General features: G+C 36.7%; 2 protein-coding genes across 4 annotated transcripts; both read left to right on the top strand.

The window, feature by feature from the left end:
• The first annotated feature begins 4,845 nt into the window (after positions 1 to 4,845).
• On the top strand, positions 4,846 to 38,766 carry LOC144980029 (uncharacterized). Of its 3 annotated transcripts, none has more exons than XM_078927487.1 (15): positions 4,846 to 4,947; positions 11,663 to 11,980; positions 14,471 to 14,552; positions 14,861 to 14,953; positions 15,270 to 15,364; positions 16,415 to 16,445; positions 16,935 to 16,975; positions 17,844 to 17,920; positions 19,117 to 19,169; positions 22,035 to 22,146; positions 22,968 to 23,100; positions 23,694 to 23,761; positions 24,431 to 24,598; positions 26,146 to 26,239; positions 31,292 to 38,766. In XM_078927487.1, the coding sequence occupies exons 2-15, from the start codon at positions 11,873 to 11,875 to the stop codon at positions 32,663 to 32,665; spliced, it is 2,529 nt and encodes an 842-aa protein (XP_078783613.1). In that variant the 5' UTR covers positions 4,846 to 4,947; positions 11,663 to 11,872; the 3' UTR covers positions 32,666 to 38,766. The 3 variants fall into 3 exon arrangements, with proteins under 3 accessions (XP_078783613.1, XP_078783612.1, XP_078783614.1); XM_078927486.1 differs by having other exon boundaries at positions 26,146 to 26,245; XM_078927488.1 differs by lacking the exons at positions 4,846 to 4,947; positions 15,270 to 15,364 and having other exon boundaries at positions 11,869 to 11,980; positions 26,146 to 26,245.
• A 9,515-nt stretch (positions 38,767 to 48,281) lies between these two features.
• Positions 48,282 to 54,652, top strand: LOC144980028 (putative serine carboxypeptidase CPVL). Its single transcript, XM_078927485.1, has 2 exons — positions 48,282 to 48,505; positions 51,310 to 54,652. Exons 1-2 carry the CDS (start codon positions 48,433 to 48,435, stop codon positions 52,704 to 52,706), a joined length of 1,470 nt encoding a protein of 489 aa, XP_078783611.1. The 5' UTR covers positions 48,282 to 48,432; the 3' UTR covers positions 52,707 to 54,652.
• Positions 54,653 to 56,085: the final 1,433 nt, after the last annotated feature.

Here is a 56,085-nt window from a genome sequence, read left to right as displayed (position 1 = left end):
AAAATGTATGGTAAAATAAAGGTAGAAAAAATTACTCTTATGATAGATACAAAAAAAAGTAAACGACGTTTCGGCCTTTGGCCTTCTTCAAGTAAACAAGAAAAGTAAATCTGTTATATTAAATTGCATTATAGTTAAAACACTATAGGTAAAAGTGTGTGTGTATTGCGCGCGCGCGCGCGCGTGTGAGTGTGCGTGTGTTTGCGTGCAAGGGAAAGAGAGAGAGAGAGAGAGAGAGAGAGAGAGAGAGAGAGAGAGAGAGAGAGAGGGATAATAAGATGAAGTTTAAGATTTTGTTATTCCGTGTTGGTTCATGGAATATCTTCTTCTTTTGGTTCATGGAATATCTTCTTCTTCTTCTTCTTCTTCTTCTTCTTCTTCTTCTTCTTCTTCTTCTTCTTCTTCTTCTTCTTCTTCTTCTTCTTCTTCATCATCATCATCTTCCTCTTCTTCTTCTTCTTCGTTCCCCCCTCATATTGTTTTTATATTTGAATGTCTCGTTGCCAAGGAACGTCATTGTTTTCCTCAGCTCTGCCAGGGGCCCATAAGATACAACTCTCTTGAGACAAAACTTTGAAACTCTTGGAATTTATGGGTGGTCAGCGAGACCCGCAGAGGGCCTCTCTAATATAAGGAGGAAGGAGTCATTTGGGAGACCCTCCTATGGCTAGGGGGACTACCTTTGGGCTGGGTCTCCCTAATGCCTACCAACAAAAATACAAGTTCCTACATCAGGATATGAACCTCCAACCTTTCAATTAAAAAGGAGTTGATCTATATCACCACAACGCCATGGCACGCCTAATGCATTCTTTTCTAATGTTCACACTGGGCTTTGGGGCCTAGACTGGCTTACAACTATTCCAATTTGACCTTTCAAATTCTATGGGCGATGATGAATTTTGCCCGTTTGTTGACAAAGCGCTTACTTTTTATTTTTATTGATTTATTTTGTTGTGGTTGTTTTTGTTGTTTGTTGTTTGTTTGTTTGTTTGTTTTTGTTTTTGTTTTTTTTTTTTTTTGGGTTTTTTTTGGCCATATAAATTGTACGTAAAATATCACTCGATTGAAAGGACCCCCGATTTGTCAAAAGTCTCAAAACCTGATACGCCAAGGAACTCTCTTGTTTGAGACTATTTTTTGTTAGCAAGTTGGGGTTTATCATAATCGATCTATATTTGGAATAAAAGTTTTCTGGACAAAATGAAATAAAAGTTCTTGGTCATTGTGCGACTGATCATAGCTATGTCCGGCCTTTCTCTGGCTTTTTACCTGCTTATTTATTTAGCTAATACCCCATCAACCCAAACAAATACTATAGTGTAAACACAAACTCATTATCTCTTGCGTTTCTAACTTAGTCCTCACAAATAAACTGTTTATCTTTGTTCAAAGATGTCGGGATAAAAATATGACCGATTGTCTCCGAAATATTATGGATATTATGTTGTGGTGACCCAGACCCGAAATATAAACTTGAATGTCAAAAGAATTAGTCAAGTCGAAATGGATATAATTATTACTTTGACCCTGAACAACTTGCAAGGCTGTATATTTTTGTTTTAAAGTTATTTAAGTGTGCCCTTATGACATTTTAACTAATTCAACCCTAACATCGATTATATCCGTTGTTTACCCGGGTGACTTTTACCCCATGCCTATTTATTACATTTGTCTGAGACACATTATAGGCGTAGTATCAAAGCTAATGTTTTTAATTTTTACATGTTAATGATAATTGTATAAAGATATCTATACACATGCTCATTTTTAATACATTTTTTCAAATTTTGAACAGCAGCAAAAATCTCTAGGATTGAGTGAGTTAAGAAACTGAATAAACACTATCTTTGATATAGACCCATAGGAAAAAGTCACAGGGAGAAATATCCGTGACCTAGGCGGCGAGGTAATCGGGTCCATCTCTCCCAATCTATCTGGAAACGTGTTGTTTAGAAATTCACGAACGGCCTGGCTTGTCTCCAAAGCGGGGAAGCAATCTTACTTAAAAAATATCAATGGCTGATACTGATATTCACAAAGTTGGGATGCAGCATAAAATTCTAACATTTTACATGTATCTAAATTTTTGACTCCCCGTCTCAAAACGGTATTACATCGGGATGAACTATAACTAGGTGCAAAAAAATTAAATTTATAGCCTCAAATATGAAACCTGGGTTAGTTTCTTTTCATTATCGTGGATAATATAAACTATATCTTGCAATGCGAAAAACCCGAAGTTCGTTTTTCTTATCATTTTTTTTTTTTTTTTTTTTTGGGTTGCTGCTAAATTCACATTTCTCGGTCCGATCCATCCCGACATAATACCGTTTTGACACGACGGGTTACAAATAAACATTTACAGTGTTTTGTGGTTAGTATTATGTCCATGGTGTTTTTTCCCTTGTTAGTTTTTGTAGCCGTATTCTTTGGTTATGTCGATCATTTATTCGTTTATGTCTTTAGGATATTATACGTCGGTTTGATGATTAGATATGCAAGTTTATGCCAGACAGGCTGAAGTCGCTTGCAAGTAATATTGGTAGCACTTGGTCCTTTGTTGTGTATTTTAGTGAGAGATGCGCCAAGTTGCTCTATTTTCTTAGCGCAATTAGCTGGTTGTCTGTATGTCTGTAAAAACAGCCAATAAGAAAATTTATTTGGTCACATTCACTAGAGGTGATAACTTTAAGATTTTTATCACCAGATGTTCTACGAATGTTCGACAGAACTCATTTATCCAACGTACTGTCAGGACATGGAATGTGCTTGATTTTAATACAAAAAAAATGATAAAACAATAAATGCTTTAAAATATTCATTTGATAAAGAACTCCGTGCCTTGAAATACATATACGATGAATGAGATTTGTTTTTCAGAAATATGCTTGTGATCAACCAGTCTGTGGAGAAAATTATGAATGCATGTGATCCTTTGTTTGTATGTACGATTTTGTGTACTTTTTTATGTCCATGCATGAATGTGATCTTTTCTTTTTAATTGTTATTTATTTATATTTGCACGAGCAATAGAGTATTAAAGGTCGTTTGACTTATGTAATCCTTAATGATTATGATGTGTTTAAAAGTAGCTTTGACAATGTTATTTCGTATTCAGTATCTGCCATTAATTCCACACCGACGATTCCGCCAAGTTTACGGGCCATTTAGTAAGGTGTGTGTGTGTCTGTGTGTGTGTGTGTGTGTGTGTGTGTGTGTGTGTGTAGGGGGGTTAAGAAAGTCGTCGGTTAAAATTGAGTTGCTGTCAATGTTTAGGTGGCGGTTTGCTCTGTGGCAAGTTTCACACCAGGATTTTGTGTTGCGATATGTTGTTCAAGTTGTAGTTTCTTTTCGTTGCTTCCAAGACTTCGATTCAAATTAATGTACTATTATAATTTCACCTCTATCAGTGTTTTACTTGTCATCGTTCGTAGTTATAGTATTTGCTTCTTCTTTTTTTATAACACTCGGAATGTTTTTGTATTTATTGTAGGTGAAGAACCCATAATACTTGAGATGAAATAAATTTCGAACAGGCACTCATCTATTTCAATTATTATATTACCATATTGTGGAAATCAACATAGATCGAGCAACGAATCTTTTTAGCTATCAAAGATCGAAATCGGTCCAGTAATAAAGTCTAAGTGCCCGCAAATGAATCTGGCCAGATGGTGATTCACACCATCAAAGGACCAATCACTATGGCCTCTGTGTACTAGAATGCGCATGAGAGTGAAAAATTTTCTTCTTTTTAAAAATGCATTGACTTATAACTCGTGTAAGTTTGATTTTTTATTTCCGGCCGTGGCATGATTAAATACTGTGATAACGCCATGTCGTTGAGTGTCACACAAGCCTTGGAGCAACTTAAACCAGAAAATTGACCAGTTTTACACAGCTACTAGCTTATCATTAAGCATTACCTTTCGAGATAATCTGAATATCGTTATACCAGAAAAAACTATACCTCCCGTTATGACAACATATAACTGCGGACAATTCCGTAATTATTTCTTATTGTGCCGTCGGTGGCTCTTTGCGACTTTTATTTTTTTTAGATATCTGAATGTTACTCGAAGTCGACTCAATTCTGCGTATTTTTGTGACAGGCATTGTTGGAGTTTAGGCTGAAGAATTTTGATAATCTTCATTTGAATGTTTCTAAATCTGTTGTGTTCACACATGAAGAGAAGAGCGTTTCAGTCTTCGATAGTAACACAATTAATATTTGAAGATGTTTGAGTTTGCAGATTGATGTGTTAGTGTTCTGGCTGTCATTTTGTTTGTATTTTTTACATGAGGGTTGTTCGTTGTTCTTTCCGTCTGCCTTGTAAGGGAGTCCATCCAAGCTGTGTGATCATGTATGCCACGCTGCTATGGGGGCTGTAGTCATTGAAGACAAATCTTGCAGCGCGGCGCCTGGGTCCCAAACTGTACAGGAATAGTCTCAGAGTGTGATGCAGGCGGTAGCTGTTGTACAATTTTATGTTTGGGATGAGAAATAATTCGAGTTAAACACTGGACAACGAGCCACAATTCAATGTGAACTGGGGAAATCCCCTTCAGCATGCCATTAGCAACCGGAAAGAACATACCACCTGTTGACTATCCTTTCTAAATATATCTATTATATATCCACAGGCCTACAATTCCGATGTAGTAAATAGTTCTACAGTTAGTCTGAGCAAAACGATATTATTTAGGCATACACATATGTCAAGCTCGAAATGGATGCATTTCTTATAAATAGCCATTATCAAGTTACACTTTGTTTCCCGTTCTTTACAACATTGTTGTTATCACATAGCAAGTCGACAGAAAAAGAATTTTATCAATATCAATACGCCTGTGTTGAAAAACATGGCGGGAGAATGTTGATAATTTGACCAGTCTCGTTTGTTGTTTTTACTTAATACAGTTGCAATTATTTATATCTCGACGGTAAATATTTCGTTATTCATGTTACAAATAGCGGTTAAGTTGGTGTTTCATTTATCAATATCATTAAGTTGGTTATTTAAGGATTGAAGATAACATCAATCCAAAGTCAAAGCCAGAACCGAAACTTGCAGCAGGAAACAAAACATGATGATCCATCATGATTGATAATGACAAATGACAATTATAAAAATATCATATTAATATTAGGGCTGGTCGGCGTGGGGTAAATGTGATAATGGAAATGAAAGTCTTAGTCTAAGCCTGATGTTGATGTAAGCAGGTGGACATACGATGAAAAAACACCGAAGGCTTACTTGTAACCTCTCTCTCTCTCTCTCTCTCTCTCTCTCTCTCTCTCTCTCTCTCTCTCTCTCTCTCACTCTCTTCCTCTCTACTCTCTCTTATCCCTCTCTCACTCAATCTCTTTGATCAATAATGGGAAAAGAAATAATAAAGGGGAGACCTTCCTTATCCTAAATTTAAAGCTCCTCGTGCTAAGGGGAACAACCCAAATATTCCCTTAACTACTAACCCCAAGAAAAACTAAAACCTAGAAATACTAGAAAGTACTTTTCTTTAATTAACCCTCATAAGAAACAGGAGTAGGAGGCCTTCCGAAAGCTCCTACATCCCCAGTATTCTTGTTCTAGTAGTAGTAATGGCAGGGGGTTTAAAAAAAAAAAAGTTTCCTCCCTCCCAAACCCACTGCCACTACTAGAACATTATAAAAAACAAGAATACTGGGTATGTAGGAGCAAACACCCTAGCATCTTTACTAATACTTATGACTAGGTAACCCTAATACTAGTAATAGAAAAAAAAATCCTCCGACCTCAAGCTAACCCGAATACTAATACTAATAGTAGGTACTAATAGTTTAGTAATAGAAAAAAAAAAACAACCAAGGACTGCTTTCAATATACTTCACAAAACAAATGGCAGCGGAAAACCAAAACATTGGTTGAATTAGGAAAGTCTAAACTTTCACTAATCTATCAAGGTTTGTTCCACAGTTTTTAAAATGATACACTATATATTGACAAATTGAATAAATAAAAGCATGACAATGACAAAAGATCCACAGTGAAAACACAAATTGAAAGAAATTCTAGCATGAGGAGCTTTCAGAAGGCCTGCGGTATAAAGAAGATTACATTTTTGGGGGGGGGGGGGGGGCGGTAAATTTGGCCCAACCCCCCCTCCCTCTCCAAAAGAAACAATTTCTAAAACTAAAAATGTTGGCAAAAAAGGAACACTTTAAGTCTGATTTTATAAAATGATACTTGAACTAAATTTTGTCTCGAACACAGTTCCTCGAACTAATTCCACCCAGCCAACGTAAAAAAATATGAATGAATTAATGTTTTAAAAAAATAATTGTGCCATGTGATTTCAACCACTGATAACCTACTGTGGCATTAACAAGATATGAAGTGAATAGAAAAGTGCCAGAAGACAATAGAGAATAAAAATTTTTCGCGGCGGTGGTGGGGTTTGAACCTGCGACCTTATTGGTACGACAACTCCGCCTGGCAGGTGAGAGCGTGGCTCTACCGTGTGAGCTATCCACGAACACAAAAATATTCGTTTCAAACTCAAAGTCATTACTAGATCCCTCTCTCACCCACTTCTTGAGACCGCCGATTCGTTCGTACACCACCATCGCGAATAATTTTGACCAGCAGTTAAGCTTAATAGCCAATATTCTCAACACAAACATATAACATAGAAACGATTGAGACATTGAGTATGCTCCGGTGTATGGGGTGAATTTTTTAATTCAGAAAAGTGAGTGGAGCAGGCACTTATGTTGGTAACAACAAGATATGAAGTGAATAGAAAAGTGCCAGAAGACAATAGAGAATAAAAATTTTTTCGCGGCGGTGGTGGGGTTTGAACCTGCGACCTTATTGGTACGACAACTCCGCCTGGCAGGTGAGAGCGTGGCTCTACCGTGTGAGCTATCCACGAACACAAAAATATTCGTTTCAAACTCAAAGTCATTACTAGATCCCTCTCTCACCCACTTCTTGAGACCGCCGATTCGTTCGTACACCACCATCGCGAATAATTTTGACCAGCAGTTAAGCTTAATAGCCAATATTCTCAACACAAACATATAACATAGAAACGATTGAGACATTGAGTATGCTCCGGTGTATGGGGTGAATTTTTAATTCAGAAAAGTGAGTGGAGCAGGCACTTATGTTGGTAACAACAAGATATGAAGTGAATAGAAAAGTGCCAGAAGACAATAGAGAATAAAAATTTTTCGCGGCGGTGGTGGGGTTTGAACCTGCGACCTTATTGGTACGACAACTCCGCCTGGCAGGTGAGAGCGTGGCTCTACCGTGTGAGCTATCCACGAACACAAAAATATTCGTTTCAAACTCAAAGTCATTACTAGATCCCTCTCTCACCCACTTCTTGAGACCGCCGATTCGTTCGTACACCACCATCGCGAATAATTTTGACCAGCAGTTAAGCTTAATAGCCAATATTCTCAACACAAACATATAACATAGAAACGATTGAGACATTGAGTATGCTCCGGTGTATGGGGTGAATTTTTTAATTCAGAAAAGTGAGTGGAGCAGGCACTTATGTTGGTAACAACAAGATATGAAGTGAATAGAAAAGTGCCAGAAGACAATAGAGAATAAAAATTTTTTCGCGGCGGTGGTGGGGTTTGAACCTGCGACCTTATTGGTACGACAACTCCGCCTGGCAGGTGAGAGCGTGGCTCTACCGTGTGAGCTATCCACGAACACAAAAATATTCGTTTCAAACTCAAAGTCATTACTAGATCCCTCTCTCACCCACTTCTTGAGACCGCCGATTCGTTCGTACACCACCATCGCGAATAATTTTGACCAGCAGTTAAGCTTAATAGCCAATATTCTCAACACAAACATATAACATAGAAACGATTGAGACATTGAGTATGCTCCGGTGTATGGGGTGAATTTTTTAATTCAGAAAAGTGAGTGGAGCAGGCACTTATGTTGGTAACAACAAGATATGAAGTGAATAGAAAAGTGCCAGAAGACAATAGAGAATAAAAATTTTTCGCGGCGGTGGTGGGGTTTGAACCTGCGACCTTATTGGTACGACAACTCCGCCTGCAGGTAGAGCGTGCTCTACCGTGTGAGCTATCACGAACACAAAAATATTCGTTTCAAACTCAAAGTCATTACTAGACCTCTTCACCCACTTCTTGAGACCGCCGATTCGTTCGTACACCACCATCGCGAATAATTTGACCAGCAGTTAAGCTTAATAGCCAATATTCTCAACACAAACATAAACATAGAAACGATGAGACATTGAGTATGCTCCGTGTATGGGTGAATTTTTAATTCAAAAAGTGAGTGGAGCAGCACTTATTGGTAACAACAAGATAGAAGTGAATAGAAAAGTGCCAGAAGACAATAGAGAATAAAAATTTTTCGCGGCGGTGGTGGGGTTTGAACCTGCGACCTTATTGGTACGACAACTCCGCCTGCAGTGAGAGCGTGGCTCTACCGTGTGAGCTATCCACGAACACAAAAATATTCGTTTCAACTCAAAGTCATTACTAGATCCCTCTCTCACCCACTTCTTGAGACCGCCGATTCGTTCGTACACCACCATCGCGAATAATTTGACCAGCAGTTAAGCTTAATAGCCAATATTCTCAACACAAACATATAACATAGAAACGATTGAGACATTGAGTAGCTCCGGTGTATGGGTGAATTTTAATCAGAAAAGTGAGTGGAGCAGGCACTTATGTTGGTAACAACAAGATATGAAGTGAATAGAAAAGTGCCAGAAGACAATAGAGAATAAAAATTTTTCGCGGCGGTGGTGGGTTTGAACTGCGACCTTATTGGTACGACAACTCCGCCTGGCAGTGAGAGCGTGGCTCTACCGTGTGAGCTATCCACAACAAAAAATATCGTTCAACTCAAAGTCTTACTAGATCCCTCTCTCACCACTCTTGAGACCGCCGATTCGTTCGTACACCACCATCGCGAATAATTTGACAGCAGTTAAGCTTAATAGCCAATATTCTCAACACAACATATAACATAGAAACATTGAGACATTGAGTAGCTCCGTGTATGGGGTGAATTTTATTCAGAAAGTGAGTGGAGCAGGCACTTATTTGTAACAACAAGATATGAAGTGAATAGAAAAGTGCAGAAGACAATAGAGAAAAAAATTTTTCGCGGCGGTGTGGGTTTGAACCTGCGACCTTATTGGTACGACAACTCCGCCTGGCAGGTGAGAGCGTGCTCTACCGTGTAGCTATCCACGAACACAAAAATATCGTTTCAAACTCAAGTCATACTAGATCCCTCTCTCACCCACTTCTTGAGACCGCCGATTCGTTCGTACACACCATCGCGAATAATTTGACCAGCAGTTAAGCTAATACCAATATTCTCAACACAACATATAACATAGAAACGATTGAGACATTGAGTATGCTCCGGTGTATGGGGTGAATTTTTTAATTCAGAAAAGTGAGTGGAGCAGGCACTTATGTTGGTAACAACAAGATATGAAGTGAATAGAAAAGTGCCAGAAGACAATAGAGAATAAAAATTTTTCGCGGCGGTGGTGGGGTTTGAACCTGCGACCTTATTGGTACGACAACTCCGCCTGGCAGGTGAGAGCGTGGCTCTACCGTGTGAGCTATCCACGAACACAAAAATATTCGTTTCAAACTCAAAGTCATTACTAGATCCCTCTCTCACCCACTTCTTGAGACCGCCGATTCGTTCGTACACCACCATCGCGAATAATTTTGACCAGCAGTTAAGCTTAATAGCCAATATTCTCAACACAAACATATAACATAGAAACGATTGAGACATTGAGTATGCTCCGGTGTATGGGGTGAATTTTTTAATTCAGAAAAGTGAGTGGAGCAGGCACTTATGTTGGTAACAACAAGATATGAAGTGAATAGAAAAGTGCCAGAAGACAATAGAGAATAAAAAATTTTCGCGGCGGTGGTGGGGTTTGAACCTGCGACCTTATTGGTACGACAACTCCGCCTGGCAGGTGAGAGCGTGGCTCTACCGTGTGAGCTATCCACGAACACAAAAATATTCGTTTCAAACTCAAAGTCATTACTAGATCCCTCTCTCACCCACTTCTTGAGACCGCCGATTCGTTCGTACACCACCATCGCGAATAATTTTGACCAGCAGTTAAGCTTAATAGCCAATATTCTCAACACAAACATATAACATAGAAACGATTGAGACATTGAGTATGCTCCGGTGTATGGGGTGAATTTTTAAACTTCATATCTTGTTGTTACCAACATAAGTGCCTGCTCCACTCACTTTTCTGTGGCATTAACAGTTGCGTATGTGTTTATCGTGTGTATCTATCGGCACTGCATGCGTGTATACAGTATGATACCCATGCAGACACTACACTCAGTCACTCACACAGCCCATTGCCGTTTCGCATAACGGACACCTCTCTGCTTGATCTTCGCAATTCGCACTAAATTCAATGCCAAGTGCCATGATTGGCTACGACGATAAAGGAATGTTGTAACATAACAACCCCCCCCCCACACACACACACACACACAAACAGCTTGTAATATGACACTAATGATATCTCCCTCAATATATCAATGAATGAAATAAATAATAATGTTCCCTTTCTTCATCCTCAACGGAAATTTGTCTTTTAGGGTCTATTCCAAGGGAAGACTGGAATAACCCAGGTGTGAGTTGCAGTGCAGCGCTGCAAATTGAGCTAAGGAGAATTAGCTTGCTGAAAGTCACATAATGCTATGGATATCGAACTAAACACTTTTGGGTGCAGAGCAAAGTTATTGGAAATGGGTTTTTATAGAAAGTTAGTGGTTTGATAAATGTTATTTGAGCATAAACCATTTATTTCAGAAGAAAACATTTTAAATTTCCTAGGTCGTAAATTTGTTTCAAGGTCGTAAATTTGTCCCTGAAATTTTGCTGGACACCCTGAAATAATTTGCCCTCACCATGATCCAAAAATGCTCGTATGTTCTGAATATAGGTTCTGAGGAACTAAACTTTCCTTTTCAATAATATTTATTGAGTCAAAGAGGAGAATGCAGTAATGTAGCTGGAGCCAAAAATTTGTATTTCTACTAATTTTTCGTAGTACTAGGCAGGTTTATTTGTTGTAGTTGTAATCATGTCACCAACCATGATTTACAAAATCATAAACAATCATCATCTAACAAAGACCTGCTATCATTGTGTCCTCTCTTAAAGTAAAGAAGGGAAATGTCCTTGAAACTGAAACAAATAAAAAATATGAATAGAAGTGTAAGAAGCTGGTAGAGAGAGAATTGATGGGGATGGGGGTAAATGATGAATAGAAAGTCAGACCATCTTATTTTAAAATTCACAGAGAGAGAGGGAGAGTTTTACAATAATGATGATGATCATCATGATATAAACTTGTGTCCTCAAATTTTATACTTATACACTCAAATATATTATCTGAATAATGTTTGCATTGTCTAATTTCATCATTTGTTGTTTCACATTATTGCCAGTAAGCTGCAAAAATCAAATTTCACCATATAATATTGAGTCTGCCTGTGATAACAGCAAACATTCAGTCTCATTGCTCTTCACCATCTAAATTGATTCAATTTATTTGATATTATGACTGAATTTCTCGTAATTTCGCATTCTTTGACATATTTCAGCTCTACTATTTGTCAACCCTTTGATTTTCCATAAAGCTGATGCAGTTTTCTGATTTCAAATCCTGTAATCTTGGAAGTGTGATGGTCTGGAGTTGTTTGTAAGGATGAGATATTGATTTTAACCTAAAATAGTGGGTGATGCTGGATTGAATCATTTGTAGGAGAAAAGGACATTATATCTTAAGACGCAAGACATCAGACACTACCACCATGACACCTCGGAGAAGAAAACCAAAAGGATCAAGCCCAAAAAGCAAGGTGAAAAAAGTTCTTGCTCGGTGGAGTGATGGGCTCTTCTACGTCATCAAGATTATAAAGGTAGATGGTATTTGTCATTTTTCATAATCCATTGTTTATCATAGGTGGGAATTTCCCGCTATTAAGCAGTTTCCCGCTGAATTGAAATCAGGGTCCCGCTTCAATCCCGCTATTTTCTAATTTTGATGTCCAGAAATTTTAACTCAAAATATAAATACTTGTCATTATCAATCATCATCACAATTACAACCACAACCACCAGTACATCACCATCATTATAAGCGCTACCACAATCACCATCATCATCATCATCAGCAGCAACTTCATCACTACTATCACTACTACACCACAATCACACCTGCATCACTACACCATCCATCATTGTACCTCTTCTACAACCACTACAACCACCCCATCATTACTACCACTACTACAACCAGCACTCCCACCACATCATCATCACTACTACCACCATTACAACCACCACCAGATCACCATTACTACTACCACTACTACAACCACCACCACCACCACATCATCATCACCACTATCTCTACCACAATCACCACCACCACTACATCATTATCACTACTACAACCACCACCACCACCAACACATCAACATCACCACTACCACCACAATACACTACCACTAACACATCATCATCACCACTACTACCACAAACTACAACCACCACTACCACATCATCACTGGTACTACAACCACCACCATAACCACATTATCATCATTTTCATCATTATTACAACCACCACCATTGCATCATAATCACTACTAAAACCACTACCACCACTCATCATCCCTCCACAGTGGGCAGGAGGTACTTACCGTGTCTTCTATCCCCTTATATCTGTTTTCCAACTTGCTTTCTGTGTTTGTCTTGGTGTGAGATTGCTCGGTTTTGTCCCGACCCTGGCCGGAGTCCTTGACTGGGAGGGATACAGTCAAATGCATAGTTATTGTTTTGGGAGATGATATTTTTTTCCTTGTAAATCATCTCTTTGTTATGTGTTATTATATTTGTTATTTTTAATGTAGAATGCAAGCATTTGAGTGTATTCCTCTTTGTTGGATTTTGTGCTTGTGTCTGGATGAGACTTATAGGTGATCTCAAACTAAGTGCATTGGTGGTATGCTCTTGGAATCTACATCTGATCCCTATTTGTTCCCAGTTCCCCTATATCTATTTCTTGGGTGCTTTGATTGTAATTCTAGAACTTTTTACTATCCCATTTTTTTCCTTTTTACTGGCGCTGATATGACCTTAATGTGTTGCAAGCGCCGTAAAACCCTTAAAAACAAAAAACAAACCACTCATCATCACTTCTACCACTACTACAACTACAACCACCAGCACGTTGTCAACATCACTAAAACTGCCACCAGAACATCACTACTGCTAAAAAACATAACCACTATAACGTAGTCAACACCATAATTATATTAATTATTATTTGTAATTTATCGCTAATAATTAAATAAATATTTTTATATTGATAACAATAAAATTTGTTACTATCATCATCTTCATCATCACTGCTACCACGACCACTACTGCCACCACATCATCATAATTACTACCTTTATTTCCACTAGCAACACATCATCAATCCCAAACACCACAACAATACATTTTTGATTTCTTTTTTCATCATAGTATATATTATATTAATGACAACATGTGTTTTTGTTGTTGTTTGAATCATGAGTGTCATAGACCATGCCCATACCTGCCTATTATTACGGACCGTCTGTAATTGTTACGGAAGTGTAAGGACAATTACGGGCTTACGGAAATAGAAGAAATATTACTGATACAAATGGTGGCAACGCGAAATTAAAAAATAATTTTTTTTTTTTTTTTCATTATTTACCGCATGCTACAATAAAAAATCTCAATGCCTCGTTGACTGGCGACGAGTGACGTCATTGACTCAACACGGAAACTTTACCCTCATCAGTAGAAACAATGCAGTGTCGAAAGTAGGTCATCAATAAGCATATTATTATCACGGGGGTTATTGCCCAGCTGAGCCTAAGTATTAGGCCTATATCACATGATAAGTTTATTTTACATATATAAAAGGGTATATATCTATCATTATTTTTGTTTGCTTTAGTATTACTGAAATTTGACCATTAATTACTGATGAATTTTGTATTTCTTACTGAATTTGAAATGCCTCCCGCACACCACCAAGAAATTTTAGCAGCGCTCTGCCCCCTTGGTCTCTCTTTTAGCTATTTCAGTTTTTATTTTTAATTTAAAATAGTGTTTCATTTTGAAACTGATTTATGACACGGAAGGAACTGCTACATTTGAAAAATTCCATGAATTTATGTGGTGATGGAAAAAAGACAAACAAAAAATATAAGACTAATAAGAGTAAAACCTTTGATCAATCATTAGGGGCAGAATAAAAGGAACACCGATGAATATAGATGTGAATTTAAAAATCAGTGGGATGGACAGGTGGTTGTCTTCTGTTGCCATAATGCTAAAAAATGTTAATATTTTTGTTGATTTCTCAGGTTTCAGAAATAAAGAAAAGATGTTTAGTAGAATTTGAAGACCAGTCAACTGCCTATGTTCACTTCAAAGATTTGCTTGATGGTGAGTTGGAACAGTGCAGGGGTATAGATTTAAAAAAAAAAAAAATATGTACCAATTCCTGCACTTTGTCTTTTCTTGATAATTGAGAATAAATCTTTGCTTCCAAAATTAAATTCCCCTCACATTAAAAAAAATAGTTCTGTATTTCAGTTACAATATCTGTTAATTCGTTGTTTTTAATCCTTAAAGTGTATGGATTATTATTATTATTATTATTATTATTATTATTATTATTATTATTATTATTATTATTATTATTATTATTATTATTATTATTATTCTTTTATACTTCTTTGTTTTGTTTGCAGAGCACAAGGAGGAGTCAAAAGCATGCCACAACTGTGGAGGCGATGATGAATTGGAGAACAACTCTTTCATCAAATGCAGCAACTGTGACAGAGGTGATTAATCAGTTTTTGGTCTTTTTGTTGATTTTAAAAATATGTTTTATAATGAATGGAAACAATAACACAGATTTCCCACTTAAAATACGGATTTGTTTGATGGACATCAAGGAACCTAAAGTCGAGTGTTTGGTGGATTCTAAGTTCATAATAAAAAGAAAAAAAAACTGTCCCTACCTATTGTAAAAAGATTCAGAATTCTAAATTAGAGAAATATGATTATTCTGTTTGTGTTATGTTGTTGATTAAATGATCTTTTTTTTTTTTTGACCTTCATCCACCTTATCCCCTGTCCAATTTGAATCAAACTCAGAATTTCACCAACATTGCCATATACCTCCCATCATATCGGATTCCATGGCCAAACAATTTGTCTGTAGGATATGTGTGTTTGCAGCTTGTGCCAAGGTAAGCATTTAATTGGATTGCCAAATGAACTTTTTTCTTCAGTCAGGCCTGTTAATTTTCCGCTTATCATCTTCTTCCATTAAGGCAAAAGCTTCAGGCTGAAGATTGTATGGCTGTCTTTTCAGTAACAAGGGATTTTAGAGGGAAGCAGGGAGCACTTTTTTGAAGTCATCAGTCGAAAGAGCTTGTTTACTAGTGGTTGGTAGGGAGTTCCAAAGTCGAATGGTGGAAGAGAAGAAAGAGTAAAGATGATGGTTTGTTCTTGAGTGGGGGATTTCAAAATTAAATGCTGAGTTTCTTCTTTTGTTGTTGTTCCATTTCAAATGGCTAGTTGGAATTTCGAGTTTTCCGTTTTGTGCTTTGTGGAATACAAGGAGTTTGTTTCATGTAGCGGTTTCCATTGGAGATCGTTCATGAGCTGAGTTACGCTCATATCCTGTTCATAGTTTCCACAGACAAATCTGGCCACCCGACGTTGGACTTTTTCTAGTTCATCGATTTCTTGTGATGTGTGTGGGTCCTACACTGAGCTTCTATATTCCAGTATGGGCCTGACATATGCTTCATAGAATTTCTTTTTCAGCCCATAGGCTGATTTCAGACTTTTAACAATTATCAGTTTTCAGTCTTTCAATTGTCAACATTGAGAACTTTTATTATTATCTTTCATGGAAACTCTAAAGCCTACTACTAAAAATTGATTGTAATCCACGATCGTGTCAAGTCTAATTTTAGACTATCGGGAAAGTCTGAAAATGAATAATTTCTGCCATGGGTTTTACAGATGAGGATCGCGCTCCAAGGTCACAGGTCATAGATCTGAAATCAGCTCGCTGCTTGCTAATTATCTTTGTTATTTCAGATGAAAAGTCTGAAGAACTGAATTGCGAATAATGCATTTACTCAATGCACAAAGCTTGATGGGTTTTTTTTCCACAAAGCACCTTGTTTTTTTCCACAAAGCTGTCTCGATTTGGGTTTTTTTTAACGAAGGCGCCTTGATTATATTTTTTTCGACTTTTCGAGCTTATTATTTTCTTTCTTTTTCAGACTGGTGGAGCAAAGGATACAGGCCCAATGGGTAGGATATATTGTGTTTTTATTTTTAATTGAAAGTAACAGGGATTTTTGTTGTTGTTTTTTTGTTAGATTTTGCAAAATGTAGACTATCAAAAAAAAATAATTGGTAGTTGGAGTTGATGTGAATTATTAATGCTTAATTAGACGTACAGTTTTAATGTTTTAGTACTTGAATGACTTTCTGTAATGCCAGATAAAAAAAAAGGTTTTTAAATGGTTTTACAAACTAGGTAAGGTAAACAAAACTTCTCAGTAGAAGGATGCTATAATTTTCGTAATTAAAACATTAAATTATATTGTCAGTATCTGGTACAAAAATCTGGACATAAACCTTATTTCAATTGGAGCAGTTGTTAACACTTCTGTTTTATTTTGTGTTTCATTTTGTAGGGAATTAATAGTTGAAATCACATTAGGATGTTTAAATTTTAAATAATTTTAAAGTATTTTTATATGTAATTTAATTGGTGTTTTGATTATTTTGTTTCAGCTGCCCGATTTATGTTTATGAAGAGAGAGTTCCCATATGACGTAAGTTTTAGAGACATGCAGCATGTTGTCATTTTTATATCAGAAAACATTTGGAAAAACAGAAAGGATATTGCCAACCTAAACATTCCCCAAATATGGTGCCTCGACCATTCTCAAGTATTAAAGATAATTTGATTATTTAAACACCAGTTCAAAGCACTTTTAATGAAGATTATTGAAAAATTATTGTGGTGAAACTGAAATATTCACTCAAATTTGGACCACAAAACGTTTTTAAAAATACTTGAAAATAATCAAAATTAGGCTAGAAAAGGGGGTTGGTATGTTAAAATTTCCTGCTAGAACAAAAGCCAACAGTGTGTCATAGAAAGCTATATTTACACATTTACTAGATTTCAACACCACTTTTGTCCAATTTGTGTATAATTTTATTTTCCAACTGTTGAATGTAAAGTTGATTAAGGGTATATAATTATCTTCCAAGACGATCTCAAAAGCAGAATTATGTGTATGATGTGTGTGTGTGTGTGTAAGAAATCATTTGAGTTGCCCCTCTTGATGATGATGTGAATGTGTCTGTTCGGCTTCACTAACTGCTTGGATCCTCTCTTCTCTCTGCATACCTATTGTTTTATTTTCACGTTGCATGTAACCCAAGAGAGTTGCAAGCATTCTTATTGCTTAATCCGGATTATAAGATGTTTTATTTCTGATATGTACACCATCCTCCTTTTTGCCTGCATCTTATATTAAAGTAAATCTAATTTCATTAATGTTTGGTTTTTTTATCATCATGTTACCTTTGATATCGTCTGTTTAAAGATAATGCATATTAAAGGATTGATGTGAACAATTTTTGTGCCAGTCTAAATGTTGATACAGTTTCTCCCATATCTTTATTTTTCAGTTAGAGCACCTTTCTTGGAATCCTTCTCACACAAGTAATACATCTGAGTGTTATTGTTATTGTGGAGGTCCTGGAAAGTAAGTTTGTATTTTTTCAATTCTCCTTCCATTCATCCATCATCCATATCATCATCATTAGTACTGCCAGCTGTATGCCAAAAAGGCGTATTTTTACGCTTTTAAAATCAAATAACACTTTTTTGCTTTTCTGTTGCACATTACACCTTTTTGTTGTCACCAAGCCAAATTTGTACAATGGTAGTTCTGTTTCCAAACTGAACAACACTACTTAAAGTATTTTAGATTGAATCATGTTAATGGTTGATGCATTCAGGATTTTATTTGTTTATCGTATGCAGTAGGGTCAATACTTATCCGTTAATTTCAGGCCTGTAAATTCTCAGGCAATTGCCTGAAATCAGACAATCCATTATTCTCTACCACAGGGAACATATTAGACAAAATCACTTTGAAGAAATTTGCTCCCTTATGAATGAAAAAAATCATAGCCCTAAATTAAGGAATCGCTTGAAATGTAAAACTGTGGATGATTATACCAAAGCATGACATAACTATATTAACAATAATCGTGTGCTGAAGCCATCTCTCTCTCTCTCTCTCTTGCTTTCTTTGTTCGCTGATTCCCAGTGATCAGTGGCCATCATGGGGATTCCCTTTTTCGCGCTTATCATCTGTGGCAAACTCTCGCTTCAGTCACTACATGTTGGATTTGCCGTGGCTCTGCCTGTCGTGTGCACCAGTTGTCCAACACACATTCACGATTTGTCTTATCGCGATATGTCTTCACACACAATTTGCTATATTTCTTTGTAATAAGTTCTGACAAACAATTTTCGACATCACTTTTTCTTAGTAACTTTGATTGTTTGCCTGAACATTGTCTGCAACATTTTTAGACAAATTTTTTATGTAAAAGCAAATAATTAATTTGGAACCAAAGCGGATGTCCTTGTTTTGTTTTGCCAGCTTCCCTCTGAATTCTTACTTCTTTTGCAAGAAAAATGTCATTGAATGAAGAAATAGAACAAAATTAAACAATTCTGAAACATTTGTAGATTGCAAAAGTGACCTTCACTGGATAGAAGGCAAAGTCAGCAATAAATTATCAGTCTGTTGAGGGGAACCAATGGTCAAAAGAAATGATGAATGAGAAAATTTTAGACAATTTTGGGAAGACTATTTACAAGCCTGTAATTTCGATTGTATTCAAAATGAAAGATTTTAATTGAAAATTGTATTTTTTAAAATTTCAGTTTCTTTAACAAGATGCTCCAATGTTGTCGTTGTCATCAATGGTTCCATGAAGGTAGGCCATTGCCCATAACAATTTTTACTTGAGAGAAATTCACCTGGAAACAGGGCTTTATTCCTTTAATCAATCAATTTAATACATGTAAACACAGTTTTTCTTCATGGTAAAAATGAAACAAAACTGTTTACCATACATGAGCTGTGAAATTGGTTGACATGATAGTAGTACATTACTGTGTCAAGGATAATATTCTCTCTAGGTGTATGTACCAATCAGGGCGGTGAATTACCCGAGCAGAGGAATGCACCGAAAGTAAGAGAAACAGAGCTTTTGCTCGACAACTACAGGCTTACCAATCAGTATAAAATTGAACATTTTGATATTTAGTTTTGTTCAGAAATTTCAAATGTGTGACATTTTACCAGAATGTGCTATTTGAAATTTAGCAAAAAAGTGGCGTCCATGGGTAAAAGTTTGCTGGCAGGGATGATGATTGAGAATTGCACAGGGATGTTTTAAAGAGAAAAAAAGAACATTGACAGTGACTGAGTTGAAAGGTAATTGGTCCATTCCATGTCAAGTGGACCAAATTTTCGGAAATTGGGAACCACACCCCTTTTGATTTTCCTCAAACTTGGCTCAATTGAAGATACTTATGAGACATGAAGAACACCAAATTTTCAGTTCGGAAAATGGATATTTGAATTTTTTACAATTTTTAAAAATTTTGTCTCAAAACGCGTCAAAATCAGATTTGCTCGTGGGTCCATTTTTGAGAGGCTATAACTTTTTTATTAATCAAGCTCTTTCAAATTTGGTAATCCTCTACAACTTTTAGCATAGATTACAATTATTTTATTGAATTGTTAATGCATTATTTTGCACTTTTTTCAAAAATAAATAAACTGAAAGCATTGAATTTATTGGCTTTTAAGAGTTTGTCATAAGCTAAATATTTTAAGCTATATTTGTTATCAGTATAGTGTAATATAAGTCGATTATGGGGGTTTAAACAATTTATTGAGTTATGCCCTTTTGTAACTTAAGATTTAGATACTTAGGTTCTTTGCAGGTGATTTTTACCACGAAGCACCTCAAAATACAAGGAAAGCTTCCGTGTGCTTATAGAAATAGTGTATCTACACAATATATCAAATTTTGAAAAAAATCCCAGCCGACATCTTTGACCGTTTTGAGCCTTGAAGTTGACAAAAATTTGCGAATTTGGTGAACATTTCATTACGCTATGCGTTGTTGTTCAAAAAATTATAGTACCAGACCCATATTTTTGCTATATTATGTTGGACCATATGTTATTTATTGATATGCAAATCATCAATGACCAAAAATGAAACGTTAAAGTCATGAAAAATAATATTGAAAAAATTCATTTTTTTGCCGAACAGCACGGGGAGCCATATTCAAGGGCAGATAACTCCAAAAGTTGATAAATATTTTCATTTCCTTTCAAATAATTCTAATCTATGCTAAAAGTTGTACAGGATTATCAAATTTGAAAGAGTTAGCTTGATTAATAAAAAATTTATAGCCTCTCAAAAATGGACACACGAGCAAATCTGATTTTGACGCGTTTTGAGACAAAATTTTAAAAAATTGTATAAAATTCAAATATCCATATTCTGAACTGAAAATTTGGTTTTCTTCATGTCTCATAAGTATCTTCAATTAAGCCAAGTTTGAGGAAAATCAAAAGGGATGTGGTTCCCACCCTTGGTCCACTTGACGTGGAATGGCCCAATTGGCATTTATTAGGGAAATGCATTTGTCTCTGGTTGTGTCCCAACACAATTAACACTAGAATGAAGACAACGCGTAAAAACAGCATGTTACAGAGCTTAATGGAGTGTATAAATTCACAAATCACAAATCAGTGTATTGGCAGTGAGAGAGTTGAAGTGTGTTGGAACATGCAAGTGCAGTTTTTCACTCTTCAGGAGTTAGCTTGAATATCGATGATAATTTATCATGTCAATTGCTCTTAAGGTGGGGGTTAGTGCAGTAAAAATGGGGCTTTTACTTTTAGGCAATTATTCAAAATTTCCTGCATTTTTCACTTTTTGTCACCATCAGCACTGATTTACAAAGATACCAGTCCTTTTTGAGTCAGCCCTTGAAATCATTACTTGGTCACTAATCAAGGGACTGAATCATGTAACAAACTCATTCCCTCAATAACACCATTCACCATACTACCAATTATGTCACCAATATCAGCATCTTTATCATTATCATCCTCATCACCGCTAATACATAATCATGATTCATTACTACTACCACCACATCATCACTATGATAATTACCATCACCAAACAATACTACCACTACGTTATCACCACATCCAACACTGCCAATAATATTATAATCATCATCATATCATCCCTAGCATCCACATCACTTCTACAACTGTTATTGTCACTTATGGTCATTAATTATTAGTCGGAAGTTTGTCTGGGTCTTGTCATAGGGTCTCTAGCCACTGCCATATTCATCATCATTGCCACCCAAATGCTGCCAGTTGAGCTTTGAGCGGCTATGTGGTATGACACTCGCTTTCCGATCGGAAGGTCCTGGGTTCAAGCCTGGCTCGGTGTAAATGAGTACCTGGCCGTTAACAGCGTTGTCTCTGTCCGAAAAAATTGTAATTTCGTCTAACAGGCGTCATGTCCCGTCCTTAATGTTTAGTGTTGCTGTTGGCCAGGGTCCCCTTGTAAAGCGCTTTGTGCACGTTTAGTGGATATTGCGCTGTATAAAAGCTCAATTTAAAAAAAAAAATTTAATTGCCACCCCAATGCTGCCAGTAATGGGATTATTCCATGTTTTGTTTGTTATTTTTCTTTCAGTCAAAATGTCCTTTGACGACTTTAACACACGTGGTTATAACACGTCTTATTTTCACAGCTTGTGTGCAATGTGTCAGTGGTGACCTGTTGATGGGGGATCGTTTTTACATATTTGCCTGTGCTCACTGTAATTATGGTGAGGAATTCTTGAAGAGATTGGATTTATCTTGGTAGGTATTGATTTGTTTGCTGTTCTCTTTACTATAATCTTTTCAAATGGCGGGATGTTTTTTTTACAATACAGACTAACCAAATCCTACAAAATTTTTGTTTCTTACGAATTTATGAAATCATAACATCTTCTACAAGATAAATATTTTAATGGTATTTGGAGTAGAGTATAGGAAATTGGGCAGGGAATTGTGTGACTTTCTTTGTCTTTTCGGACTTTGACTAAGAACTAAGAACAAAAAATGTTTTAGCTAGCTAAGAAAAGTTTAGTACTGCTCAACAAGTTTTTTTTAAGGCCTCTTACACCACTTCTAAATGGCCTTCTGTAGTGAAATTTTGGTGAGATCGCGAGTGGCTACTAATTAAAAAAATTCTCATTACTAATTTTTCTCATTCTACTATTGACTACTACAGTCCACTCCAGGTAATCGCAACTTGGTTAATCGCAACATTTCCCAAGACACAGAATTAATTCTATAGAAAAGTCACTGGTGAATTGCAACAAATTTTCGACCTCAAAAAGAGGAAAATTCATGAAATCAATCAAACACAAAATCTCATAAAAATATGAACATCTGTCATATATTTTATAAGGGGTAGAAATCTTGCATCTTAGGCTGCCACACAGGTGTTCTTGAAATTCAGATTCTTTTTGTTTGTCACCTGCATCAGAAGGACTGCGCAACTTTAAATTTAAAGTTAAGAATTGAAAATGGACCTGATTTTCACTTCATCTATAATAAGTCTTCTGCTTCAACAAGTGCATTGACGTGACCAAATGAATTTGGTTATGATTTAACAAGCTTTATTTACCTTTCAGGCAAAACCTTGTGCACATATCCATATTCCACCTGAGCATGAGCCAGAGTGTGAAATACACAGATCTTGACTTGGACATCATTCCTTTCATCAAACAACATGCAGATAGTTTTGGCCTATCAAAATTGTTGAATGTAAGTGAAAACAAAAATAAGGAACTAGGAAGCAACTGTTCAAATGGCTGAATGATTAAGGTCAATGTAGTCATATTGAATCATTTTTTTTAAAAAGTTGTAAACCTTTGGATGCACTTGGGATCTTAGAGACCAGAGGCCAGTTTGAAATGACCAGGATTTTGTCCAGGAGATTAATTTAGTCTTATTTCATTTCTTCATCCACCCCCCATGCGAAGAAAAAAAAAGAGAGAAGAGAGAAATTTGTTTTAAAATGTATCTTTGTCCTAAATGGGCACCCGATAACTCGGTAGTGTCCTTGTGAAGTTGAAATATATTTTTTTTTTTGATACCCTTGTCCACCCAACAGTGATTGGGTAGTTGGGGCTGTTGATCTGGTGGAAAGTACTTTGTGATAGACTAGCGTCATATCCAAGAGATAGAAAGCTCCATGGGCCTAATTGCTCAGACAGACTACCTTTTTTGACTTTAATGGTACATTATCATAGTGGAAAACTGCATTGAAATTTGATTGATTAATGAAATTAATTCTTATGGATTCTATCCTGTTTTTGGGTTTGTTCTTTTTACTCTCTCTCTCTCTCTTTCTGCAGACTCGAGATATAGATACAGATGTTTTGAGACAGAAAGTTTTTAATGTCGTCACATCGCAGTCAGATTGGTGGGTGCTTTTCCAATTTTTCTTCAAATATATTGTAACCCATCCTCTGAATTCGTGAATCCTGTCACTCCTGGCAAAAGATCTGAATAATTAAGATTTTTGGCTTTTTTTTCTTTTCTTGTTTTTTTTTGGTAAATTATGGCCTTCATGAGAGCCTTCATTGATTTCATTAAAAAAATAAAAATCTTTTGAATTCGTCTTTGATGGTTTATAAGATGTTAGTCGTCTTTTATTTATGGAGGTGCACAGAGAATTGACGCACACTTAGTATAATCAGAGGTAGACACTGATGCAAGGTTAAAGCCTGAAAAGTTTTATATGGTAGAGTGCCCGATGAATTCAAGAATAAATCCATTAAAATAAATATTAAGAAATGATTAGATTAAAAATTTATTTGTAAAACAGTGGTAAATTTAATCAAGCTCATGAAAGAAGATTCTTAGAGAAAGCAAATATTTATGCTATAGACAAGCATTATTTGACACTCATAAAGATGAAGAAAGTGAATCAAATAATTGGGAGAATTTTGCATACGTTTTCGTATTCGTATGAGTTTGAGGTTATGCATTGCATCACTCTTTGATTTTGAAGACATAAAGGATTTTTCTGAGTTTTTTTAAGTGACGAATTTCTCATATTATGTAATATTTATCTGGTTTCCTTTTTCAGTTATTGTTGTGGGGCTGAAGTGAAAAAGAAACAGACATTGTTTGGACTTAGAGAAAGAATACCTCCTCCTCCTCCATCTTTCTATGTTCCATACAAAGCAGAGAAAATATCGAATTTAACACTCACCAATGCTCTAGGGAAAAGAAGTCTTTTCAAACCTCCAAAATAGTAAGTGGTCTTTTTTATCTCCAAACTTAATACAGACCAAAATCATGTCATATTGCTGTCATATATTGCATTAGATTTTCTGTCTTTTAACCAGGTTCAAATTTTTAGCAATGCCTTCATGAGTTGTGATTCCTAGCAGACTTATTAATCTGTACCATGTCCTTTTTAAGCCATAAGGATGATGGAGCCAGAGTTAATCCCTCCCTCGGGAGCATTAAACAGGGTTCCCACTCTGTTGCAAAGTCGGGGGAAATGGTCTTGAATTTTTTAATTTCCTCAAGATCGGGGAATAAATGGTCTCAATTTTTCTTGTCTGAGTTGGGAACTTTCGAATCGGGTGTGAGCAATTTTGGAAAACTGACATTTTCGATTAATATTTTTATCTTTTAAAAATTGAGCTCTTATATAGCGCAATATCCACTAAACGTGCTCAGAGCGCTTTACAAGGTGTCCCTGGCCAACAGCAACATTTAACATGAAGGACGGGACATGACGCCTGTTTTTTTCGGACAGAGACAATGCTGTTAATGACCAGGTCCTCATTTTACACCTGAGTACGGTGAGAGAATGTGAGTAAAGAGCCTTCTCCAAGGACTCAACTATGCGTCGAGCGAGGCTCGAACCCAGGACCTTCCGATCTGAAAGCGAGTGTCATACCACTAGACCACATAGCCGGACATTTTTATCACGGAAGCGTGATGAGATTTCAACTTTTGTTTTCGCTCAACTTCTTTACTTCGGTGATGAATGGACCTCTCAGGCTGTTCAGTAACTTGCACTAACCCGCTCTTTTATGGTGTTCTGGAAGTGTTTTTTTTTTCAGAAACATTAAGTCGAAGTTGATCTGTTATTCAAATGTGTTTGGGAATCTTCCACCGATTGTTGGTAACAAGTCGAGTTTTCTAATATTAATACTAGTGTGATCATAAACGTGAAGTTTGGTGTCTTATTATTTACTTATTAAACTATGTTTAGTTAACGGCTAATCATCATGTCTGGTAGAACATTCCAGGAGTTCTGGACCAAATATCCGGCTTTCAAAGACTGGTTAAAAAACAATCTTGAAGCAAACTGCATATTGTGTAAAAACACTATTTATATCAAGACCATGGGAAGGTCTGCTTTGACTTCCCACATGCAAGTGAAAAATCACAAGTCACTAGCATTGGCTAAATCTAGGAGTGACAGGGGTCGTTACTTAACTTTGTTGCAAAGCCTTCTACATCTGCGGCTATGTGGTATGATACTCACTTTCGGATCGGAAGGTCCTGGGTTTGAGCCTCGTTGAGCGCATAGTTGAGTCCTTAGAAAAGATTTTTACTCACATTCTTACATACACACACACACACACACACACACCCGTCACACACCCGTCATCAATCCTGTATATAATGAAAATTTTAGCCATTGATCTTGGGTGGTTGGTATAGGCAGGTTTGACTGTATTCATATTAAGATTGCACTACCAATAGAGAAATCAGTACCTCCTACTTCATTCATAGAGCCCTTACCTCTTTTTTTTTCTTTCCTGTTTGAATTTATTTCAGTGTAAATTCCTTGCCATATTTGGTACGGGGTGCCAACAAATTTATCCCTTCTACCATGTCTTTGAAACTCAGGGAGGCCTCCATGGCCAGACTGGTAAGTGTAAGTGTCACCAAATAAACTATTTTTAAAAATTATTTGATTAGAATTTATACTTACTTCTTGGGTAGGTGGAGCTCATTACCTTTGATGACAGTTCACCTAGGAGAAGGACACTCTGAAGAAAAACCAAATGGGTAGATTGGACTCATTAGCTTGGGGAGAGCAGCCAATCTAAGGATGAGCCACTAAAACAATCCTGGCCCCCCCAAGTCTGGGGTTTGGACATAGGGCCAACAACCCACTCCTTAAAAAAAAAAGTCAGTGATAGAAATCTGCAGTAGAAGACTGTGCCAGGGACAGAAATGGAGAGCAGGATAGTGGACTGACCTCGGTACAGGAAAATATATCATTCTCAACCTAGATCTCTGCATTCATGATGGATAAGGACTAAACCCAAAAGGAAGTCCCCAACCAGATATCTTCAGATCTTCTCAGACCAAAACATACTCTCCATGTTGGGAAATGGAAAGTGCAAACACTACCAGACAGGAAAGTTCCATCAAGCTGTGAAAGAGATGGATTGATTAAAAATGGATAATTTAATGGTTCAAATGCTTGATGTGCTCGTAAGCCAGACGCCAAAACATGATGTCCTGCTAGTGCTTGAGAATCTCAATGCAAAAGTAGGCAACAGTAATCACCTTAGAGAAGGACACAGGGGAAAGACTTCAGAGAACAATAATTATTGGCGGGACAATCTTCCATCATAAGTATATTCACAAGTATATTGGACGTCACCAAATGGAAACACACCAAAAAAAAACAAATAGATCATATCCTTTTTAATAGAAGATGTAGAACATCTCTTCTTGGTGTTAGACAAGACGAAGTGCAGATATTGGAAGGGATCATGAACTCTTGATTTGTAAGTTGAACTAAAATTGAGAGCAGCCACAAAGAAAGGACTGTCTAGAGAAAAGAAGTTTGACATCAGTAAACTGAAAAATCTGGATGTTGCAGAGACCTTCAAACTTGAATTGAGAAACAGATTTGAGATTCTAATGGATCAAGAGGAAGAAGAAGTCATAGGACACTCTAGGAGGAGGAAAGAGCAGTGGATATCAGCGGAAGCTCATTGATTAAAGAAGGGAAGTGAAGAAAAAACTTTTAGGAACCAAATCAATGAGAGTTAAAGAACGTTTACAAAAGGAGTGTACAACAATAGTCAAGGACGTAAAAGAGTCAACAAAAGCAGACAAAAGGATATGCCATGAAAACCTTGTGCAGGAGGCAGAAAATGCAGCTGCAAAAAAACAACACGAAAACACTCTACAGAATCACCAAAATATTGTCATCTAACTTCACAATAATGATGTACCTAATAAAGGACGGGTCATTTCAAATGAAAAAGCTCAAGTGGAACATTGGAAAGATCACTTTTCATCTGTTTTGAACAAAGATACTCCAAAACTAACTACTAATGTAAAAAGAGGCAGATACAGATCTTGATATAAACACAGAAACAGGGTGTCCAGGCAAGTCGGTTTTTGGTCGGATGGCCGTTGGTCGGTCGGATAAGTCAGATTTTGGTCGGATAACAGATCTGTAGGTCGGATAAATCAAAATTTGGTAGGTAAAATTGACGCAGGTTGGCAGTTGCAAATAGCAGATCAGATCCTATAAGGCTATTAACATTGAAAATGCTCGCTTTGCAGGCAAATGAAAAAAAAAAAAAATAAAACAATTGTGAGTAAAACTCCATCAATCACACTCGCCATTCCTATAACACAAAACACTCAACGGATATTGGTGCCTCTATCTATGAATCTGTTCGGTTTAGCGGCACATGTATTGGTTTGCATTAATGCAGGGATAAGGGATGAAGGGAGTCGGCATGTGAAGATGAAACAAACGATGATGACGTAGTACATAGGAGTGTCACGATGACGCTGGTGCTTGTCGTGCAGGTGTTATTAACCCTTAACAGCGATGCTGATTTTTAAAGAAAAAAATTTAATGTTTCATCTCTATTATTTTTAATGGAGAATAAACAGTTTTTACCTAGAGAGCAGTAATATTGCGACGCAGATTTCAATTATCTATAATTGCATTACAGTTACTTGTCTTTTGATGAAAACAGTGATTTGGTGTTGGATCAAAGTAAGATTGAATTACGCCTTTAAAGGGGTACATTTTTAAGCGTGTTTGTTTTGTTTTTTTTTGTTTTTTTTTTTTGTTTTGTTTTTTTTGGTGCGTGTTGGTGCAATTAATCCTTTACCAGTGGCACTGATTTTTTTTTTGTTTTCAAATAATAGTTTCCCTTTATATTATTTTTAATTCAGAATAAATCGTTTATACATCAAGAGCAGTAAAAATGGCTCAGGCTTCAGTCAGACTAGGTATATAATAATTGCATTGCCATTACTGTCTTTTGATGAAAACTGTTAGATCAAAGTAAGATTGAAATTCGCCTTTGAAAGGTTAAGTTGTTGGGGGTTAATTTTCGATTTTATTTTTACAAACACTGCTTTGCTGTTTTGTTTTTGTTTTTGTTTGTTTTGTTTTTTTTTTGGGGGGGGGGGGTTGGTTACTGTCTGGCAAGCAGATTGCTGTACACATATGCACACATAATAAGAGGCATCTAGGTCACAAAACAAGGCATCTAGGTCTCGTTTGTGCTATAGCAGGAAACCAGATCGAGAGAGATTCCCACAAAACAGGGTTCTCGCGGCCTCCTTAAATTCACCACCACATCACCATCCCTACCACCACCACCACATCACCATCCCTACCACCACCACCACCTCGCCATCCCTACCACCACTACTGCAACCACCACCATATCATCATCCCTACCACCACCACTACTGCAAGCACCACCACATCGCCATTCCTACATCACCACTACTGCAACCACCACCACATCGCTATCCCTACCACCACTTCTAGTGCAACAACCACCACATCACCATCCATACCACAACTACTAAACAACCAACACATCACGAACATTACTACAACTACTACAACAACCACCACCACATCACAATCCCTACCACCACTTCTACAACAACCACCACATCATCATCCCTATCACCATTACTACAACCACCACCACATCACCATCTTTGTCACCACTACTGCAACCACCATCACATCACCATCCCTACCACCACTACTACTACAACCACCACCACATCACCATCCCTACCACAGCACATCACCACTTCTACTAAAAACGCCACTACCATATCACCATCCCTACCACCTTTACTACGACCACCACTACATCACCATCTCTAATGCCAGTACTACAACCACCACATCACTTCAGATTTTGGAAAAAATATAGCTGAGAAAATGGCAGCAAAGACAGAGCATTTGAATACCATGAAATTTATTGTTCAATCAGATGCATTGATGTCTTCAAATAAGTTGAAGTAGAAACAGTAGCTAAGGAGCTGAGTTGTCCTCACTATCGGAGAAACTTAAGCGTCAAAGGGATAATTATTTTAATCCTTGAATTAAAAAAAAAATCGCCATGAAAGTTCATTGAATTTCAAAATGGAATTGCTATAGGAACCCTGATCAAAGAGATTAATTCTTGCTACAGCTCTACCATACATCAATCAAAGGATTGATAGGTACTTTAATAAAAATGGACAACTTGACCAATGTCCAGACTTGAAGAAACTAATAATTCTTATTTTGATATTGTCTCATTGCAATGCAGATGAAGAAAGCTGATTTTTGATCAACAAGAAGATCACAATAATAGAAAACCTTGTTGAAGAGTCATTGATAGCAAGACACTTTACTTGCCCATTCATTAATGGAGAGAAAGTTTCTGAGGTGGTGACATCCCCTGACCTACTGAAATCATGCAGCAAAGAATGGCTTGGGTATTCTAATGCCCTGAAAGAGAGGAAAGAGAGCTGGGATATTCTGGAAAAAGAGGCCACTAGAAAAAGAAAATAATAGGATGAAGTGATGCAGCTAAAGACCAAAAACAAAGAAAGAAAGATACTTCAAAATGACATAATAATCTGATCAAAACTGCAGATAACTTTGTTGAAAAAGCCGAAAAGTCATCCTCAACAATGTAACATGATCTTTTGGTCAGGGGCAATGTATATAGGAGAGGCTGGAAATGTAGAAATAAGGATGTTCTTGCTTGAGAAATAGCACGGAAAGAAAAGTAGTTAGGCTAGAAGCCTAGTCTGCCATTATGTATATAAGATAATAGAATCTAAAAACTGATTGTGTAAATAGAATAGAATTTTTTATTGTGTGTATGTGTATAATGTGAAGGTAGGCCCAATATTATTTTTTGATATGAGTAACCAAAATTGCTGAGCTATTTGGCATAGTCAGTCTCGAGCCATGATATCCTGAATTGTTCTTGCTTTGGAATTTCCTCAAATGGTAAGATTGATAGTATTATAAGTAAATGTCTGGGAATTTGCGACTTCGTGTCATTTTGTAATGTCCGATTGCGATAAATTGTGGTAGGATTTTTACTTGGGCTGGTAGGATTTTTTAATGTCTCCGATACCTGGACACCCTGATTGCAATATGCATTTGTTTCAGGTGACTATACAGTGCCTTACTGACACTTTTACAATCCAATACAAAAGCGGTTAAACCATTTTTTAAAATGCCAAGAACAATTGTTGACTCATCTCTCGATTTTCATTCACATGAATAGGAAATTAAGAAATGCTTTGATTGTGTAAAAGAAAAAAATGGTTAAAATGATTCACTGATGAGCCGATAAGCAATATTCTGTTTCCAGGGATTTCTTTAAAAAGTTTTTAAATTATAGTGTGCAGACACTTATAGGAAGTAAAAATTGCTATCCCACACAAACTTAGTTTGGATTAACAACCATAAATATTTTTATCTTGAGGGATGTTTTTCTAAATTGCTCAGTTTTGTTTTAACCATATTGTCATGAAAATATCCATTCAGTTGTTGTTATTTTTTTAATTCTTAGAAAAGCTTCTTTTTTTACTGTTTCGGTTTTTTCACCTCCATCATTCATTTATCAAGCCATTATCATCTCATTCATTAAAATGGTTTTGATTCTATATTTTGATCTGACAGAAAAGTGAACACAACTACTGCTCCACAAGTGATGAGTACAGTTCATCAAGTGATAGGGACAGTATTGTTTCCAAAGAGAATTACGATGCCAACAACAACAGTTCGCCCATCAAACGTTTGTCCGTCCCAGAAGTAAAAAAGGAAGTGAAATGTACTGAGGAGGTTACCGTGTCCAAAAGAAAATTTGTTGCCAAGGAATGGTGCATGAGCAGCAGTGATGACAGTGAGGAAGAAGAAGAAGATCCTGTTCAGCGCGTGTGTCCAATTCCGTTTTCCAAAGGCACATATGAGAACGGAGCAGTTGTAGAAGAATTGTCTGAGATGGAGGCGGGGTCTAAATTCTGGTCTTTGGATACAGCTTTTCCAGAGCCAAGGGATTTCAGTGGTGTGAACAATCCTTTCCTGACAGACATTGAACAAGAGGATTTAAGGGAACAGCGCAAGCATTTCCTTAAACAGTTAGAGCATTTGACCTTGACTGTGGATAATTATGCAAGTGACCCTTGTCCTTCACCTTTAGAACCGCCTCCTGTATGTGTTCCATCATCTTCTGTCCTCACAAACATCAAAGGATTTAAAGGTGAACTGTCAAAGATATTTAAAAGTAATGGATGTTCACTATCTTCATCATCACCAACTCGTTCTTCCCTGAAATCAAAAGATAATCATCAATCGCCCAGTAGTAACAATAAAATAATAAGCCCAAAAAATGTTTCAGCCAATTCTCACTTGTCAGCCAAACCTTATAAAAGTGCTTCTCTTACATCTCTTCCAGGCAGCAAGGGGAATAATAATCATGATGGTTCTAATTCATCTGATGTTATTAATGGTGTCAGGATTTCACCTCAAGTTACTGCAAAACTTCAAAAGAGAAATGGCATTAAGAGGTCTCACAGATTATCAAATTCTCAGGAAATTTTGGAAGAAGAAAAGCGATTGAAAGCAATTAGTCGCTGTTTGAAAAACCTTACACCAACGTGTGGATTTCATTTCCCAGTCTTGGACGAAAACCATCCTTCTGTTGTGAATGGGATAAGTGGTGGGGATGAAGGTGTCAATGATGAAAGTAAAAATTCAAACTCAGGGAGACGGGGACTGAAGAGAAAACATTCAAGCCAGTTGAAGGAATGTCATTTTGAAGACACTGTTGCTGTCGATGATTGTGGAGGTGAAAATGTCCGTCGTAGTCATCGAAGTCGCCAAACCGTCAGACGGTTTGAAACGAGTGATTTGAATGCCTCCAAGTCGGACTCAATGAGCCAAGATGTGCAAGTCTATTCCAGTATTTTAAGTGCAGCCAGGTACAATATCATTTCCCTGCGAACCAGACAGGATAATACAATTGATTACTTGATAGATTGGTGTGGTGAATAGAATTCTTGTAATCACGGAGAATGATTTGATAGATTGGTGCATGTAAAACGTCGTGTCACTTGAGTTCTCTCCATAAATAATATTGCCAGGACGATATACTGAGTAATTTTATGAATTGAATCTGTTCATCTGGCAGCTTGGAGAGAGGAGAAAAACAAACCCTAAACGCATTGCTGTTTGAATCCAAAATTATTTTCACTGTTTCTCTGGAGTAAATGTGTTTGGAGTCCTGTCATTTTTGTAACTTCATGTTGGAATGTCGGCTTTGATGGGTGGATGGTGACTTTTAAAAAAAATTTCATTGTGGGCCAGTGTGCCATATTTCTCTATTTCAGTTTTCCTCTTCCACATTACTTTCTGACCATGTCATGAAACGAGACTCTTGTTTTTGCCTTGGCCCTGGCTGGGATCCTTTACCTAAAGAGATACAGATAGATTTACTTGAAAAAAAAATTGTAAATCATCCCCTTGTCCTTATTTAAGTGCCCTCTTAGCTATCATATTGGAAATTTTAGGTAGCCTGATTCTAGTCACCTGAATAGTCTGCTGATGATCTACTTCTATTACTTGTTTGAATTCCATGGTAGGGGGAGGGGCGGGGGTCTGTGACTTCCATCCCTCAATATCTGTTATCCCTTTCCGTGTTGATCTCTGTCTTTGTTCTCGATTGAGATTGCTCAATTTTTTCATGGTCCTGGTGGGAATCCTTAGCTGAGAGGGATAGTTCCTTTTTTTCTTTCTTTTTTTGAGAGAGAGATATATTTTCCCCCATGTAAATCATCTCTCTGTTACGTATCCTTCAATTTTTAGTTTTTAATTCACTGTACTTTTTAAGCATCTGAGTGTATCCTTCATAGCTGAATCCTTTGCTAAATTGGGATTTTTAGGGATTGTCAAAATAAGCATATTGATGGATTGCCATTTGAATCTTCTGTCCCCTATTTGAATCAGTCCTTTTTGTCTTATTTTTCTTTGTTGCTTTTAACTTCAGATCTACAACATTACCTTACCTACCCCCTATCATCTTTCTTATTACTGGCGCGGAAATGACGTAAAGATGTCTCAAGCGCTGTAAAGCTCCTGAAAATTGAAACTGAACTATTTTGCATGAATTGGTTCCCTTAGCACTTAAACTTCACTGCCTGTAAGTGCAGGCAGTCAATAGATACATTCTCTTTTGATTATCCCATTATCTTACTTTTACTTGCACGGAAATGACCTATAGATGTGATGCAGGCTTCTGATGCAATAGTATTATAACTTATTTGTTTACTACACTTTTGGCACAATTTTGTCTTCTTTCAGATTTTTATTTTACAGATTTTGTTTTCTCAAATTTATGATCATAACCGCCATCTTTGTAATAGTGTTCTATTGAGTAGAGATCCTATTGCATGTTTCTGTATGGGTCTTAAAATTTATATAACACATAGATTGCTTATGAATCTGCATCTATTCTCTCTTTTTCTCTTCTGTTATACAATTTTTGCAGCATTTATTAGCTAGACCTATAATCTTTCGACGATCTTAATCTTTTTTCTAGTACTGAAAATACCTCAAAGTGTCTTAAGTAGTACCATCAATTTCTAGACATTTTTTTTTGTGATAAGCTGACACTAAACCCAATGTTTTCTAGAATTTTAGGATTTTGTATTAGCATCTCTGCAGATGCTACTTCAGTAGGCTTATGCTAAGTTCCCAATAAGGTTTTTGACAATGTTGACAGATTTTATCATCTCATGATAGCAGACTTGCCAACCAGTATGATTTCTTGTATTTTTATACGTTTTCAGGTTCAAAATATGATATGGAAATTTTAACTAAAATATGATGCTGACTGCAGTTTGTTGAAAAAATATGAGTGGGGAAAAAACCCCCATAGAAATGGAAGAGTTGAAGGTTACTAGAGATCTTCTTTACATAGATATGATTGACCTAATGTTTTTCCTCTACATTGATAAGTCTTCAAAATCCATTGATTGTTTGGCTTGAAATTTTGCTTGTATTGAAAATATGAGAAAATCAGCTTCAATAATTCAATATTGCGAAAAATATGATAAATGTATTTGAAATGGTTGGCAAGTCTGTGATAGGGTTGTAATACTTCATACTTCTAGGGTTGCCAACTGTACGCCTAAAAGGCATATTTGTATTCTTTCTTCACCTTTGTAAGATTGTATGCTTTTTCTCTCAGATCGTACTTTTTTTTTTTTTTTTCATGAGAATCAAATCTTAACATTTTAATGTAAAAAGTTGTTTTTATTCTATTTCTCATTAGGTTTTTTGGTATTCTCCGATTCTTCCTGCAATATTTATTTTAACAATTGTTGTTTGTTAGGATTAAGTGGTTGGTTTGCATGATTTTATAATGCTGTTTGTTAGGGTTAAGTGGTTTGTTTGCATGATTTTATTTTCAAGTTGTCCTTAAGCTTGTGGAAATTTTTTACCTACACAAACTTATAAGAATTATTTGCAAAATGGCTCGTAGGATAGGGAGTGAGGTGACTGAATGGTTACATTTTCAAATTGTACACTTTTTCTCCCGATCTTACTCTTTTTGACTATCTCACACTTTCTGGGTGGGGATCCTGACCTCCCATAGCGGGCAGGGAGGTGCATACTGTGTCTTCTATCCCCTTATATCTGTTTTCCAACATGCTTTCTATCTTTGTCTTGGAATGAAATTACTTGTTTTTTTTTCCTGGCTGGGAGGGAAACAGTCAAATGCATAGTTATGGTTTTGGGAGATGATATTTTTTTCCTTGTAAATCATCTCTCAGTTATGTATTATTGTATGTGTTATTTTGAATGTATAATGTAAGTATTTGAATGTGTTCCTCTTTGTTGGATTTTGTGCTTGTGTCCGGATAAGACTTATAGGTGATCTCAAACTTAAGTACATTGGTGGTATGCTCTTGGAATTTACATCTGATCCCTATTTGTTCCCAGTTCCCCTTTGTCTTACTTTCTCTTCAGTGCTTTCATTGTAATTCTAGAACTATCCCATTTTCTTCCTTTTTACTGGCGCTGATATAACCTAAATGTGTTGCAAGAGCCGTAAAACCCTTAAAAACAAAAACAAAAACAATCTCACTTTTTCTTTTATTGAGGTTGGCAGCCCTGTGCTTCCATCCAAACCTTCTTGTTTCTGTTCCTATGTTACTGAATGTGACCTCAAAAATTTAAGACAATTTATTTTTGCCTCGAGGCTCATAAAGTATTTGGTCACGGTCTTTGAGATATACCATGATAAGTATTATTGATTTTTTAAAAAGTTTATTTATTAAAGCTGTTTACAAACGTACTGTATGAAATAATTGATACCAAGTGGGACTTGCATGGTCAGCTTTTGTTAAATTCTCTCTTTTTAAAAATAATTTAAAAAAGTGTTTGACTGCTGTTCATATCCTATGTACCTAGTGATGACTCATGATTGAGTATTGGGAGTATTGGACAATATTTGTCATTTTATATAAGAAGGAAATAAATATTTTTTTAATGTGTTACATTCCTTTCATTACTACTGTGTTGAAGGCAGGCTCAGGCTGCTTAGAGAGACTGTTTCAGCGGGGTCTCTTCTCTTATTTTTGTGTCCAAATACTCAATTATGGTTTTAACTCATTTCATTCACACATACTTTTCATATAAATTATGGACGGCTGCTTTCCTTTTATTTATGTTTTCTTTTTCTTTTTTTCTTTTTTTTTTTTTTTTTTTTTTTTTTTCGATGAATAAATCCACTTGTAGACAAAGCAGACATTTAAGCCAAGTAAATTATTACTAGATAAGATTGTGAAGAAGATAGGAGCAGGATGATTGTGCAATAGCTGAACATTTTGGTCATTGCGCAAATATGGAATTCAGAAATAGTCTTTTTTAAAAATATTGTTACATGTAAATCGGGTTTGATAAAGTATTATGTGTATTATTTTTTTTAATTCTGGAGGAAAATCCTACCACAGATATATTTTCTTTCATCCCCTAAATCTATGATTAATTCCCACATATATTTGTGACCTCTGAGATTGAAGCTGGAACTTATTTTTATTTATTAGATTTGTTTTTTGAAAAATATATAAATCCATAAAAACGAGTATTTGACGTTACCTTATGGAATGCTTATATATATATACATAATTCTATATGTCTACACTGAGCCAGGAAAGTCTGCAACAGAATTCAAGTACGTAGCCTTAACTTTTTGTTTATTTTTCCCTGGCCTACCTTGAATTGAGCCAGTTTCTTCTGCTCTTTTGATAACTCTACTGACTGTAGGATAAATAGAAATCAGGACCTGAAATGTTTCCGTCTGCCATGCCAGTCATTCTTGTACTTGTTTTTTTTTTAGCTGGTCTTGACTGATTTCCATCTCTCCTTGTGGAGAATAGGGACGTGAACAAATCTTCTCCAGACTATCGTGTCGGCTGCAGCAGTAAAGGCCTCCCTCCAGGATGCAAATCCCATTTTGCCTCTTTCAATTTCAACTGTTGTCTTCCATGTTTCTCTTTGGTGTTGGGTCAAGTCCTATCCATCTTCATCTTCTGAGTGAGGATCGCCACTTAATTTAAAGAATTGATATTTACTCTATTCCTTCTCATTCCACACTTTCTTTGGCCATCTTATTTTTAAAAGACGCCTCAAGCTTTTCTCATCTCCCTTTGTAGTTTCCTCTCATCTCCCTTTGTAATTTTCCATGTCTCAGCCCTATAATATAATAGTACTGGGAGCACTTTTGTTTTGATTAACTTAACTTTTGTCTTTTGCAGTTCCTAGTTATTCCAAATTTTGAACAATTTGTTGAATTAATAATAGCACCTAGTTATCAATAGAAGTTTGTTAATTTTGTAGACAGAATTTTGCGAAAAGGATTCACATCTTAATATGCCAGCATGTCACCTCGGTTTTTTTATGTTGTCACAAAGACGCAGACACCACTTTGCACTTCAAAAAAAATTTTGATGTCCCAACTATCGGTTAACCTCTGTGGTGTAATGGTAGCACGTCTGACCGGTAATCAGGTCTGAGGTTCAATCCCCAGTGAGTCAGGCTAAATTTTTGGGGTTGTTTTTTGCTTGTATTTTTCTCTTTGCTTTTTGTCTGGTACTGTTTCATACATGCTTTTTCAGATCTTTATTTTACACTAGTGCCTGTTCCTTTTATTTGTCAAAAGATCTGATAGGTTTAGATAGGAGGGTGTCGTTTTATAGCCATTTGAAGTTTGTTGCAAGACTTTTTTTGGTTGCAGTATTTACATAATACAAAAAAGAATTGATTTTGAAGATTGCATGTCACTAATATGTATTTGTATATTAAGGTTAATACGGCCAGTCACAGGGGTAAGATGAGCTTAAGGAGTCAGAGTGACTTTGAATTTCTAACAAAGAATTGGAGGCAGTAGCAGACTTGAGCTATAAAACCAAAAAGGTATTAAAGTGTCATGGTGCCATTACTTAAATATGTTAGAGAAAAGGAACGTACGCATATTTTTGATATCTTTGATCCAGCTTGGACGAGCCAATTCTGGGGCTTAGTGGTCACTCACATACCTTTGAGTGGTAATATCATGAGCATAATTCAATTCTGACACAGCGATCCTCTGTATTTTTACTAAATACCCTTTAGTTATTAAATTTTCTGCCCCATACATACAGTTCTTTAATGGCAGTAATATTTGGAGTTGCCTCTTTTTAAATAACTCAATAAAAATGGGAGATGATGTTAAACTACAACTGTAAAACAATTTCGATTTAACGAAATTGAATCCAAAACTTTAATATATAGTTGATGAAGATGGGATATTATGATAATAATAATCAATTCTATAAAATTCTACATATTTAAAAACAGTTTTATTTAAAGGTCCCTGACGATGCACTACAACAGCAGATATGTATTGGAGCTGGAATCATAACCTATTTTTAGCGATATTTTATATTAAAGGTAACCTTTATTTTAAAACGAATTTTTAATTTATCAAATTTAAACATCTAACATGAGATAAATATTGTATTATTTGTGTCCCCTTAACATAACTGATGTTAAAGTTCTTTTCTATTCATCACCAGTAAAGTGAAAAGTATAAAGAGCCCGCTCTTGTTCCACATTGTCTCTTGAGTTCTTTTTTTTAAAGACTTCATACTGGTTGGGGTTCCTGGCCTCCCATAGTGGGCAGGGTGGCAATTACTGTGTCTTCTATTCCCCTATATCTGTTTTCCAATTTGCTTTCTGTCTTTGTCTTGGAATGAGATTACTTGGTTTTGCCCTGGCCCTGGCCGTAGTAATAGCTGGGAGGGAAACCGTCAAATGTTATTGTTTTGGGAGATGATATTTTTTTCCTTGTAAATCATCTCTCTGTTATGTATTATTATGTTTGTTGTTTTGAGTGTATAATGTAAGCATTTGAGTGTATTCCTCTTGGGATCTTGTGCTGGTGTATGGGTGAGGCATTTAGGTGATCTCAAACTAAGTACACTGATAGTGTGCTCTTGGAATCTACATCTGTTCCCTATTTGAACCACTCCTCTTGAGTGTATAATGTAAGCATTTGAGTGTATTACTCTTGGGATCTTGTGCTGTTGTATGGGTGAGGCATTTAGGTGATCTCAAACTAAGTACACTGATAGTGTGCTCTTGGAATCTACATCTGTTCCCTATTTGAACCACTCCCCTTTGTCTAGCTTTTTGCTCAAGTCCTTTTTTATTGTACATCTAGAATCTTTTCACTATCCAATTTTCTTCCTTTTTACTGGCGCTGATATGACCTACATGTGTTGCAAGCGCCGTAAAACTTTTAAAAACAAAAAACAAAACAAAGACAACATAGACATATAAGGCACTTGGTGGGGTCCTCTGTCTCGCATGGTGGGCAAGAGGTCACTTGCTGTGTCTTCTAATCCCTACATCTGTTTTCTAATCTGCTTTATGTCTTTGTCTTGGAATGAGATTACAACGTAGTTTTGTCCTGGCCCTGGTTTGAGTCAGTTGAGAGGGAAACAGTCAAATGTATTGTTAAATTTTGGGAGATGACATTTTGTTCCTTGTAAAACATCTCTCTGTTAGGTACTGTAATATATGTTGTTTTGCATAATGATTTGTGTTTTTATATCAGTGGAATCCTGAGCTTGCGGCTGGATGAGACTTTTAAGTGATCTCAAACTAAAGGCATTGATGATGTGCTCTTAGAATCTATATCTGTTGCTTTTTTGAGCCCTTCCCCTTTGTCTTTGTTTTTCTCTTATCAGTCCTTTGTAAATCTAGATGTTTTTGACTATCCCATTTTCTTCCTTTTTACTGGCGCTGACTGGGTGGGGATCATAGTGGGCAGGGGGGTACATTCTGTGTCTTCCTAGTGGGCAGGGGGGTACATACTGTGTCTTCTATCCCCTTATATCTGTTTTCCAACATGCTTTCTATCTTTGTCTTGGAATGAGATTACTTGGTTTTGTCCTGGTCCTGGCTGGGAGGGAAACGGTCAATGTCATGAGAGATGATATTTTTTTCCTTGTAAATCATCTCTGTTTTTTTAATTTTATTTGTTCTTTTGAATGTATAATGTAAGCATTTGAGTGTATTCCTCTTGGGTTTTGTGCTTGTTTCCGGATGAGACTTATAGGTGATCTCAAACTAAGTACATTGGTGATATGCTCTTGGAATCTACATCTGATCCCTATTTGTTCGCAGTTCCCCTATGTCTTACTTTTTCTTGTGTGCTTTAATTGTAATTCTAGAACTTTTTACTACCCCATTTTCTTCCTTTTTACTGACGCTGATATAACCTAAATGTGTTGCAAGCGCCGTCAAACCCTTAAAAACAAACAAACAGAATCTATATCTGTTCCCTATTTGAACCATTCCCCTTTGTCTTCGTTTTTCTCTTGTCAGTCCTTTGTAAATCTAGATGTTTTTGACTATCCCATTTTCTTCCTTTTTACTGGCGTGGAAATGATTTAATTGTATCGCAAGCGCCATCAATCCCTTAGAAAACAAAAACAGCAAACATTTAAGGGAAAAGGAGTTATTGATACTACTACAAAGTATAAAACAAGAAGCACCTGACAGTCTGGGTCGGGTGTTGATTTCGTAATAAATACTTCTGAATGCCGTGATAGAATTTGTAAAAATAATCGGAGTATGAGTAAGAAAAACATGACAGTTTCATATTGGTCAACATATTTTGTGGAAAATACATTTAAGATTGTGACAAAGGGCCTTTTGTTTGTTTGTTTGCTTTTTATTTTTTAATTTTGTTAGCATTTAGTATAAAAGGACATCAGTTCTAACTTTATTTATTTTTTTTTTTTTAAAGATTTAGTATCAGTTCCAGTAAAGGAGATTAAAAAAAAAAAACTCCAAAAACTGCTGGCACGGTGAATATTATAAGCGACTAGAAGTTGTGGACTATAAAACTTAATGTGCAAAACCGAATACATATAACAGCCTCAAAAATGACTGATACCAAAACCCTTCTTCAGTCTATAACAGACCTGCCTACATAATATATTGTAAAATTTCGTAGTTTTTCAGGACGGGAAGAATAGTAGTCACCGTAACAAACTTTGTAACATACACATATTTTCTAAGAAGGATAAATAATGCTCCAAACTCCTCAATTAATGTATCCTGGCACCAAAACTTCATTGTCAACAAGTTTAATTGACTTTAATGACGTTCTATAGTCCCGTGATTGGAGCAAGACAGTCGTAAAATTATGAATTTTCCGTAATAGTTGGCAGGTCTGGCCTATAACGTGAAAGAAAATTTAAAAACCAAGTAAAAATGATAATACATCACATTAGATCGAGACAGACGATCCATGATTGGTATTTTGTTCTGGTTTTTGTTCTTTCTTTAAAGCTGTTTTATTCATTTTTGTACAATGCATTTGACGTAGTGAAAAGCTATATTATAATATGCTGCTGTTCTTTAGAATTTATTGCCAGTCTGTCAATTTAGAAACCTATCATAATTCAACCCAGAAAAATTATTGGAAGTTCAATAAAAAATTTCAGGTACTTTATTATATCCCGAAGTGGTTATTCGTACTCCGACTACGAATAGGAATGACAAAATCAATGTCTTTCTCTTTTTTACCGATGAGCTGGTCAAAGGGAGATAACTCAGTAATTAATATCCAAAAACCGTGGTGACAAGTTGAATGGGTGCTCTCCCATTAAAAGTCTGATGATCGCTCTCAACACGATAAAACTTCGCAATCTAGTTTGATCGTTGGTTTTGAACGCAGTCTCTTGCTTCCAAACGACATGATTGGTCGTAACTTTTTATATCAATCAATTTAATCTAATGAAGACATCTTTTCATGATTATAAGTCAAATGTCACCTCCCAGATCTATGTCGGTGGTGTGTCACTACGTTAAATGGTGGAAATAAGTGTGATGGTTTCTGATGTCACGTAAATTTAAGTGACTCTGGTAGGAGTCTGAGAGAAACACGCCACATATTTTGATAAAGGGTCCCTTTTCTTTATTTTGATCAGGTATTTTGTCTTCTTCTTCTTCTTCTTCGTCTTGTGGAAACCTCCAATATTGTCGAGGATCACTCCACAGTTTGTAGTGTTTTACATTTTAAACTTGCTAAAACTCTGCACATAATACTAAAACCACATAGATTAAAAAGTCACGTTGTGAACTCCAGCAATCGCGTGAAGGCATGTTGGCAACCGTTTTCAGCCACTTCAGCTGGGAGGCTATTCCATAGTCGGGCAGTGGAAGGGAAAAACGAATACATGTGGGCGTCTGTTTTTGATGTTGGGATGGTTACTCTTGCTGTGTGTCCCCTCGTATTTCTTGTGCCGATATCTTTGATGTCGTTTGGAAGTTTAAGGCACGAATTTTTGTAGTAGATCTTGTGGAACAATTTAAGTTTATCTATCTTTCTTCTCTTTTCCAGAGGTTCAAGGCCAATCCGTTGTGATATTTCAGACGCACTTGAGAAAGGATCGAATGTGTTTGTGATGCGTCTTGCTGTTTTTCTTTGGATGTTTTCTAAGGTGTCGATGTTTTTCTTTGTATATGGGTCCCAAATTGAGCTGCCATACTCCAAAATTGGTCTAACAATAGTTTTAAAAGCAAGGGTTTGAGTTGTGATTGGCATCTTTTTAAATTGCGGGTGATGTAAGCGCTTGTTTGATTTGCCTTTGAAGCCAGGTGACATATGTGGTCATTCCATTTGAGGTTTTTAGCAAACTCGATGCCAAGGTATTTTGCTGTCTTTACATGTTCCAGGTTTTGACCATGAAGTTGGTATTCAAATGTTATAGGTGCTTTCTTATTTGTGATGGTTAGAACATTGCACTTTGATACGTTAAATTCCATTTGATTTATTGTTTCCCATTCTTGTAATTTAGCTAGATCGTCATTTAGTGTTTTGCAGTCGTCTGTTGTTTTTATCTGATTATATAATGCTGTGTCGTCAGCAAAGAGGCGCACTTTTGACCTTATACCTCGTGGAAGATCGTTTATGTACACTAAAAATAGGACGGGCCCAAGGACTGAGCCCTGAGGTACGCCCGATGTCACCATCCCGATAGTGGAAGTCTCGCCGTCGACAAGAACTTGTTGGGTGCGATTGTCCAGAAAAGTTGCAATCCATTGTAAGGTTTTGTTCCTGATACCAACGTCATACAATTTCTGGATTAACCGATGGTGAGGGACCTTGTCGAAGGCCTTGGCAAAGTCCAGTAGTACTAGATCAATTTGACCACCTTTATCAATAGCAGCTGACAGATCATGTGTTAATGATAGAAGTTGAGTTTGACATGAGTGGTGCTTCCTAAATCCGTGCTGTTCATCACAAAAAATACTGTTAGTTTCGAGATATTCAGTTATTGAGGATCTCACTATATGCTCCAACAGTTTGCAGCAAATGCAAGTTAATGAAATTGGACGGTAGTTTTGAGCCCTGCTTCTGTCACCTTTCTTGTAGATGGATTGGACAAGAGCGTGATTCCAAACAATTGGTATGTCTCCCGTTTCAAGAGAGAGTTTGAACAAATGTGTGAGGGCAGGTGCAAATTCGTTACTCAATATCTTTAAGAGACGGGATGGTATTTTGTCTGGGCCACATGCTTTCTTTGGATCTAGAGTGGCGAGGAGTTTGGAAACGCCCTCTACTGTCACATTGATTTCGGCCATAGTGTTGGAATCGTTTTCTTCGCCTTGTAGTTGTTGAGTGGTAATTTTGGTATGAGCTTTTGAAGCAAAAACAGAGCAGAATTGGTTATTAAGTATGTCTGCTTTTTCCTTTGCATCAGAGTATAATACACGATCATGCTCAAGGGGCGCTATACCAACCGAATCGCACCTCCTACTTTTTATAAATTTCCAGAGCTTTTTGTTTGAGTCTTCACTAACAAGTTCCTTAACATGATTATGATAGGCCTTTCTACTCTCTTTTTGTGTTTCTTTTTTCAGTCGGGCATAATTGTACCAGTCTTTCTACTGTTGGACTTTCTCGCTCTGCTCCATGCCTTTTGTTTCCGTCTAGATAATCGTTTGACGGTGGTGTTTATCCATGGTTGGTGAAATTTCCTTGAGCTTTTCTTCGTTGGTACATGTTTGGTCATCATTTTGTTTAGGTGGTCGTTGATGGCAGTCCAAACATCCTCAGTGCTTTCTAGATGTTGATTAATTATGTTTTCACTAAAAAGACGTGTTTCTGTCCGCATTTCGGCGATATTTGCCTTTTTCCAAATAGTAATAGGGTGTGATTTTTGTGTGATTTTGTTTGCTTTGATAGTGCTTTCTGTGATGAGAATGTCATGGTCACTAATGCCTGGAATGGTTTTACACTTGACAATTAAATTTGGTCGATTTGTGATAAATAAGTCGAGGATATTTGTACCCCTTGTTGGATTTTTGTTTATTTGACTCAGGCCAAAATCTTGCAATTTGTTAATAAATGCTTGGTTTATAAATGAAGGATATTGGTAACTGATTATTTTTTCTTGTTCCCAATTGATATCAGGTAGGTTCAGGTCTCCGCTTAACCAGAGTACATTTTTCGGGTCTAGGCTATCAATACAGCGTGTTATCTCAGTCATTTGTTCCATAGTTGAGTTTGAAGGTGTTCTATACATAGCGCCCACAGTGAGTAGGCCTTGTTCTGTTTTGATATTTACGATTTATTTGTATATTTTTTACAAGACAGACTAGTTTAAATTATAAATTTGTTGCAAGAATCGTTCGTGCTAGTAAATCTGAGGGGCAGACGACATCGTTCGAGTTGTTATGCTCGTTGCCGGGTTTTGAGTTCAGCAGCAAACAAAAAATCCAATCTTTTGATTGGTTGACATTTATATCGGTAATGGCCTTTCGTTTTCGCATTATTTGTTTTCATATTGAGTTGGAATCGGAAACTTGTTTTCCAGTCTTGTGCAGACTATTGTCCCCGCGATGAAGGAAAAGGCTGCAATTTTAGGAATGACTTTTATTTCATCATTGACCAACGGTAGCACACAGAGGTTGCAAATGGAATCAGACCTCGCCACCACAATTATTTTTCTCTCTCATGGAGCTGCTGGTCAAAGGGAGATAAGTCAGTAATAGCCAATGACAAATACTATTGTATGAGTGATGTCCCATTAAAAGGATGATGATCGCTCTGTTCACCACGAGACTTCGGCACGTCCTCTTTCTTTATATACTTAGTATAAGACAGACGAGTCTAAATTAAAAGTTTGTAGCAAGAACCTTTAGAATTAAACGAGACTAAAACATCTGGCGTTCGTGATAGTAAATCTGAGGGGCAGACGACATCGTTTGAGTTGTTTATGCTCGTTGTCGGGTTTTGACTTCGGCAGCAAACAATAAAATCCGATATTTTGATTGGTTGAAATTTATATCTGCATATCGATAATGGCCTTTCGTTTTCGCATTATTCGTTTTAATCTTGAGTTGGAATCAGAAACTTTTTTTCCAGTCTAATGCAAATTAATGTCCCCCGCGATGGAGGAAAAGTTGGCAGTTTTATGAATGATTTTTATTACCCCATCGATCTCAGTAATTGCCAAGGTCAAATAATATTGTGTGAGTGCTGTCCCATGAAAAGGGTGATCGAGACTTCGGCACGTCCTCTTTCTAGTAGTAATAGTAGTAGTAGTAGTAATGGTAGCAGTAATAATAATAGTTGTAGTAGTAGTAGTGTAGTAGTAGTCGTCGTCGTAATAGTAGGAGTAGTTGTAGTAGTAGTAGTAGTAGTAGTAGTAGTATTAGAAGAAGAAGAATTAATAGTTTATGGTACAGTTCACTCCGCTTAATCGCACATCGGTTAATCAATCGTACACTCCGCTTATACACTACATATTCTCGAAAAACGGATTTTTTCTATATAATCACTCAGCTTAATCGCACACCTTCTCCGCTTAATTGCTACATCATGATTCCATCTTGATTTGAGAAAAATATCTTTAAAAATACAATTAAAAAAGGTAATGAAAATGCGTTTAACAATGAACCAGTTCGGCACGTCAATATAGTATCACGCGTGAAAAAAGCTTTCCCATCAACGCAATACGATTCAATAGTCTGATGTCACGCCGCCCGGCAACGGCGGCCATCTTGGTTCTAAACAAAGAAAATCATTACTTTTTATTCTTCAAGCTGGCTAGAACTTTTCATATGCCTTGTGATCAGAATGTGTAAAAGTCAAAACATGATCAAATTCATGGGGTTTTATTCTCCTCTGGATACCCTTTATGCTCGCCGGAGAAATATTGTATACGGGCGTCCGCCATTGTTCCGATAGTTTAGAGTCAGTGTTACTAAGTTACCATGCGTCATGATAAGGAAGTGACGTTACGACTGTTGAAGAGTATTCCACTGTCGCTCTGACTCAGACTAGGTCAGACCCGTAATGCTTGTTAACTGAGATCAAAGGATTACCTGACACAACGGGCTAATTCACTCAGAACTCGCTGTCTGCATCACAAGGTGTGAAACGTGATCGCGTTCCACCCAATGCCATGTGTTTGTTTACATTGTTGACCACTCGATTGCAATAGGCTTCAACAGTCATGACGTCACTTCCCTCGTAATGACGCATAGTAACTTAGTAACTGGCTCTAAACTATCGGAACAATGACGGACGCCCTTATGAAATATTTCTCCGACGAGCATAAAAGTGTATCCAAAGGAAAAAACAACATAAACATGCTCATGTTTTGACGTTTGTACATTCTGATCACAAGACATATGAAAAGTTCTAGCCAGCATAAATAATACCGATTTTCTTTGTTTAGAACCACGATGCTCGCCGTTGCTGGGCGACGTGACATCAGACTGTTGAATCCAATTCTCTACCTGTGCATTGTTTTCCTCTACTGGGTCTGGGTGGGGTTCCCTACCTCCACAGTGGGCAGGGAGGTACTTACCGTGTCTTCTATCCCCGTATATCTGTTTTCCAACTTGCTTTCTGTCTTTGTCTTGGTGTGAGATTGCTCGGTTTTGTTCCAACCCTGGCCGGAGTCCTTGACTGGGAGGGAAACAGTCAAAGGCATAGTTATTGTTTTGGGAGATGATATTTTTTTCCTTGTAAATCATCTCTCTGTTATGTGTTATTATATTTGTTGTTTTTAATGTATAATGCAAGCATTTGAGTGTATTCCTCTTTGTTGGATTTTGTGCTTGTGTCTGGATGAGACTTATAGGTGATCTCAAACTAAGTGCATTGGTGGTATGCTCTTGGAATCTACATCTGATCCCTATTTGTTCCCAGTTCCCCTATGTCTTACTTTTTCTTGGGTGCTTTAATTGTAATTCTAGAACTTTTTACTATCCCATTTTTTTCCTTTTTACTGGCACTGATATGACCTTAATGTGTTGCAAGCGCCGTAAAACCCTTAAAAACAAAAACAACAACCTCTACTGGGTCGTGAACAATATGAAAGGATTGCAGGAAGGATTCGCGTCTCATCTTTTGATTGATCTATCCGCTCATGAAGTGGCAGTTTTGGGCGTTAAAACGCATGTCCCAATTTTGTTCCCATGTTTCAAGCGAAGTTATGTCATTTTGTATCATGATATGATCTTAGTTTGATATAAGTTCTCTGTAAATCAAACAATAGCAAATTTGTCTCACAGTGCACATGCACGTACGGAATGTATTACAGTAAATCTTTGCAAAGAGCTTTAAGCGTATGAGTCCGTCATTATCGCCGCCGTTGTCGTCGTTGTCGTTGTCATCTCATCATCATCATCATCATCATCATCATCATCATCATCACCATCATCATCATCTAAATTCTAGTTATTATCATGACTTATAATCGTTATTGCTATCATTATCAACATTCTTTTATTATTACTATTACTCTAATTACCAGTATCTTTAAAACGTTTTATTTGTTAAAAGGGATGTTCGAGTACCGTCCCAGTTAAGAGGTTTGTATTCTCTCTCTCTCTCTCTCTCTCTCTCTCTCTCTCTCTCTCTCTCTCTCTCTCTCTCTCTCTCTCTCTCTCTCTCTCTCTCTCTCTCTTCTTCTCTCTCTCTCTCTCTCTCTCTCTCTCTCTCTCTCTCTCTCTCTCTCTCTCTCTCTCTCTCTCTCTCTCTCTCTCTCTCTCTCTCTCTCTCTCTCTCTCTCTCTCTCTAGTCCATGCGACTGATATTGTTTGACAACTTGAGGCCTATTTCAACTGAGAGCATGTTTTCTTATAATAAACTAGTTACTTACATTCAGAACAAGTGTTGAAACTGCGTTGTTTTCTTTTGATATAACTTGTTCAAAATCGTTCAATACTTCGTTCGGATAATCATGTTAAATAGGGCAATCTTATTATTCATATTCTGGATTTTTCTGTTTCTCAATAGCTGTGATGGACTGAGAGGTTTGATTCTAGAAATTAAATAATTTCTTATGACATTTTAATAAGGGAAAAGTATTTGGTTGTTTTGTTTTTTAACTCACTCAACCGTAAAACCGACAATATCCGTAGTTTCCCCGGGTTACTTTTACCACATGCCTATCTATTACATTTTTTTCTGAGACAAATTATTGGATATTTTCAAAGTTAATGTTCTTAATTTTTACATGTTAATGGTAGTTGAATAAAAATATCTATGTACATGTTCATTTTTAATACTTATTTTTTCCAATTTTGAAAAGTAGCAAAAATCTCTAGGATTGAGTGAGTCAAGTCTTATGCACAGGAATTAAAATAAATTCCAACCTCATACAGTTGTTGAAAATTGAATAAGAAAAAGGTCAGGTCTAACCAAAAAAAAAAAAACAATTTTAAATACAAAAAATTCAAAACAGAATAGTTTTTATTTTTCAAAACATTGGCATGTAGAATTCATAATATGACAAAATAACTGACGTTACTAAGTTATGTTAGCGCTTGAAAAGACAACGTTCAAATATTGATTTAGCTAAAAAGGCTTTTACAAAATCAATTAGTCGAAAAGGCCTCGGGTTGTCAAATAATCTCAGACATTAGATTTGAAAGAAGTCTAAGGTTTGATATTTTTGACAAGTTGGGAGCAATCCTAATCCTTCGATATTTAAAATCAAAGATTCTTGGCCGTAATGAAAAAGGGTTTTTGTTCGTGAACACCAGCAATGACAATTCATTGTCTGATCTAGAACCTTCTTTCTAAAATTGAACTTTTATATAGCGCAATATCTACTAAATGTGCTTAAAACGCTTTACAAGGGGTCCCTGGCCAGCAACAACATAATTTAACGTTTAGGACGGGACATGACGCCTGTTAGGCGATGTTAAATGTTTTTCGGACAGAGACAACGCTATTAACGACCAGGTACTCATTTTACACCTGAGTACGATGTGAGAATGCGAGACTCGAGCCCAGGACCTTCCGATCCAAAAGCGAGTGTCATACCACAAGACCACATAGCCTTATTTCAATGACACACGCTTTGAAAAGATGTAAATATGATAAAGTATCAGGTAAAAAAAGGAGGAAAGGTATAAGAAAAAAAATAATCTCAAAACAACTAGCCTGGTCAATTGGTGTTCAAACTGCAGATAATCTGAGGTTTTATCATCTGTCAACGTAGACGCTCAGTGAGGATACATCAAAGCTAAATGAATATCTAGACCTACCAATGGTATTTGAAGATGAACACCACAAAATATGTGTCGACAACATTCCATTTGAACAACAGACAAGCCACCAAAACCCTTGACATTTTAGTTGACGGAAATAGACCTGCCAGCGGACAGAAATCCAAAATACCCTTTCGACTGATAGCTTTCCTGAAAAAAAAAAATACATATAGAAGGAACCGCAAACAAAATTGCAAAAAGAAACTGTCTGCTTAGAAAATTAGCCGTCGCCACCCGGGGAGCAACGCATCAAGCCCCGAGAACGTCAGTATTAGCACTCTGCTATAGAGCCAGAGAATACTGTGTCCCTGTTTAGACAAGAAGCCCCCACACGAAAATTATCGACATCAAACTCCCGAGAGCACATGCGCATAATAACTGGATGCCTCAAATAAACACCATCACTTTTGCTCCCAACTATAAGCGCATCGCAACCACCAGAACTCAGGCGAGAAGAAGCAACCCAAAAGTTAGTCCACAAACTGAAAGACCTCACCCCAATTACTTTAACTCTCTTCTTGCCGATCATTTTCATGATTTTTCCCAAACTTTACTTTTTACACTCAAACTCATGAGAAATAAATACATCGGTGTTTCTTTTTTACGAAACCCGCCATAACAAGCTTTATAAAACAAAGATTTTTCATAATATTTTGTGATGTACAAAGCAAATCTGATTAAGAATAATGTTCATTGTATCGTAAAGATTGTAACGATTGTCCTGTATTTGGCAAGTAGAGGGTTAAAAACCATCACAATCTGAGGTTTTATCATTTATCAACGCAGACGCTCATAAAGGGGAAACCCGAAACTTTCATTTGATCTGTTTTTGTAATTAAATTGAAGCTTACATTCAACTTCACATTATTATTTATTTCTACGAGCTTCGAGCAGCAACATTTACACTACCCAGTGAGGATATATCAAAGCTAAATGAATATCTAGACCAACCAAAGTTATTTGAAGATGAACACCACAAAATATGTGTCCACAACATTCCATTTGAACAATAGACAAGCCAACAAAACCCTTGACATTTTAGTTGACGGAAATACGTTATGAAAAATCGCAGATTATCTGCAGTTTGAACACCATTTGAAATTAGGTTATTCTTATTTTTTTTAAAAACGAGAGATTTTGTGTAAAACTGTTATTTTCTGTTTTTCTTTAGCTTTTTTCCGTTTATCCAAAAAATCAAACAAACAAAACAAACAAAAACAAACAAAACAAGAAACTTGCTTTTGAACAGCAGATCTGTTTGAAATGTTCACATCACGTTCATAAGCCATTGCAGTGAACAACGTTGTGATGAACCTGTCATATCATTTTTTATTTCAGACTTATTTAACTTTTTGCACGAGGTTTTGCGCAATTTTGATAGGTACATTTTTTAAATTATACCAACAAAAAAAAAGAAAACCTTTTATCAAAACTTTTATTTTATCTATTTATTCATTTATCTTTTTCTTTTTTTTTGGCGGTAATGAACACATTTAATTCTATTACTTATTGCTTCATGCAATGGGACAACTAATCGAATTTTAGAACTTACTATTTTTCAGAAGCCTGTGATCAAATGGACAAGCCATTAATGTTGACACCCCTACTGGACAAGAACGAGACAGGAAAGGCAAGAAACTTGAGTCTGGTGGACAAATCATTCCTTGCAGACTTTGTACCACAAAGCCATGCCGGTTTCTTTACCGTTGATCGAAACCTCGGCAGTCACATGTTCTTTTGGTTCTTTCCTTCCCCAACTAACACCAGCGCTCCTTTGGTTTTGTGGCTAAACGGGGGTCCAAGTATTTCATCAATGTTTGGTCTCTTTCATGAAAATGGCCCGATGGAGCTTGACGAAGGGGCCACAAAAGACAGACCCAGATACCGCAAACGTAACCAAACTTGGGTTGGCCCATTCTCAATGCTATACGTAGACAATCCTGTCGGTTCCGGATTTAGCTATTCAGAACGCGAGGACAAAGGAAACAGAACTATGGAGGAGAGGGTAACCCAAAATTTGTTCAGCCTGTTAGAGCAATTCTTAATTCTATTTCCAGAATACAAAAACCTGGAAATTTACATCGGCGGCCAGTCATATGCTGGTATGTATATTATTTCCCTAGCACATTATATCCACACTCAAGCCAAACTAGGTATGACTGATATGGAACTTGCTGGTATTTACCTAGGCGGGCCTTCGTACGACGTAGAGGCGCAAGCTCCTATGATTTCAGAATTCAATTATCACATCGGTTTGGTAAATTACAAAACATACACGGAGCATAAACATGTAATGAGGGCGTTTTCTAAGTACAGCTTAAAGGATATTGCAGAATCGGCAATTTTAATGGATGATATTTATAGATTCATCTCCCTTGTACCACCATATGATAATTTTGCGACTCAAGAACTCCAACCCTTTGAGATTATATCTGCACTAATGAACACTCTAGACATGAAGCGAGCAATTCATGCAGGACTGTATAACAAGTTTCTCATTTATAATTACAAAGTTAAGAACAAATTTATGGTTGATAGTCTGATATCTCGCAGAGAAAAACTAGCAGTATGTTTAAACAATTACAAAGTGCTAATTTACAACGGAGATTTGGACTCCGTCATCCCTAGTGCATCAATTGAAGCCAGTCTACTTAAAACTAAATGGAAACTTCAGAGAAAATACAACGAAACAAGTCGCGTTATGTGGACAATTGGAAAGAAAAAACTCGGCTCCTATTCCAAGGTCAGTCGGTTTTGTCGGGTAATCGTCATTGGTGCCGGGCACCAAACGCCCCACGACAAACCGGAGACAATGCTCCGAGTTATGGAGGACTTCGTCACACACGGATGTATTCGAGTCCGTGGATCTGAGAAGGCTTCGATACCAAGATTGAAACGAGTGCAGGCTGTAGCGAATAAATTAAAATTAGGACGGATGACTCATGTCAAATCGCCATAAAATGGACTTTTCTTTTCTGTTATAAAAATGTATAGCTTCAAAAGCCATAATGTTATTATTACATCACATCTTACAATTAAATGAGAAGTATGTCATAAATAAATGGAATAAATTATAAAGTTAATAAAATACAGTGCGAAATAGCGTTATAAAACCATAACAGTAACAGGTCAAGAAATCGGTGATGTGTTTATATAGACGTTATCACTGTCAGTGCAAATTAAATCCTCCTCCTCTTCCTCCTCCTCCTCCTCCTCCTCCTCCTCCTCATCATCATCATCATCATCATCATCATCACCATCATCATTATCACCATCTTCATCATCATTATCATCACATCATCATCATCATCATCATCATCATCATCATCATCATCATCATCACCACGATCATTACTCTCACCTTTAAATCCTCCTTTGACAGAGGCCAGACACCCGGGTGAAGTTAAGGACTTCATTATGATACCTCCCCCCCCCCCCCCCACCCCCAACCCCAACCCCGTGCGCTCGCCCTAATTGTCCTCTCACAGTGATTGGGTATACGAGTCGTTATACTTGGGGAAAGTACTTGTCGATAGACTACAAACGCCATATATAAAGGGTAGCAAGCAATTTAATTCCCACAGTCTGGTCATCTGTAGATATATAGGCCTTGAGAAACAATATTTTGAGTTACCAGTAAGCCGATTCCGTGAAAATGACAATGATTTTGCCATCTTTGAACAGCTTAGACCCTGTAACATTGTGCGGCTATTTTATGTCCTTGTGGTATCACACTCGCCTTTGGATCGGGACACCCTGGGTTCGAGTCCCGCTCTGAGGGGCGCATAGTTGAGTCCATGATAAAAGGCTCTTTACGCATACTCTTTCATCGTACTCAGATGCAAAATGAGTACCTGACGTAAACAGAGTTGTCTTTGTCCGAACAAAAACATTGCAATAACGCCGAACAGGCGCCAAGTCTTGTCCTTCTTGCTAAGAGTATCTGTTAGCTAGGGACCCCTTGTAAAACACTTTAACTTTAAGCACGTTAATAGGGTATTGCGCTATATTAAGTCACTCAATCCTAGAGATTTTGCTACTTTTCAAAATTGGAAAAAAATGTATTAAAATGAGCATGTACTCTAGATAGTTTTATTCAACTACCATTAACATGTAAAAACTAAAAATAATAACTTTGATACTACGTCTATAATTTGTCTCAGAAAAATGTAATAAATAGGTATGGGGTAAAAGTAACCCGGGTAAAACCATGGATATAATCGGGGTTAGGGTTGAGTGAGTTAAAGGCTCGAGTTTTTATGGCATTTGGTAGGACAATCGGCTCATTAGTAAACGGAACTGTTTCACCCCATTTTTATTTTTGACACAATCATCCACGCAAAATGAAAAAAAAATGTGTATAGATAGAACGAAGATGACGTTACTCAGGCCTTTGTTATTGTATTTTGCCATCTGCGTTTGTGAGTGATTCTCACTAAACTTTATTAACCAGACTATAAACGTTCATGATTACACATAGTTTTGTGTTTGGTCCGTTATACTTCCGGATGGCAATGTTATGAGTTTCTTAGCCAAGCGCATACTATCTATAGCTGTGTTACTTTGATCTGATGGGGAAAAACATTTGATAGATTCATATCCAAACGGTGGATACCGGGGTAGACCTCATGTCTTTGGGTCCTGTGGCTCTGACGACAACTGACCAGTTGACACCCGAATTGTTATTATGCTGACTACTACTATTAATTTCAATGCATTAAAACATGATGTTCCCTGTTGTATTAAATTGTAAAGACGTCTGTGTGCATTGTGAAGTAAATTTGTTGAGATCCTATTATTATAGGATCAACGCATTTCTATTAATGTTTATTATATTTTATGTTCGAGCAATGTAAACCAATAAAGATTTTTCATTTTGTGGACAATAAAGATTTATTACTATTACACCTTGTTTTTTTTTTTTCTTTTCAAAATTTCATATTTGTAAATCTATTGAGTGAATGCATTTCGATCGACGTGCACTTATTTGCAGGTCTGATCACCCAATTCATTAATGGCTCATTGTTGTAATGGAATTCTTTTTTTTTTTTTTAATGACGCAAAATATTGTCCATTACAACGGATGTCAGACCTGAATAATATATGAAAACGTCGATTTTGATAAGTTCGGCTAAGACCAATTTAACTCAAAGAATATGCTACCCATCCCGTCTAGTTGGTAATATGTCATGACGAACTAGATGAAGAAATTAAAGTTGAAGTAAAGATTATTTAAATTAGAAGAGTTTAAAATTTTGAAAGTTAAGAAACAAAACTCATACTTAATGAAAGCATTTCAGGGTTACAGAGAAAGACGCTGCTTTAAGGGTTTGTAAAGCCCGTACAGTTACATCAAGAAAATCTGGGGGGGAAAAAGCATACGAATCTCAACAAAATTTTCGAATTCAATAGCAATGTAAATACCAAAGTAACTCCGATTTTTAAGAAGGGCGACAGAAGTAAACCTGGAAATTATCGATCGATATCATTAATTAACCTGCATTCCTTGTAAGGCCTTGGAGCACATCATCGCAACATCTCAAAGAAATAAAAAATCAATAAAATGGAGCAATGCAAATGTCTTCGTTCCTCGTCCTCTCCTGTTCAATGTAAGTGCTGTTTGATACAAGCGTAAAACGCATACCCTTGTGAAGAATATAGGTATTAAAATCGTCCCAGCTATTGGGAGCCTCTGTGGTGTAATGGTAGCACGTCTGGCCGGTAATCAGAAGGTCTGAGGTTCGATCCCCAGTCGAGGACGACTGATTTTTTGAGATGTTTTTTTTCTTGTAATTTTCTTTCTTGCTTTGTCTGTCACCTTTCATACACACTTGTTCAGATCTTTATCTAACACCGGTGCCTGTTCCTTTATTCTTAATTCAACATCTCAATTATTGTGAACAAAACAAAATCATTTGTCCACAACAGCATAGTTCCGCAAATATAACTCATTTGAGAAGCAGCTCATTGGCCTGACAGACGAAATAACACAGGCTATGGATGCAGGTGGACAAGAAGATATGCTTGTCCTTGATTTCAGTAAAGCATTTGACAAAGTCAGTCACAGTCTCTTCGTACATAAGCTCCAACATTATGGAATAAGAGGAAAACTGTATGTCTGGATCAACAACTTTTATCAAATCGTAAACAAGTTGTCTTAGTAAATGGAGAAACATTCCCTTATATCTCAGTTGAGTTTGGCGTACCACAAGGCTCCGTATTTGCCACGCTGTTGTTCCTGATATTTATAAATGACCTCCTACTCAGAGGCCTAAATTCTGTAACAAGACTCTTTGCAGATGATACAGCTTGTCAGAAAAATATAAAAGGCAGTTCAA

Source organism: Berghia stephanieae, chromosome 9, assembly GCF_034508935.2.
Source record: "Berghia stephanieae isolate SIO BIC M18660-M18661 chromosome 9, UCSD_Bste_1.3, whole genome shotgun sequence".
NCBI classification, from domain to species: domain Eukaryota; kingdom Metazoa; phylum Mollusca; class Gastropoda; order Nudibranchia; family Aeolidiidae; genus Berghia; species Berghia stephanieae.
Note: the sequence above shows the minus strand (reverse complement) of the source record. Positions and strands in the feature narration are given on the sequence as shown.

Coding starts and splice junctions, on each gene's coding strand:
- LOC144980029 (XM_078927486.1), top strand. CDS start 11,873: ATGACACCTCGGAGAAGAAAACCAAAAGGATCAAGCCCAAAAAGCAAG. Junction 19,170..22,034: donor TCATCAATGGTTCCATGAAG/GTAGGCCATTGC, acceptor TTATTTTCACAG/CTTGTGTGCAATGTGTCAGT. Junction 23,101..23,693: donor GCCTATCAAAATTGTTGAAT/GTAAGTGAAAAC, acceptor CTCTTTCTGCAG/ACTCGAGATATAGATACAGA.
- LOC144980028 (XM_078927485.1), top strand. CDS start 48,433: ATGTTAAATAGGGCAATCTTATTATTCATATTCTGGATTTTTCTGTTT. Junction 48,506..51,309: donor TAGCTGTGATGGACTGAGAG/GTTTGATTCTAG, acceptor ACTATTTTTCAG/AAGCCTGTGATCAAATGGAC.